The following is a 72,089-nucleotide window of genomic DNA, read 5'->3' as shown; positions in this document are numbered from 1 at the left end:
TCGTGGCTAATTTAGCCATGTTGGCATCTTCTTCTTTAGTGCATCATGTGCCTGCCATGTCCTTACCCTTGGTACATGACAAAATGTAGGGTCCTTTTGTAGGGTTGCAGGTGCTCTTGTGAACAAAATTAGGTATCTAGAGTTCTTGTTCAACCAGTTCCTTCTCCATTTTGGGTGGATATCATCTGAGACTTCTACCTGCATATCCTTATAAAGTCTTTCCTTGACCTGCAGTAGCTCCACCTATATCAATGGGTAGGGTAGTGATTGCTGATGCCATTGAGCATTGATTTGGTTGGGAGTGAGTTGAGTTACATTTACAAAGTAGAGACCTCTCAACTCCCAATCCATTGCTGCTTTCCATTCAACATATGCTTCTTGGACCATCTGCTCCTTCAGTGAATCTTTCTCAGATTTAGAAAGTTGGACCATTGGCACTTGCTCGGGTTTAGTGATTGGTACTAGAAAGTCTGACTCTCGTGCTAGCCCTTCTGACGGCTGTGTTTCCATATCAGCAAAAGAAACTAATGGTATGTCGATGGTTGGTTGTTCAAAGGTTCCTGCCTCCTCTTGAGTTTCTGTTTGTTCCTCTCTTAGCAGTTGATTGAATCTCTTCAATTCTTCTATTTCCTTGAGCAATTGCTCTTCTCTTTGAACTCACATCAATGCAAGGTCTCGTCTTTGCATTTATTCCATCTTTAGCTCATGTTCAAGGTCTTTGTTTCTCTTATCTAACGTCTTGTATACTTCATCTGCTCCCTTAATTGAGGCTACATCTGGGTTTTCTCTTATCTGTCTTAGAAATACCACTTGATCATTGATTTGTTGCTCGGAGTATTGCAAAGAGAAATTAGCTACATCTAGCTACACTTGGATCTTTTGTACTAACACAGTAGTGTTAAAAGTTCATCAGCTACTTCTATTAGTTGTTGATCTTTGCTTTTGCATGCATCATATACTTTGTCAGGAGCTCTCCCAGCTCTTCCATCTCTTTTTGCCATTTTTTCTTTGCAATCTGGTATATTTGTGCTTAATTTTTTAACTCTTTAATCTACCCTTGAATATCTTCAATGACGTTCATTCTGTCTTCTATCTCTCCTTGTAAAGCATCAATCACTTGCTCCATCTCTTTAGCCTTGGCACTACAGATAAGTGTTGTTGTTCTCATCTTGTTTTTCATCAGCTGCATTTGCTTGCATACTCATTTACCTGCATGATGACTTCATCATTGGTTTCCCAATCTTCTGACTCTACCTAGGGTTGTTTAGAAGTTTGGGTTATTTTGGTTTGTGTCTCTTTTGTTGGTGCAGTGGCCTTTGCTTGTGGTCATGGAGGTGGTTCTACTTCTTATCCTTGAGGCTTTGTGGATGCCTGAGTTGCTTCGACTTATTGAGGCTTCTGGATGCCTCAGCTACTTTTGCTTGAGCTGTTGTAGAGGAAGGTCCTGCTGCAGTTGTTTTGGCTTCCTTGGGTTGTTCAAAATTTGCTTCTTCCTGTTGCTTAGGCTCTTTTTCCTTCTGTTTGTGAAGGCCTTGGACTCGGATTGAGATTATCTTCTTGTTCCGTAGTTGGTGAAGAGGGTCTTGGCGACATCTCCTCTTGGTGGTCATGGAGGTGGTTCTACTTATTCTCCTTGAGGCTTTGTGGATGCCTCAGTTGCTTCGACTTATTGAGGCTTCTGGATGCCTCAACTACTTTTGCTTGAGCTGTTGTAGAGGAGGGTCCTTCTCCAGTTGTTTTGGCTTCCTTGGGTTGTTCAAAATTTGCTTCTTCCTGTTGCTTAGGCTCTTTTTCCTTCTGTTGGTGAAGGCCTTGGACTCGGCATGGGATGATCTTCTTGTTCCTAGTTGGTGAAGAGGGTCTTGGCGACATCTCCTCTTGGTCAGGATGTGACTCACTTTGTTTGGCAGCTTCCACATGTCTTTGTTGCTCAGTTGCTTCTTCCATTGCTTTTCTTTGAGCTTCTTGAGATTCCTTCAGCTTTAAAGCTTTAGCTTTTGCATACATCCGCTCAAGCAAATCTTTGGGATCCTCTAGAACCTTCTTTGGAGGGTTCTTGGTTCTTGGTCTCTTTTCCTCTCATGGAATCCATTTTATGGGGTCTTCACCTGCAGCTTGGTGGCTCCTTTTGTATGTTTTCTTTTCTCTTTCAAATCTAGCCCTCTTTTGCTGCGGCTCCTCTTGGTGAGCTTCCACTGCTTTGTTTTTGATTGCTTCCCTCCTTGCCCTGGTTTCCTTGTTGTCATAGATTTCACTACTATGGGATTCATGGGAACTTTCTGCAGATTCCTCATCTAATTTGTATACGAGCTAAAATGATCCAGGTGTTTTGATTTGGGGATGACTGCAAATTGTCGGCCATTCCAATAGCATGATATTCTATTCTAGTTAGCACTTACGGAGCACCCAAACATGTGATATTTCCCTCTTTCTTTGTGCCCTTTAGTGTTGTAAGCACGTACTATGCATGATATATTGCTTGCCTGTTTGTCGACTTCAATACTTGCGTGAATGTAGTTGCAACTACAAGGCTTGGAGTTGTGTACCGTGGAGGTCTTTTTGAGAGGAATTGCAAATGTTGATGGTAGAGGCGAGCTGGATCCTCCACTTGACTTTGGATGAAATCATAAAATGTGGCAGCAGTAGTATCTTTGGTAAAAGTACCTACTGGTTTTCTATCTCTTGCCCGCATAGTCATACCTTCTATTGGCATCTTCAATGCCTTGGCCACTATTTCTTTAGTGATCACCACTTCAACCTTTTGCCCCTGTTGATCCATGATTTGGGTCGACCCATCTTCCTTGATTGAGGATAGCAATTCATATGCATTTTGGAAGTCCCACACTGTCCCTAGTCATAGAAATATCAAAGCCCCAGCCTCCTGTTAGCTTGCTTGGTGTCTGGCTTTGCCGCTACATCATAAACCACCTTAGGTAGCATTTGTAATTCTTGAATCTGCCAGTAAAACCGTTGTGTTGTTTTCTTCAAGATGTTCTTTAGACAAGTAGGCTGCCTTTGAGCTTGGATCTAATTGGTACGGTGTCAACTTCTGCAACTTATCTTTCTGGGACACCCTTTTCTTTGTCTTCTCAACCGTTTGCATTGGTCCTGTTAAGTGAATACAATGTCAAAGATAGAAAATTCAATGAATTACACTTTGAAATGCCCTGAGTCTGAATTGCTGGCAAATGAAGTCCATTTTGCTTCAAATCAATTTTGAGCATGCATAGATGCATAAAAGCATATACATATCAAAATCATGCAGTTTAGGCAAAATTTGCAACAAAAATGAATAATGGCGATTATTTATAGCTGGGAAATTTTTCCGAATTTTTGCTTTTTAACATCATAGGCTTGAAACATATGGCATTTAGGTACTCTAAGTGAAGTGTAGGCTCATTTGAGTGCACTGGGTGGAAATGTTGCTAGGTTTAGGCTTTTAAACTCTGAAATAGTAGATATAAAGAGATTTTGACTTTTTGAGATCCAAACTTGCTCAAACTTGATTAGTGGGCTTGGGACATCATGTTCTTTGGTCCCATAAGGTCAAAGTTGCAAATTGCATCCATTTTGGTAAAAAAATAAATAATCGCGATTATTAAGTTTTTCATCAATTTGTATATTTTTTGTTGCAACTTAATTCTAGGCATGATGTAGAATCTGTGTGTGAGATATGGGGTGATTTGAATCAAGAAATGTGACGGTTCTCAAAAATTGGATTGAGAAGACTTTGGTGCATTTTTTTTAGCAAAATCAGAGTTTTTCTTGATCATTTTGGCTCATACTTGACATGTGCCATGTAATAGATGTGTACAAGTGATAGGTGAAGTGAAAAGATGAAATTCAAGCCAAACAAGCATAAAAGTAAATAATCACAATTATTTACAGCAATCACTTTTTTTGCAAGAATTGACAATTTGATGACCTAAACATTTTTAATACATCTAAAACAATTCCCAAAATGAATTTGGTAAAGTACAATCATGTCGGCATCACTTCGTGCTCTTGTCGACTCTGAAACCACCGATTTTTGTGACCACTTTTCATGTAGAGTTGGTTAGTCACTTTTGAAGCTATGGACTTGTCCGCTACATAGTCCTGATGCTAGTCATCTAGTTTTGGCCCATTCGGATTCAGTTTGACTTCATATGTCAAATTTGATGCTTTGTAGCCTTCGAGATGTTTTTTGCTTTTTGAGAGCTTGCGTTGACTGTTTCCATGAAACCATCTAGGTACATTATGTATACACCTCATCTATAAGCTGCCCGTGGAGTCAGAATCCAATTTTGGCATATGGCAAAAACCTAGATTATTTACTTGGGACCCCCTCAACCCCTGCCAAATGGTCATTTGGTGATACAAAATTGTTCTATTATATAGGGTCATGCTACAGTTGAAGTGTCTTCTAATTCAGTTGAGCTCACAGGCCGCTATGGTCAATTTTGTGTCGTAGGACTTCGTGCTATACAGCTGGGTTTCTAGGGTTTTTTCTTGAACCTAGACTTGCTACCCAACAATATAGAAATGTTCATTGATAAGTTTAGAACTTACCCCTCATGTCTCATGTGAGACGATGTTGTAAATGTACGAATGTAGACACCGGAAATCGCGCACGAAGAAGCAAAAAGCTCTCTCCTCCAAGAGTGACTAGTGGAAATGAGGTGATTTTGGGCTACCTTGGATATCTATACTCGGACTTCCCAAACTATTTATCCCTATATTTCCGTGTTAATCCTACTAGGTCATGAAATCTATGTTAGACTCAAAGATTTTTTCAATCGGATTCTGTTAGCTCATTCTGCAAGAATTTGCAAAAGTAGGCCTTGGTGGCCTAATTTAGGCTTCCTGCTTCCATCTATCGATTCAATTGATTTTTTTTTTGCATATCTGCCTTGTTCTTTTGATCCTCAATGTATCTTCAATTTCTCCATTTGAGATCATCTGCTATTTATTATTAATTTTTGACATGTTTATTGAAAAATTTAAAGAAAATAATAAAATGCACTAAAAAAGCAAAGTAAAAAATCAACAATTAAGAAAATCCATTGAGAAACACTGCTTTATTATTTTTTGGTGGATTTCTCTATTTTTTAGCTTCAGTATTAAAAAAATGACAAAAATGATTAAAAAGGTCTTTTTGATAATTTTCTGATAGTATATACACTATTTACACTCATCGAGGAGATGTTATCAGTAAACTTCCCCTGTTGATGATTTTATAAGGGACTTTTTAGGTAATTTTGCAAAAATCACACGTTAACATCCAACTTTTTCCTCCCTCTTCAAAGATTGCCCTTAATTACTTAGTTCCCTTCCACCCCTCCTAGATGGCGTACTCCGGGACGACTGTGTGCATGGGTTGAACAATCGTGTCTATGCATAGCCTTGGTTGGCTCTACCATACTTCAAAGATCAATGCAATTCAAACCATTATGTTGTGCAAGAGTTGGGTCTTGAGTAATTAACTCAAGGGTCTCTGTGGTCGAGGTTTCCTGTTGCTGTTTCAAATCTTGTAGCTTATGTGCTCTTTGATTTATTGTACCGTCGGGATGCTTTGGCACGCTGATTTTTTGAGCTCTCGGTATCAATGATGATGGTTGTTGACATTTAACTTATCACTAGTATCTAAGTTGGTTTTTCATTGATGAACTGTTGTGGTTGAGTGTTTGAGACTTAACCATTAGGAAAGAAATGGACTCATTTTCGGGCCTTTCAAATCTAGTGAGAGAATGCTCCTTAGCCAATAGGAAGAAGGCTAACATTACGTTGAAAAAACATTTTTTCTCATTTTGAAAATGTCCATGAAAACCATTTTGGTGAAATTGTCACTATCATCAGAAAAGTAAGGCGCTTGATAATGACATCTGGCACAAGCGGCGAACGCCTTTTTATGACCCGTTGTTGCTATCCTATAAAGTGAAGTACTTGTACTTGTGCATCTCGCACAAGTATCAATCACCTTTTTATGAAGTACTCGCAATTTAAATGCAAACAGATTGTACTTGATAGTGATTGATAGGTACTATTTAAAACTATGAAGGAGTCAGAACCAAGCGAATAGGGGCGCTTGAGGGGTCTCAAGGGCCTCTATTCGCTTGGTTCTGACCTCATGAGGCCCTAGGCTTTAAAATGCTATATGTTGAGCTAGAGACATCAGATTTCAGTGTTTTAAAGAGCTATCCTATGGTTTTTAGACGTTCCGGACGCATCCGTGGGCTTAAAAAGTGCTATATGATCTCAAGGGCCTCTATTTGCTTGGTATTGACCTCATGAGACACTAGGCTTAAAAATGCTATATCTTGAGCTAGAGACGTCAGATTTCAGTGTTTTAAAGAGCTATCCTATGGTTTTTGGATGTTCCGGACGCATCCATGGGCTTAAAAAGTGCTATATCTTAATCCGAGGGCCTCATAAGGTCAGAACCAAGTGAATAGAGGTCTCAGAGACCCCTCAAGCACCTCTATTCGCTTGGTTCTGACTCCTTCATAGTCTTAAATCGTACATCTCAATCACTATCAAGTACAATCTGTTCGTATTTAAATTACGAGTACTTCATAAAAAGGTGATTGATATTTGTGCCTCTATTCCGTGGAATTATTTTTGTATTTTGAAAACAACTCTTATGTGTTTTCTCTCATCGCACATCACATCACTCATTAAGATTCATAGACATGGAATTTTGTGTACACTTAAGTTGGGCTCTCGAAAAGCATTTTGTATGAGCATGCATTTAAGTGATTGAGAAAACTTTTACGTATGTACTATGAGAAATAGAATTCCAAGAAAAAACTTTTTCATTTTTCATAATTACCTCTCTCTATGCTGAGTTGGCGTTTCTTACAGGGCCCAAAATTGAGTCCAAGTTTCTCCTAATGTCTCCACTGCTTCATCAGCTTTACAGTTTGTGAAGGAGATAAGTGCTCCTTTTTCCTCTAAATCCATCTTGTTTTAGGTTCCCTGCTCAAAGATGCTTTTCTTTGTGTCTTTAACTTTGGAACCTTCATCAGTACGGTAGATGATGTCTTGGGCACCCAAATTTGAGACGGCTCATCCATGAGTTGTGCTTTTGGTACCCAGATATGCATGACTCCTTGCATGCTACTTGTAGCATTTACTTGTGTAGAGGATGAATAAGATTGATTGCTTCCTGATTTCTTCTGTTGGTAAATTCTTTTCCATTCCTCTTTGCTTGTTGCAATTGGAATAATGAGTTGTCCGCCTTTAGGTGATAGCTTGAGTTGACTGGCATCCCAATCTGGTACTACCTTGTATGTCCGTATCCATGAGATTCCAAGAATCATTGTTTCATTCATGTGTTCATCAGGTAAGCATACAAACTGATGAGGGCATGAACATCCATGTACTATCACATTTAAGTTGACTACTCCCAATGCTAGTGTTGGATTCTTATTGCATCCTTTGATAGCCGATATTCTTGATATCAAAGACTGATTCATTGCTTTCTTGTACATGGAATAACTGACTGCATTTACTCGCGCTCCAGTGCTACAATTGTTCAGATGTACTTTAATGCAAAGGTTCATTCAATCTAACCATTCATCATGTGTTGACATTGCATCCTTCGGTAATTCCCATAGTCGTTCATCTAGTTCCAGAGTGTTAACAGGAATAGGTATTTGTTGATTTTTGAGAGTAGCTTCCCTTTGGAGTACTCAAAGCTGAGCTTCCTCTTGGGCTTCATCAATGACCTGCTATCGTTTTATCTTTCTTTGCTTTGATGCATGCATCTTTTCTAGAAATTCATTGGTTAGTGGCAAATTGTACTTCTTTAAACGGCATCCTCTAATCCAATTAGCCATTGGTTCACCATCTAGACTGGACAACTTAACTGTTCCACTTGGAGATATGTCTTCAATGATAAATGGTCCGTTTCCCCTTTTCTTAAACTTAGGAGTGTGTTGCTTAAGGGAATAGACTAAAACTAAGTCCCCTTTTTTGAAGATTTTAGTGACTAGATGTGAATCAAAAAACTGTTTTTGTTTCTATTTTTGTGCATAGATGTGAGCTACAGCTGTTAGCCTTTACTCATCAAGATTTTCTACATCTTCAAGCTTCTCTGATAATTCATGTCCGATCCACTCAAGATCCTTAGCTACCCTTAGTGTCGGCAATAGAAATTCTATCTGCAGTATGACATCAAGACCATAAACAAGGTTAAAGGGTGTAGCATTTAAAGCTGTCTTGAATGAAACTCTATAAGCCCATAGAGTGGCATGGAGATTCATTTCCCAATCAGTCTGTCTTGAACTAATAACTTTAGTCAATACCGAGCTAAGAATTTTATTCATGTGCTTAGCTTGTCCATTTGCTTGTGGGTGATAGGGAGCCGATTCGTTATGGATAACCATAAATTCATTAAGCAGATACTCAATTATCTCATTGAGGAAATGAGTTTCCCTATCACTGACAATTTCTATTGGCAGTCTATATCTTATGTACACATTCTTATACAAGAATGCGACTGTGGTTCTGACATCATTCTTTTGGGTTTCCTTAACCTCTACCTACTTGGTCAAATAGTCCATAGCTATAATGATATATTGACATTGGGTTCTATAAGCAGGTGGTTGTATTGGCCCAACAAAGTCTATTGGCAGTCACTGACAATTTCTATTGGCAGTCTATATCTTATGTACACATTCTTATACAAGAATGCGACTGTGGTTCTGACATCATTCTTTTGGGTTTCCTTAACCTCTACCTACTTGGTCAAATAGTCCATAGCTATAATGATATATTGACATTGGGTTCTATAAGCAGGTGGTTGTATTGGCCCAACAAAGTCTATGCCCTATTTTGCAAAATCTCTAGCCCCTGTCATCGGTCTTAAAGGCATGCTATCTACACGGGTTGGCATTTTTGCTTGTTGACATGCATCACACCTTCGAACATATCATATTCCTTGGCATCTGCAAAAAGTGTTGGCCACCATATGCCTGCCATTAAGATTGCCCTTGTGGTGGTTTCACTAGAACAGTGACCTCTAGCTAATCTAGCATGTGCTTGTTCTATAATGGGAATATATTTGTCTTCATTTGCACAAAGACACAAATGTTGATCATTTCTTGTTTGATACAATTGGTTCCCAATAAGAGCATAGTCTCTTGCTTCAGCTTCAATTGCTTTTTGGCAGTGTTTACTCATATCCTTAGGAAATTTTCGGCTTGATAAGTAAGTAACTAGATAGTTACTCCACTTAGGAAGAACGAGTGATATTTGGAACAATGTCACATGAGGTATGGGTGCTTGTTTCTGGCATTGAGGACATTTTTTTAACAAATGAGTGAACATCACTCCTCATGGTTGGACAAAATACTCCAAGTCTCAAGTTCCACTGCATAGTTTGGTCTTCCGCAAAGTGAAGTCCTACTATGGTAATATGTGCTTGACTTAGGTATTGGGTTTTCTCCTCAGGATTAATACACAAAAGAAATATTCCATCTCGATTTCTTTTGTATAGCCTTACAACTAGTAATTGATACATAGACAGTTGCTCAATTAATATGGTTGTAATAGGAAGGGGTATTTTCGAATCCACTTGATCTATGGTCATCAATGAAACCATATTTTTTGACCATCGGGGTATCATTTCCACAAAGAATAGATATGCATCTGGTAGATCATCGTCTACCCCTTTTGGTGGTTCTCCTGAAATAATCCTTGACAAATGATTTGCTCTTTGGTGAGTGGTACCCTTTTTTACAACCATAGTGAAATCAAATTCTAAAAGAATGATGAGCCATCTCACTATTCTTCCTGTGTTGCATGGATTGTTGACCAAGTACAATAAGGCTTGGTGGTCCACAAAGAAACACAAACTTGTTAGCTCATAGGTAATGTCTATCATTACTTTTTTACGGCATAGATCATTCATAATCTTTCCCTTTTGGTGGTTTTTTAGTTTTTCTCTACCATATTCAATTGTCTACTAGCATAAGAAATAGGAAAATGAATTTTTTTGTCTCCTGGTTGAGCTAGTATGCACCAAATGGAAAAATTGGAAGCATCAACATGTATGTGGAATATCTTATTCCAATATGGTGCCTTCAATATTGGGGTTGAATTGAGAGCTTGCTTAAGCTTCATGAAGGATTCTTCACACTCATCCGTCCATTCAAAGAGTGTAATCAAGCTGTACATGGGTTTTGCATCTATAGCGTACATGTAAATGAATTGTCTGTAATATCCACAATGTCCCATGAAATCTTGAACCCCTTTGACTTTTGTCGATCTAGGAAATTCAACACTAACATGAATTTTATCCATATCAGTAGAGCTATGCCATTTTTAGACACTGTGTGTCCAAGAATTTTTCCTTCACTGCCCATAAATGTGCACTTTTTAGGATTTAAACAAATCCTATAAAGTCTACGTTTTTCAAATACCTTTTTGAGGTGTTCAAAGTGATCAGCCCGGATTAACGAGTATACACATAGATCATCCATATACAATTTCAATAAATTTCAAAGATATTCTTTAAAAGAGTGGCTCATCAATCTTTGAAAGGTGGCAGGAGCATTAGTTGGCCCAAAAGGCATAACCCGATAGGAAAAAATATCCCATTCAGTTGCAAAGTTAGTTTTATGCTGATCTTTGGGACCAACCAAAAGTTGATTGTATCCCAAAAACCCATCTAAAAAGCTACAAGCTTCTTTTCCCGTAACTCGTTCTAAAACATGCTCAATCATTGGAAGAGGAAAGTTGTCTCTAATGGTGGCTACATTCACTTTCTTGAGATTGACACACTCTTAATTTTCCATTTTTCTTGAGTACTACCACAATTGGAGACCTCCAATCTGTGTGTTCAATTTCATGAATGAATTCGGCTTCCTTTAGATTTTCTATCTCTTCTTTGATCCTTCTGAGAAATGTTTCATTATAAGTATATGGCCTCTGTCTACTTGGTTTTGCATAATCTCTCATAGGTATGGTATGTTGACAGATTTTTGGACAACACCCTTGAGATCCTTATAAGACCAAGCAAAGATATCTTGGTATTCTTTTAGTAAGCTTAATAAAAGATCTTCTTCTTCTTTTGTCAGGTCATTTTCAATGTAGGCAGGTTTGGCTCTTCTCTTGGTTCGGCCAGATCTATCTTTTTTGTGTTTTCAAGTCCTTCGTAGGACTCGCCCTTAGTTCTTTGACAAGTTGTTCGACTATGATCTTTTGGTATTAGAGAGTATATTTCTTGTGATGGGTTGGAACACTCACTGCATCTTTACCTTCCTCCTTGGTGGTTTTCATTCCATGGTATACATCTCCTTTAGAGCTTTCTTCGACTCTTGATATTTCTTTTTTTGTTCAGCTCGTGTCATGGTTGAATCCTTGTCCTGGTATTTAGGTTTTGCTTGAGTTTCCTGTCTCTTTTTTCTTGATGTTTTTTATATTTCTTGCTTTTCATTTGAAGGATATCTACCCGTATTTTATCTTTGACACAATCATGTGCATTTATCTGCATCAAAAACTGTGTTCTACTAGAGACTGATGGCATGGGTTTAGCTTTCAAGTTTTTGGCGTCTCTTTTTCTTCTTATACCATTTTTGTCTTCTCGGTTTTTGGTTTGGAAAGTCAAAAAACTTTTCCTCCCCTCCTTTCATGAGTAGTTTAGCTCTCACATGCTCTTTTTTCGACCCCGAATCATCTGAGGTAGCTGCATGTTCTTCTAACTCGTTTGTTGCGCCATAGAAGAGGTCTGAAAATACTTGTTGAGATTTCATTAAGTCCTTGGGTCCTTGAATTTTGTCTTCAATGTGAAGGGTTGAGATCATTTGTATGGGAATTATATCATAGTTGTCCTCATTACAAAATAGAGTAGGAATAGACATATTTACACATGCATCAATTGTTGCTAAAATTTGAGTCCACTCAAATGGCTCAAACAAAAGCTCCAAAAAGGGTTCAGATACATAGGCTTCATCTGTGCAATCCCTTTCTAAGATACATTCTTCTTGTTTTAAACTCCCGTTTTCTGAGGCTCCACACATCCAAATAGGTGTATCTTTGTTTAGCCAAGATGGAAGCTTTGTTTCAGTTGATGAAACTGAGTCAAATTCTTGTATGGGCATTTTCATGACATCTCTATAGGTGTGATCTTTTAGATTAATCCTTGTTATTGATCCCACTTTCTTCAAGTACAGGTCAAAGTCAATGGCAATTGATACAAACTCTTATAGGGTCATATGTTTCTTGCTATACAATATAGCATGAAGTTTTTTGTTTAGGAGTCCCTCTAGAAACAATGATACTAATCTTTCTTCTACAAGTATTTCTAGTTCTGGGCATCTTGCAATATTGTTGTATTCTAGTTGCACAATCCCTAACAGACTCACCCTGTTTCTGTTTGAAGTTACAGATTTGAGCTACCATATTATGTTTGATCCCCATTTTGGAACATGCAGCTACAAATCCTTGAGATAATGTATTTAAATCCATGATTGACCTCGATGGAATGTTTTGGAACCATGTTAGTGCTTTTCCTTCTAATGTCATTCCAAATCCCTCAAATTGAGGATGGAAATCAAATATGTGTTCTGCTCTTAGCACTTGCTTGAAGCTTGCTAAGTGGTCATATGGATCCCCAGATCCACTGTACTTTTTGACCCATTTTTAAAAATTAGATGGTCTAACATGTCTAGTTGGTTCAAATCCTGGGTCTCCTTGCAGTTGGTCCTGTCCCAAGTCCTTCAAACCAATCTATTGGAAATAGTGACTCATGTAGCCCTGGACTGGCTTTAGTGTCACCCAGTTTTCTTTGTGATGAGGTAGGCTCGGGTTTTTTAACATTGCTCCCAAAAAATCTGTTGCAGAGTTCCTCTCTTGGAATAGTTTCTAGTCCTTGGCCCATTATCCATTCTCTTATGGAGTATCCTTGGTATTTGGTTTGTTCCACCTCCTTAGGAGTCATCATAACAAAGTTATTGCTATAACAATCCCTAAATAGATAGGTTGGTAGATGTGTTGAACCCTTCTCTTTGATTTTGAAGATATAGATGATTTTCATGGGTGTTAACTGTCCTGATTTGGCATGAGAAGTCCATAGAAGATTTTTGACGTTTCTATCCTCCCAACAATAGACCCTGATCCTAAGATTATCCGTGCTAAGCCATTTCAAAGGCTTCAAATCAACTTGATCATATCCCTCAAATTCTAAAGTCGGTGGTCCTTTTTTTTGTTGCCATACTTGGAATTATGGTATTTACTTCTAACCCCCATTTGTCTATCACATCAGGGTTTTCACCTTTTAAATACTGAGTCCCGTTTTATCCATATACATTTTCCCTTGTTTGTTTGCCCTGATTTCCTCTTCAAACTCTATTTTGTTGTCATCAGTGTGAATGACATACTCTTCATTAGGATCCAGGTAAACCTGAGCTCCATGGCCATTAGTCTTATAAAATGTGAGTTTGTGCTTATACTGCACTATCGTTCCACTTCATGAATGAGTCGAATAGGAAGACATTTCAGATGTTGATTCTGTAAAAGTGTCTGAGACTTCCTCAAAGATAATGTCCAAATGATTGCCTTGATTCACACTCTCTTCGATGGATACTCTAGCAGAGATCTCTCCAAATATGCCTTGGTTTTCTAGTATACAACCAGATCTAAGGTTCATATAGACTTATGAAGCCCTAGATAGAGTACTTATCGTCGGGCTGAATTGTTATCAGTTTCTTCCACTTGACTTGAATGCAACTCCTATGAAGCTTTCAATTCCTTGTCTGAAACCTGATTCCTCTTTCAATTTTAATCAAGCTAGCTATTTTGTCACAAAGACTGTACAATTTTTGCTAACTATGGTGATTGGTCTATGTATATCACTTCAAATTAAGATAAGTGAGTCAACAATTGAAACTTTCATATTCTACTTTTACAAAAAGCCAAAGGACTAATTTGCAACCTAGAAACTAAGTGAACATGTACTAATGTGTATCCGATTGAACCCAAAATTGACTGGTGGTCTTGTATTATATTGTTCTAACACTGTATAAGCTCAAAAGTTCAAAATTATGTCTCTGTGTCTCAGAAGTAAATAATCGTGATTATTTACTTTTCTTAGTTTTTACACTTTTTAGGCTTGTTTACCAGGTATTCAACTTGTTATGGTCCCTGGATAAGTTTCACCAAGTTTGAACAAAATTTGTCTAAGTTATCAATTGTTTCGTGTCCGTAGACTCAATTTGAGAATCTGGCTTAAGTCTCACTTTTGTGATCCAAATTCCACCAAATTTGATTTGTCTGATCTACTTGATATGCTTGACCTTGTGGTATACTCAAATGTCCAAAAATATCCAATTTTGTAGCAGATGTAAATAATCGCGATTATTTACTCATGGTATTTTTTTGCAACTTTTTTCCACAATGTTGACACAAAATGGTTAAACATCTCAACTTAAGCTCCTTGGCCAAGTTTCATCAAGTTTGGATAATTCCTGTTCAAATGGTCAAGAGTTTTGTGTCTGCAGACTGATTTCACAATTTTGGCTACAATTTTCACTTGAATGATCCAAATTTGATTTGTGGGCTTAATATAACATGCTAAAACTAGTGGTATGCTCAATTGGTCAAAAAAGTTGAGAAATGGGATAGAAGTAAATAATCACGATTATTTACTTCTGGCAAAGTTTTGCATCTTTTTGGCAAACAAAGCATGCACATTTATTTAACACTTCAATATAAGCCTCTGAGTCAAGTTTCACTAAGTTTGAACAAGATTTTTCCAATTCACACTCAAGTTCTTGACAATCAATAGTACAGATTTCAGTTTTTACCAAGGTTTTGGTTAGTTTGGTGATGAAAATTCTATGGCCTTTTACAAAAGATTTTTGTACACATGCATAGAGTCTTTGGTAACAACCTTGGTCACTTTTGAGCTAAGAGTAAATAATCACAATTATTCACTTTTGGCCTAAAAGGAGCATTTTTTTTCAACTTTTTCAGTGGACAGTCTTTTTATGATCTATTTTAAGCCTCTGGGTCAAGTCAAAACTTAATTTGACCTAAAATGTCAAGAAAAAGTAAATAATCTGAGTTTTTGCAAACTCTTGAAAATTTACCTCAAATGTGTCCTTAAGCTTACCCACTGGTTCATACAACTTTTGAAGCATAATCTCCTTACTCGCTGGTTCATACAACTTTTAAAGAATAATCTCCATCCAGATTCAATGGTTGCAGTCTTTTGGTGCTATTTCAAGCGATATATCTGAAATTTTGCAGCTTCACTTAAACAACTGACAATTGATTCCTCTTGAGTGAGCAATGTTCTGAGATCCACCTCATATTCTACTTACCCTACTCCTAGACTCTACTACAATGGGGTTGTGGTGGAAAGTGTCCACAAACACTCGGTTTCTTGTTGGTTTTCTGAGCCTTGATCTTAAGACTTGTCCGTCCCTCAACCGTTCTCAAAATTCTAACCTAGTTTTACAATCCTACAATCCTAAAAGGTACTTAGCAAGTACAGTTACTTCCAAGCTACCTTTACAAAGCAAAAGACGACAATCTTAAGCTATGTAGTTTTAAAAAGAAGATTTTGAGTCTAGGTGATCCTAGAGGAAGTTAAAGGACAACTACACAAGAGGGCCGTGTTTTCCCTAGTAGGTCTCTTCGATCCCCGACAGCGGCATCAAATGTGGGACGGGTGTCGAACTTCACTCCTATCTTATTGCAGACATAGTGAGAAACACAAACATAGTTGTGAATCCACGGGACAAAACTCACTTGACTTGTGCATAGAGGCTACAAGAGGTTGTCAATCTCTTGTAAAACAACAACCAACTCGCATATAACTCAAGCTACACTGAAATGACAAAAATCACCAAAAGCTAGTCGCTAATCGGCAACCAAATCATAATCGTTATACCATCAAACGACATCCAAACGTTACGAAACTTTCAGGACATGTTTATAAGACCTAAGCCCACATGCTTATGGTCTCAAATCTCACTTTAGGTTGTGCAAAAATCATGATTGTTAACATTAGTAAGTTTTTGACCTAGTTGTTTTTGACCTAGTCGTTTTCGACCGAGAATGCATCTAAATGCTTAGCAATGATGCCCCAATACCCCGCCTATACTTATTTTATGATTTTTAAGCTTAAATTCCTGCTTATGATGAAATTAGGCCATGGGACGATGACACCAAAAGCTATGATTACCATGAAATGCTTACGTCAATGCATAGAGCTCTTACATGTGGTTGCAACACAACAGCAACACTGTTATGTGACACCCGAGAAGGGACTAGGAAGCACGAGAAGGTGAGAAGTGAGTGTTGTTAGCTCACGCTGTATTCTATTATCCAAAAACTTACAAAATACTTACAAAAATTGTCTTTTGTATCTTAGCCAAGGTTTCTGGGGTCAAAACTAACAATCTGGGAGCTCTAACTAAAGATAGGTTGATACAATCTGGAAGCTTGTAGCCCTGGCTCATCAATTACACTGTTTATCTAGAATGTAGGAGTTACAACATTCTCGATTTATCAAAATAATAAGTTTTTTTACAATAAAAGCTCCCAAAAAATGTTATCCGAGCTAGCTTGCTGCTAACAATAGGCCTCTAAGAGACAAGGAGTGATAGACGTGAACCATGCCCAGTATATTTAAACAAATCTCACTCATGTGAAAAAGCTAGAGAACATCACCATCTTGGGAGCTCCAGAAGTGCTAGAATGGATTGCTTACCACGCTATAGGCCAGGTAAAGCATCTACCACCTTCCCCAAAAAAGAATCTATGGCTACCAAGAAATACTGTTGATGAAGAAGAAGTGTAGACAAGAGCTCCACAAGTGGAAACAAGACTGAGGACAAGACTAGTCAATGTCCCCAGCCATGAAATAGCTACTATAGCAAGGGTTGCGGAAAGCGCAAGGAAGAAGAAGAGAGGATAGAGGAAGAAACTCCTCTCAAAAGAAAGAAGACAGAAAAAGGGAAAGCTAAGATAGATGATGCAAAAGCCACAAAGAGACCACGACCTGCAATAGCAGCACCAGCCCAAAAAAGTAGCAAGAGTAGAAAGAGAGACAAAGGATTTTGAGCTAAAGAGAGGACTAAAAGGGGAAATGGAAACCATTTCCTAGAAGGATCAAAATTTGAACCAAACACCCCATGTTCGACATGAAGGAAAATCCTTGCGCCAGCTTAGAACATCTCTATCAACAAGAATAATGTCAAGGCACAAGAAAAACACAATACATTGTGTAGAGAGGACTCACCTCTAGAACACCTCAAACCTACTGATAGCCGTTTTTCGGCTCTCCGTAATTGCCATAGTGATTTGCCCCACCCTACCAAAATCACCTAAACACTGTGGCTACTATTACATTTTCATTGTACATAGGCGTGTGTGAGTTAGGGGGCTTTTCCCATATCTTCTTAAAACCCTCAGCTAGCTAGTCACTGGGCTAGTTGAGCCAAAAAAATAAATAAAATCAAAAAAATAAAATATATTATGGCCCATTTGTGTGTAAATATTGCATTGTATATATGGCCTAAATATAGGGATTTTTATAATTATTTTGGTATTTTATTTAAAAATGTATACTTAGGTGTGTGTTTTATTAAACCTATGTACACCTTCTTTCATCCTCTTACACCATAAGTATATTTTTTGTCAATGTGTACATACTCTAACCTCATATTTTTCTTTTATACAAATCACACCCACATTTTCACCCTCACCCTCGTGAAAACAAAAAATTGATTTCTACTCATTGGTCACGTTTATTATATTATTTACTTGCATACCTTTTCCTCTTTCACCCCAAATAATACAAAGAGAGACCATATCATATGATTCCAATATATTTCCATATCCATAATTCCTCCATAAATATTTTATTATTTTTACTCATTATTCTAACACCATGTCCTCATTGAGCTAAAATCCATGAATAGTCCATACACTAGTCCCACCATGTATATATTGCTTTATTCACCAATAATCCTCCTCCATGCATGTGTCAAGGGAAACTTGGATGCTTTGTATTATGATATGACAAAGGAGGGGCTCACTCTTGGATGCATTGTACAAATTCAACAAAGGAGGGGGCCACTAAAAGACTTTTGCAGGCATAAAAAACAGGCTTTTTGGTGAGAATTTTGGCACCCATCTCCACTCCGAATTTGGAGCGGTGGTCAAAAGAGAAAATGTGGAACAAAAGCTGAATAATGGCCTCAAACATTTTGGTGATTTTTGGAGCAACCACCGGTGAGCTATGATTTTTTGAGTGGACCCCAGTCTGCCCACTTTTCTCACAAGTAGCCCATAGTCTTCTCTCACCTCTTTCCACACTTCCACACACACACACACACAAACACACATTCCTCTCAATCCCTCACTCAAACCTGCACCTTCAATGGTTTCTCTCACCTTCTTCACCATTAACCTTCCCACTTACTCCCATAGCTCTCATATGAGCTCTCCATGTACATACACCATCTCTATGCCTCTCTCTATTATCTCCAAAGTACAATTCCATCTTACCCCTTATATATATACATAAATTCAACATGTTTAACATGCTTAACCTCTGCAAATCAAGAGATCTCATCAACGGAATTACCATTTTTATCGCGATAATCAACCTTGGCGATGGTGGCGTAAAGAAGAGAAGACGAAGAAGAAGATCGATAGTCATTTTGAGAACCTACACAAGTAAGTCAAAAACTTCTTCAAGCTTCACCATCACAAGGATTTCCTCACTTCAATCAACCATCCACCTCATTCTACCCATTGTAAATGTAACATTAACTTTCTAGTGATTACTAACACTAACCAGTAACATACTAACACAAAATAGCCATTGACCTAACCATAAAAGACACCTCACTGAAAGACATGTGCATAGTAACTCTCTCTCTCTCTCTCTCTCTCTCTCTCTCTCTCTCTCTCTCTCTCTCTTACTTAAAACTCTAGTTTCACCTTATCTACCATCAATAATGCTCTCTTTTGAGCCCACATCCATGACTCAAGCAGACAAAGAAGGCCCGCAATGTTTTGATATTCAAAAAAATCATAATCCTGATTTGTTAGCTTGTAAATTAGTATTTCCAATAATTTTAATGAGGGGTCTCCAACCTATAAATAGGATCCTCTCCTTCTTGTAAAATAACGTCCAATATCTCACATAGCACCCCAACACTCTATGCGTGAGGAGAGACTTAGGTGTAGCAACCACTTTGTGAGCTTCACTCTTGGTGTGAGAGAAGCTTTCAAGCTACACATTGCAAGTGAGAGAGCGTGAGTTCAAAATCTCAAAACCACTATTGTATATGTTCCTCCATCATCAATAAATTGAGGTTTGGTGCATCAAAGGCGTGCTTCAACGTTCAAATATTCGTCCTTCCACTTGTGCGATACGGTTTAGTGAATTCAAGGTGACTTGTGTAATTCGAGTTCTATCGTTTGATCTTGCTTTAGAAAGTGTTTTAGTGTGTTTTCATTGCCAATTTTGTGTCCATTGTAAGAGGGTATTGTGGTGAGAGGTCTTCGACACCCTAAGACAGTGTGTGTGTGTGTTGGCAATGTTTAGCATTCACTATGCATTGAGTGAGTTTTTGTACAAGCTCTACGATAGCAACATAACGAACCATCTGCAATTGCAAGTCACAAATAAGGTATTACGCAAGATCCATTCCTCTCTCTCTTCCCTTTGCTCTAGCTCTCTCTAGTCCATTTTGTGTGTGTCTTGGTGTGAGGTTGCTTGTGTGTGTGTTTTTGTGGTGTATCTTGTTGGTTGTGACAAAATCTCTCTTGTGTCCTAGTTCGCATACCATAACTAGGTGGTGCCCCTATCTTGTTTGGGTTTGGCTGTGGGTTTGTTGTTGTGTTGTGCTTGTGGTTTCCCCAGCCCCAATTGAGCAGCACGGGAGCCTTGAGGTGTGTTTAGAGGTCGCCTCTCTTGTTGCCCGCCCCGGACCTCCTCAATTTTGGTGCCCCCACTGAGGACGGCTTGTGTATGTTTTTGTGTAGGTTGAACCTTTAGCATAGTCAAGTAGGTTGCATGGATCACAAGAATTTGTATAATCCTTTCATTCCCATTGCAAGGCAAAAGGTACACATAATTGTTAGTACTAAGTTGCAATTTCAACGTGTAATTTGTAGAATTTTAGGTCCCCTTAGGTTGGTAGAGATAAACGCATCAATAAATCCTTTTATTTTGCCTCTCATTAGTTACGACCTTAGTTTGGACGTCTATATTTTTGTTTTGTTTTAAGAATTAGGTCATGTATAGATCATGGATAATGGCCCAGGAATAGAGGTTTTCCCATTCCATTTCACTCCACACATTAGAGTAAACATTGCAATTAGTAGAAAAATCCATTTTCAACAACTATGGTGTTCATGTTTGGTGCCCAAAGAGTAGGAGAAATTCTCGCGTCACCAAACCCTGTCATCCTACCTCTCATTGATTATCATAGGTCATTTGATGTGAATATTTTTATTTTGTTGTAGAATAGATCGCAATTTAGAGAATATTATTGTGTGGATCTTTTAAAGAAAGAAAAAACAAAAACGCGTTGTCAAAGAGTTGGCGGTCTTGTCAAGAAGGCGTCGGGCCTCTAGCTGTGAGGGTTTGTGGGGAGACTGTGCAGCTTTTCACTTAAGCAAGCTTAGTGTTTGTAGCAAAGACATTGTGTGTAGCCATTGGAATCTCACATGTAGACACACACATACGCACACATGAAACCCTCAAAACAAGACAAAGATAAAAACATCAAGGTTTTGATCGTATCTAATCAAAGGTAGGATGAAAGGGTCCACTGATGCATTTATAATAGCAAGCCGTTGTGCTCCAAATAGACTGCGAATGGTTCTTTGAAACTGTAACTTAGTGCTTACAAAGATGTAGATATTTTTCCTAGCAATAGGAATGAGCCGTGTATACAAGTCTTCTTGGTTCATAGTAATATTAAGAAAGCAAGACTCAACCCCTAGAGGAGAATAAATATGTGAACATCGAAATAATTTGAGTAGTCTAGTAGTGGCAAAATAAGAGGATGTGGAGAAAGAAGAATTTCTTGCAATCTTTCTGGCCCAAAGAGAAACACAATTCTCCATTGGAAGTAGATTTTACGGCTAATACAAATGTTAATTCTAATATGTTGCACAAAGTGAAAGGGTTGAAAAGTTACACCATCGGGGTTATTCATCTAAGAAAACTTAGAAAGCAGTTCAAACAATGGAGGAAAGAGATAAGAGAGACAATCAACACACAAAGACCCACACAAGCTTAATCCAAAGAAGTGAAGCACACCTCAAGACTTGTGGTATTGTAGCCAACTTGATGAAGTAGATGATGCGTAGTAGTCCCCAACACCGTTTGAAAGCCACCAACAATGCGTCTTTATTGATGAAAGAAGGTTACATAGAGTGTATGAGTATTATAAGTGAGGAGATAGAAGGCTTGAGGCATGAAGTAGCAAGCTCAAGATGTGTTGGGCTGAGATTGAGAGAGAGTTTTCCTCACGGAGATGGCTAGGAGGTTGGGTGATGGCTTGATAGAGTGGCTTGATTATGGGGATTGCTTGAGCGCTTGGTTGCTTGATGGTTTGCTTGATGCCCAAGTGAGGAGCAAGAGGCTCTATTTATAGGTGAGGTTGCCTCTTGAAGAAGATATTTGCTTAGAAATATCTAAGGGATTTGTGTGACAAGTGTCTCCCTTTTCAAAAATATCTTGAAATTATCTTCAAAGTTTCTAGATCTTTCTCTTCAAGAAATATCTAGCGGTTCTTCTAGATTTTTCTCCAAATATCTTTTCCTTGCCGCCATAAGCCTCTAAGAGTAGCTTTATAAAAAATTGAGAGAGAGCTTGGCATACATCATGGATGACATCAAGCAAACTCGTAACCACTTTTCTAAGGGATTTTTCTGGGTCTATAATCACTCCAAAGTGCACCTACTATGTGTAAAATGACACCTCATGGGGTATACTATGACTAAGGCCACTTTTGGCCATGCTATACATGTCATATGCCACCTATGATGCCTAGTAGATAGGAGGTAAGTTTTACAGGCTCATTTCATCATGGCTCTAAGAAGACGTTCACAAAGAAGCCCGGGATCGAAGCCCATTCCCAACAAGAGTGACACATCAAACTTCGACTAGATTTTTGCATGCTAAATAGAAAATGCATATACTTATGCATACTTTAGGTATACACATAAAATCCATAATATTGTAGGGCTTAGCTTGCGTTCCCACTATGCACGTGCCACAGCACGACATCGTCACTTTGAAATCAATTCAATGGAGACCCAACGCCAAATGTCTGGATATCCTCTTTTCTTGGAGAGCCTGGAGAGGATGCAGAATTATTTTTAGCGAATTTCAAGATGTCTTGCCGTATCAAGAGGATAGTAACTGATCAAGAACGTGTAGAAATGTTTGAGGTGGTCCTTACGAAAGATGCTAGCAATTGGTTTGACTCTTTGCCTGAGGAAGTTAAGGGGAATCACACAGAAGTTTTGAATCGTTTCAAGAAATACTTCTTTGATCCCCAAAACACTCAAAAACTATGGCAAGACATTTTTTCTCATAAGCAAAAAGACTTAGATGACTACTACTTGTACAAGCAAGAGTTTCTACGTCTTTGGGATGTATGGGTGAGAAATGTTGCTAACCTTGGTGATGGTACAGAGTTCCTAAAGAAGGAGAGGTTCATAGCCGGACTCTTTCCTCACCTTAAGGTAAAATTTGAGGCGGGTGCACCTGCTACCTTTGATGCAGCTGAAACTAGGGCTACTGAGAAATATAGAAAACTCAAGTGCTTAAGGGGAGAGGTTCCAATAGAAGGTCTGAGACCCAAAGGTAAGTCACAAGCATCAACATCTAGGGAGCTTCTCGAGGTAACGACGGAAGTGATTGAGAAGTTAAATGAATCTTTAAGCAGCCTGTCAATTCACCTTGCACAAACTGCAGGTCCCAAGGGACAAGCAAAGAAGTCAGAAGAGTGAGAGCCACCATGACCTAGGAGAGTCTTGCAATGTTGGAATTGCGGAGAGTCTGGACATGGGATGTATAATTGTCCTTGGCCCCGTGGGGAGCCAGGGAGACCTGACTTGAATTACCCAGTGATGAATGCAAGTGAAGAAACTAGTCAGCAACCACGGCTTCTACAAAGGCCAAATGGAGCAAGACCACCTCCACAAGGAGTGGAAGGAGTTCCACCTTTGCCAGACCCAAATGTGCATGTGGTAGAGGTGACAAATTCAAGAGAGATTGACATGGAAGCAAATGGCATTAAGCGTGGCCAAGGGAAAGGTAAGGAGAAAGAAGGAATTACATCACAAAGTGACCATGGACGAGGAAAGAAGGCAAAGGAGACCAAGAAATCTAAGAGGACTCAACGTCGTATCAACCTCCCAGACTTCCCTCTTAGACATGGAATGGATCCATACAACTTGTTGGAAGACATGAGAGGTAAGGGTCCTGATATCTCATGGCCTCAGTTTCTTGCATTATGTCCACAAGATAGGAGTGATTTAACAAAGGTAGTTAGCACGAGGAGAAAGGTAAAAGAGAGTGTGCCTGTTGTAAAAATTGCACAAGCTGAAATGAATGAGGATATTACACCTGTGCTAGATTGTTACATCAAAGGAAGATTGGTTAGGAAAGGTCTGGTGGATGGGGGTGCAGAAATTTGCATCATGACAGAGGGACTCATGCAAAGACTAGGCATGCACATCCATGAGACACCTGAAATCAAAGTGAAGATGGCAAACAATAGCAAAGCTAGGTGTGTAGGCATTTGTAAAAATATTTTTGTAGAGGCCTTTGGCATTAAGAAGGCGGTGGATTTTTATGTTATGTCGACCAAGGGAAGTGGTCACCCATTTATCCTAGGGAGACCATGGCTAATGAAAATGCGAGCTTTGCAGGATTGGGAGAGTGGAAAATTCATTTGCAGGAACGACAATCATAAGAAGGTTGTCTTTGACATGAAGGAGCAACGCCAAGAGGAGCTCCATGAAGAATCATCTCAAAGTGAGACGGAAGAAGATTGGACCGATAACACTTCAGAAGAAGAAAGTAGCGGCAGCATTACTGAAGAGGAGTCTTCCATCGAATTCATGGGGGTAAGGTTTAAGCCAAATATCCAGGAAACCTCTTGTCGAGGTTTGGAAGAGGTAGGTACTCAAGAGAACCAAAATGTGCAAGATGAAGGAATGTTAGAAGGTATGTTGTCTACAACACTTACAAAGGACGAAAGAGAGGAGTTTAAATGTGTGCTAAGGAAATTTCCTAGGCTATTTGCTAAAGACTACACCGATGTGCGTGGAGTGAATGTTGTTCAGCACAAGATTGAGTTGAATCCAGACGCCACACTTAAGGCTCAAAAGCTACGAAGGCTAGGAGTCATCAAGGAGCAGGCTCTACTCAAGGAGGTAAGAAAGATTCTAGCAGCAGGTTTCATTTATCCAGTGGAGAATTCAAAATGGGTCTCTCCCGTTGTTGTCACTCCTTAGAAAAATGGCAAGTGGAGGGTGTGTGTGGATTACCGTCCGCTTAATGAGGCCACAAAAAGAGATCACTTTCCCCTCCCATTTCAGGATGAGATACTAAATGAGGTAGATGGTCATGAAAAGTACATTGTGTGTGATGGCTAATCTGGTTACTTTCAAATAGGTATCGCATTGGAAGATCAGTTGAAAAAAACCTTTATCACTCCTTGGGGTTGTTATGCTTTTAGAGTCATGCCATTTGGCCTGACAAATGCTCCTGCAACTTTCCAACGCTTCATGAACATGGTGTTTCAAGCATTCTTTGGAAAGTCCATTAGGGTTTTTATTGATGATTTTTGCATTTATAGCTCAAAATCATTGCATCTACAAAGGGTGGAAGAAAGTTTAAAGAAGCTCTATGACATGGGAGGTCAACTCAACCCCGACAAGTGTCACACAGGTGGGGATGAAGTGATCTTGCTTGGTCACAAGCTTTCCTATAAAGGCATTGAGGTGGATCCTTCAAAGGAAAAGGCTCTTATTGAGCTCCCATCACCCAAGAATCTCAAAGAGGTCATCTCATTCATTCAAAAGGTGAAGTATATGTCACGCTTTATTCACTTAGCTTCGGAGTTGCTTCATCCTTTGCAAAAGTTGACACAACAAGTAGAATTTGCATGGTCTGATGAGCTTGAAGAGTACTTTTGTAACATTAAAGTCATTTTGTCAGAGCTACCAACACTCATGCCTCCTTGTTGGGAGTACATATTCTTTGTTAGCTCTAGTGTTGGAAGAGAAACAATTGGTGCTGTGTTGCTACAACAAGATCCCCACAGTACCAGGATGCAACCCATCTACTTTTCTAGTAGGGTCATGAATGCTTTAGAAAGAGGATACACGGAGGCAGAACTCATGATGCTTTCTCTCATGTTTGTAGTGATAAAGTTTAGATCCTACTTGCTACCAAAACCTTTTTTAATTCTCACTGCAGAAAATTTGTTTCCTTGGGTGTCATCTCAAATGAATCTTAGCACTAGGATCTCAAAGTGGATTATGGAATTGCAAAAGTTCCAATACTCTTTTAAGGTAGAAGATAGTGTGCGTGCACAATTGGCAGGGATCCTTACTTATAGGGTACATGAGAAGGAGATTAAGGTGCCTGAAATAAAGAGCCTACCATTGCCACCACCTAAAAGTATTCTTAATGTTTTTACCTTGTTCTTTGATGGAGCTTTTCGACGAGTCACAGGAAAAGCAAGGGGAGGGCTAGTATTGCTCAACCCAAGTGGAGAGGTGGTCATGAAAGAGAAGGTCAATCTACCAGGTTCAACTAGCAACAATGAAGCAGAATACGACACACTACTTCATGGTTTGAAGATGTGCATTGGCCAAGGGATACAACGTCTCATGGTAAAGGGAGATGCATTTCTCATTGTTAAACAGATTTTAGGCATTTGGGCATGCAAGAATGAAAGCTTAAGGACAAAAGTTCATGGCATTCGTAGGATGTTTAATCAGTTTGAAGAAGTGCAACTATATCATATTCCTAGGAAACAAAATGAAGATGCCGATTTACTTGCACAACAAGCAGTTACATGTGTTGAGAAAGAAGTGCACGTCATCATGGTGGCAGCAGCTGTCAAGCAACCAAGATACCAAGGATTGGAGTCATTGGCTCCCATTATTGGCCACATTTTGGAGGTCGAATTTCCACAAGACTTCACTAAAGCTCAGAAAAGGAGACTCATGAAGAAGGCAAGTTTCTATCTCTTCCTAGAAGGCTCCCTCTATCAAAGAGCGAAGGATCAGGTGTGCAGAAGAGTACCAACTATCGAGGAAATTCCAACCATTCTAAAAGGTTTGCATGAAGAGGCATGTGGTGGTTATTTTTCCCAAGAATTAACTGTGAAGAAGATTTTTCTTGCGGGGTATGTTTGGCCAAGTTTGCATGTGGATGTTCAACATTGGTGTAAAAGCTGTCACAATTGTCAGATAAATGGAAATAGAAGGTTAGTGCATGGCCTGAGGCAAATAGTGCTTTCAAATGAACCTTTGAAAAATGGGGCATTGATGCTATGGGTCCTCTGCCTAGAACAAAGAATGGTAAACTCTACATTCTAGTGGTTGTGGACTACATGACTAGGTGGGTAGAGGCTCAAAGTGTGGCAAGGGTAAATGGGAAGACAGTGAGCAGGTTTGTCTACACTAATATTTGTTGTAGATTTGGCACACCTCTAGAGATTGTTTCAGATAATGGTCCGGGGTTCAAGAAGGGTTTACTCACAGAAGTTTGTGAAGAGCTTCACATTCTACATCGTCATAGCACACCATACTACCCACAGTCAAATGGTTTGGTGGAGAAGGCTAATGGTCTCATTGCAGGAATCATTAGAAATATGGTGCAAAACAAGACATAATTATGGTATGACTTCTTGGATGGTGCCTTGTGGGCATATCGAACCACATATAGGGAAGCCACGGAGTTCACACCATTTCACTTGGTCTATGGTCAAGAGGCTTTGCAGCCTATCGAGCTCAACATTCCAACAATGCGGCTTCATGGCAAAGGTGCACAAGATGATCAAGAGGTATGGATGGATCGACTTCTTACGTTACTGGAGCTTGAGTGGAAAAGAGAAGCAGCTTACGAGTGCTCCAAGAGGAAAGCCACACAAGAGAAAGAAAAGCTCGACAAGAAACTGAAGGACAAAGACATCAAGGAAGGAGAGCTTGTGCTAAGGTATGACAATCGACTTGACAATCGTTTTGATGCCAAGTTTGAAACTAGATGGCAAGGGCCATACATAGTCAAGAAGGATTTCAATTCAAGTTACTATCAGCTTATGGACTTGAATGGTAAAGAGCACTCCACGAAGGTAAACGGGTATTGCTTGAAGCCCTATTTGAGTCGCCTTCTACCAAGGGATCTACCAAAGATCTGTCAAAAGGCCGTTGTCTCATGTAAGTATTGTTACATGAAGCATGAGTGTAACTCCAGCCAAAATTCTGAGGGGCCAAACAATAAAGATCTCGTCAAGGACTCTGAAGCACTCTCTTTGGAAAAGATTCTCTATGATGAAACATGAATATACCATCATCCTAGGGGAGGGCTAATGATAGCCGTTTTTCGGCTCTCCGTAATTTCCATAGTGAGTTGCCCCACCCTACCAAAATCACCTAAACACTGTGGCTATTCTTACCTTTTCATTGTACATAGGCGTGTGTGAGTTAGGGGGCTTTTCCCATATCTTCTTAAAACCCTCAGCTAGCTAGTCACTGGGCTAGTTGAGCCAAAAAAATAAATAAAATCAAAAAAATAAAATATATTATGGCCCATTTGTGTGTAAATATTGCATTGTATATATGGCCTAAATATAGGGATTTTTATAATTATTTTGGTATTTTATTTAAAAATGTATACTTAGGTGTGTGTTTTATTAAACCTATGTACACCTTCTTTCATCCTCTTACACCATAAGTATATTTTTTGTCAATGTGTACATACTCTAACCTCATATTTTTCTTTTATACAAATCACACCCACATTTTCACCCTCACCCTCGTGAAAACAAAAAATTGATTTCTACTCATTGGTCACGTTTATTATATTATTTACTTGCATACCTTTTCCTCTTTCACCCAAAATAATACAAAGAGAGACCATATCATATGATTCCAATATATTTCCATATCCATAATTCCTCCATATATATTTTATTATTTTTACTCATTATTCTAACACCATGTCCTCATTGAGCTAAAATCCATGAATAGTCCATACACTAGTCCCACCATGTATATATTGCTTTATTCACCAATAATCCTCCTCCATGCATGTGTCAAGGGAAACTTGGATGCTTTGTATTATGATATGACAAACGAGGGGCTCACTCTTGGATGCATTGTACAAATTCAACAAAAGAGGGGGCCACTAAAAGACTTTTGCAGGCATAAAAAACAGGTTTTTTGGTGAGAATTTTGGCACCCATCTCCACTTCCAATTTGGAGTGGTGGTCAAAAGAGAAAATATGGAACAAAAGCTGAATAATGGCCTCAAACATTTTGGTGATTTTTGGAGCAACCACCGGTGAGCTATGATTTTTTGAGTGGACCCCAGTCTGCCCACTTTTCTCACAAGTAGCCCATAGTCTTCTCTCACCTCTTTCCACACTTCCACACACACACACACAAACACACATTCCTCTCAATCCCTCACTCAAACTTGCACCTTCAATGGTTTCTCTCACCTTCTTCACCATTAACCTTCCCACTTACTCCCATAGCTCTCATATGAGCTCTCCATGTACATACACCATCTCTATGCCTCTCTCTATTATCTCCAAAGTACAATTCCATCTTACCCCTTATATATATACATAAATTCAACATGTTTAACATGCTTAACCTCTGCAAATCAAGAGATCTCATCAACGGAATTACCATTTTTATCGCGATAATCAACCTTGGCGGTGGTGGCGTAAAGAAGAGAAGACGAAGAAGAAGATCGATAGTCATTTTGAGAACCTACACAAGTAAGTCAAAAACTTCTTCAAGCTTCACCATCACAAGGATTTCCTCACTTCAGTCAACCATCCACCTCATTCTACCCATTGTAAATGTAACATTAACTTTCTAGTGATTACTAACACTAACCACTAACATACTAACACAAAATAGCCATTGACCTAACCATAAAAGACACCTCACTGCAAGACATGTGCATAGTAACTCTCTCTCTCTCTCTATCTCTCTCTCCTTACTTAAAACTCTAGTTTCACCTTATCTACCATCAATAATGCTCTCTTTTGAGCCCACATCCATGACTCAAGCAGACAAAGAAGGCCAGCAATGTTTTGATATTCAAAAAAATCGTAATCCTGATTTGTTAGCTTGTAAATTAGGATTTCCAATAATCTTAATGAGGGGTCTCCAACCTATAAATAGGATCCTCTCCTTCTTGTAAAATAACCTCCAATATCTCACATAGCACCCCAACACTCTATGCGTGAGGAGAGACTTAGGTGTAGCAACCACTTTGTGAGCTTCACTCTTGGTGTGAGAGAAGCTTTCAAGCTACACATTGCAAGTGAGAGAGCGTGAGTTCAAAATCTCAAAACCACTATTGTATATGTTCCTTCATCATCAATAAATTGAGGTTTGGTGCATCAAAAGCGTGCTTCAACGTTCAAATATTCGTCCTTCCACTTGTGCGATACGGTTTAGTGAATTCAAGGTGACTTGTGTATTTCGAGTTCTATCGTTTGATCTTGCTTTAGAAAGTGTTTTAGTGTGTTTTCATTGCCAATTTTGTGTCCATTGTAAGAGGGTATTGTGGTGAGAGGTCTCCGACACCCTAAGACAGTGTGTGTGTGTTGGCAATGTTTAGCATTCACTACGCATTGAGTGAGTTTTTGTACAAGCTCTACGATAGCAACATAACGAACCATCTGCAATTGCAAGTCACAAATAAGGTATTACGCAAGATCCATTCCTCTCTCTCTTCCCTTTTCTCTAGCTCTCTCTAGTCCATTTTGTGTGTGTCTTGGTGTGAGGTTGCTTGTGTGTGTTTTTTTGTGGTGTATCTTGTTGGTTGTGACAAAATCTCTCTTGCGTCCTAGTTCGCATACCATAACTAGGTGGTGTCCCTATCTTGTTTGGGTTTGGCTGTGGGTTTGTTGTTGTGTTGTGCTTGTGGTTGCCCCAGCCCCAATTGAGCAGCACGAGAGCCTTGAGGTGTGTTTAGAGGTCGCCTCTCTTGTTGCCCGCCCCGGACCGCCTCACTACTAAAGAGGTTCCACACTTCTCTCCTCCAAGCGAACCACCACAACCGAGGACACAGCACCACCACAATTAGAGTAGCAATATGCAACCAGAATCAAAATCACCCGGAGAAATTACCAATGAGCAAGTGGATGGACCAACCATCCCAATAGAGACACCAAGTACTCAAGCCAACCAGCTAGATGAACCAATCACAACTGAGGCTCATGACACATCAATGGATCAACCTGAAGTGACCAACACAAGAAGGTTGGAGAGCCTAAAAGACATAGATGAATATGCCTAGTATACACATACTGTGGTGAACAAAATGAAGGACGAGATCTATGCCCACCACCAACAGCTCTATAGTGTGTATAAGCAACTGCGGCTCTCAGATGAAAGGATCGACATGGAAAACTTTTGTGTTGAAGCGTACAAAGAGCCCATGGAATTCAAAGGCAAGGAACTCGCTGAACTAACTGCAAAGTCAGCAGCAAATTTGGAAGCTCTCCAAACAAGGAATCAGTAGCATGCACAAAGGATAGCCGCAAGGAAGCCCACTAATTAGCACCCTAAGTAGCTGCGTCATGGATGACAGAGGCAAGGACGGGAGGAATGTTAGATGCTCAGCTAACAAGAGTCAAAGAAAGAGCATCAAAAGGGATGCCACTCATTTTTTAAATCCAATTGATTGTATTAAACTCGTTTGTATTACTGAGAAATCGTGCAAAGTCCAAAGCCATTGTAATATTATTGATTCTCAACAAGTCTAGAGGGGTTGAGGGCCTCCAAGTTTGTAATTGTATGCAATTTTTAAGCTTTTTATTGAGCCCAAATAGCTAGGAATCCATTCTTTGAACCTTGGCTAAGTATAAAAGCCAGCTTTTGTAATTAAAAACCTAAGTTTTTGGATAATCAAGGTAAGCATTTGTTGTAGAAGCTCAATGTGAGTCTATTGTTTCTTCGAATCCTCGTGTCTCTCTTGTACGATGTTGCATTGCTATTTTGAGCATACCAACACCTTTGCTAGTGAAAGATCTTCCATTTAATGTAAGCTCCTCCAAGTTTGTAATCGTATGAAATTTTTACGCTTTGTATTTAGCCCAAATAGCTAGGTATCCATTCTTTGAACCTTGGCTAAGGTATAAAAGCCAACTTTTGTAATTAAAAACATAAGTTTTTGGATGATGAAGGTAAGCGTTTGCTGTAAAAGCTCAATGTGAGTCTACTGTTTCTTCGAATCATCGTGTCTCTCTTGTACGGTCTTGGATTTCTATTTGAGCATACCAACACGTTTGCAGGTGAAAGATCTTCCATTTAATGTAAGTTCCTTGTGATGAAAGTGTGTTTTTAGTCATGATGTTTACGAGCTTATTTTTCTTCCTATGCACAATACATGCACTAGAACTGGTTTTTGACCTTAGGAATATGTAGAGCACGTTTAGAGGAAGTTGTAGAGTGCTTCAGGCGCCAAAACTGACTGACCTAAAATAAGTTTTTTATCTTATGCATGATTTTGTCCAATTTTAGGAATGACATTTGAGTACATAAGACCGTTAAAGATACTCTGCTCATACTAGGCATAAGTTTCATTCCATTTGGAGACTCGTAGCTATGCCAAATCATTGGATCAAGCTTGCGGTATGGAAAGTAGTTTTTGATGTTTGATATACATTTGAGATTGAGATAGGTAAGAGTGGCTTAGACTTGGGTTTTTTGAGAGATTAGCTATCTCTTGTAGCCTCCATGCTCTAGTCGAGTCAATTACATCCCACGATTTGAGAATTTTTATGTATGTGCTTATTGCTTTGCTAACATCGATATGGTGAGTCTTGGCAGCTGGCAGGCAACATCTTAAAGAGTGGTGCCTAGACTTTGAAAAGTATTTGTGGGCCTATAGAACTAAGTATAGAGTTCCTACATAGCTTATGACGTATGAGCTAGTTTATGGAAAGGAAGCTATTATGTATATAAAAGTGCCAGCGGATGCATTGAAGTTGTCGTGTAGAAAGCAAGGTGAGCATAAAGACAAGATGTAGGAAAGACTTATTGCTCTAGAGTTTTTGCAAATGAGCAGAGAGAAAGCCAATAATTACTATCTTCAATAGGCAGAGACACGGATTGAGAAAATGAATAATGAAACACAATTCTTGCTTGGATTTCACTTTTTAAAAGACGTTGAGGGACAAGTGGGTTGGACCATACATAGTGAAACATGTTTTCTTGAATGGCCCATATGGGTTGGAAAAACTAGCTAGTGGACCTTTGCAATACTGAATAAATGAAGAAATATTTTGCAAGGGATTTGGTTCTGGATATTCTCTTGTTCGAGCATAAATGCTCAACCTAGAGGGGTGGAAAATGGTGATGGACAACTTTTGGTGTGCATATAATAGTGTACAAATGCATAAATGCTAGACTTAGAGGGTGAGCAATGATGATAGATAATTTTTGGCATTGGAGAGGGGAAATGGGAACACACCAAAATTACACCAAATTGACTCGCTATAGTGTAGGGCATTCACAACACCCCACTCCTCTCCAAAATACCTTCAAAATGACACACTTCCTAGAAAATGCTCACTTGGTAGCACATATGAATAATCGTGCTTCAATTAAAAGCAAAACTCATACACCATTTGAACTGCCTCTTTCACACAAGACACCATCTCTCTCTCTCTCTCTCTCTCTCTCTCTCTCTCTCTCTCTGTCTCTCTCTCTCTCTCTTTGCACCACTACAAGCAATGTGGGGGCACACCCACATGCCAACACCGATATACCAAAGAGTAGTAGGAGGAGAAGAGAAGGGTGGGGGGATAGACTGCAAGAGAGGAGCTATGGATCTTGCCTCATAGAAACACCACACACTCTTCTTCATAGTATTCATGGCTAATCTATTCACTTTCAAGGAAAAAAGCCTCTACACAAGGTTAAAAGAGGCCCCATTATAGTGTTGAATTTACAAATTTAGTAAGTTTTTCATTCACTAGACAAGTGTCAAAGCTTGCTTTAGTTTTCTCTCTCACTTGAGCCCTCATGGGACCCTACCCTTCTCACCAAGAAAATGAGACATCACTATTGAGAGGGGAACCCTCTTTTTGTGTCTACCAAAAAGGGGTTGTGTTAAGCGCCACCCGCCCCGTGTGAGATTGAGCCCTATCAAGTTGCACCTAGATTTCCATCACAATGATAGTGCCACCTCTAGCCACCCAATAGTGCCCAAAGCCAACATAGGTCACCACTACGTGCAAGGGTGAGAGAGATACCATTGCTAGATCTCCCTCTCTTTCCCACTTGGATACCTACAATGGCTGCCCAACTCGTATATACCCCTGCATTCTAATCGATCCCCACACGTATGGGATTTTGATGTGCCCCGTGGAACCTTCATAGCCTTGTACCCCCCCGGTGTATGGGTAAAACCACCTAAGAATTACTCTAGAAAGAGGACTTTTTAAACCAAATTTTATGGCCTCACATTTCTTTCTCACTAGCTAGATTGGCACTTTGTCAAAATCCCATGACCTCCATACTAGACTTCAACCCCCTACATTTTATTTGCATTTTGACTCTCTCACAACCTCGACCCAAGAGCTCCAGAATTGCCAAAAAACACCAGACTCCCATACTCCCATTTATCATTGTCGTGTCGCTCCCCTTCCATGATGGGAAAGTTAAGCTTCTTTGAAGCCTACACATTTACTGAGCAGTGATTAGGGCTTGTTAACAGTCCAAGTTTAATGGTTAATGTATACCAGATTCGGCTTAAAAGGACTATCAGATGCCTTAATGATGCCAAAATTGACTATGCTTGAAGTGAGCACATATGGGATATTATGATCTAAAATTGCAGTGCTTGAAGTGCTCTACCGGCTTGTCTCTACGGCTCGTCGATTGGAGCTATGCATAAAAAGTTATGGTAGTTTGAAGTTTGAGTCAATTGCACATTTGTACCGTATTGGGAAACTGTAGCTGAGGTGACAGAAATGAAATGAATGCACGGGCCTGAAGTGCTCACTTTGTGGAGCGCATCGATCTTTTCAGATTAGTGATTGGAGTTCCAAGCGCCAAGATATTGGCCTTTAAATATTCATCAGGGGTCGATTCCGTACCAGTCCCGTCCGCTTGGTCAGAGTGCCATATGGGAATTTTACAGCCTAGAGGGGTCTGCATGCATTCTATGCAGCTTGACAGGTCTGCAAGGATTTACGGCTCGTCAAGAAGAGTTCGGCTTGATCAAATAATACTGCTTGAGACCGATAACAATTACCTGCACTCCTGAGCTGGGTAATTTTGGAATTATTCAAGATGCTGATATGGACATCAAATTCATGATGATATTAAAAGTCAAGGACTGCTAGGAGAAAGATATTCTGCTTGGCATTGCCTTGGCCGGCATGTATGCCAAATATGATGCCTTATTTTGCAAATCAAAGCTTTGATCGATGCCGCATGCCAATTAAGGTGCCTTTACGTATGCCAAATGGGTGTCCTTGAGGGGAACCGGAGCGGACATGCTTGGCAATGGTTTGGTCGACATGAAGCTTTGCATGCCAAATGTGGTGCCCTTGTAAATCAAGGGCCAAAAGGCCGCCCGCCCAATGAGGCAAAAAAGCCACCCACTCAATTAAAAAGAACCATGTGTGTGTGAAGGGGCAAAAATGGGGGGGGGGGGGGGGGGGGGGGGGGGGGGAAGGAGAAAGATGTCAGACAGTGCGAGTAGAGGCAAGAAGGCGCATGAAGGGGAAAACAAGCTTGTGCCGGCCTGCGGAGTCCTTGAACGGTGTCAAGCATGAAGGGAAAGATGCACGGAATCCCCTGGCGCTCAGTTTTGGTGGCACTCGTGCAAATCTGTGCTGATGGAATTCCGAGCCTACCACGTCATCATTTTATGGCTTAGCAACGACGGCAGCCGTCGTTGCTAAAGCCTTAAAAAAAGAGGAGCATAAAGGCATAAGGGGTAATGGGTGACGAGATAAGGCGAAGAGGAGGAGAAGTGTAACGAAGGGAAGCGAAGGTAGAAGAGAAAGAAGGCAGGGAGGGGAGCTCTGCTTGAGAAGGAGGCCGGCAAAGCGAGGGGAGCTCGGCAAGGTGGGGAGAAGGCTTGGCAAGGGGAACTCGACAAGGCGAGGAGGAGAGGAGCGGAAGTGCTGGGAAGGGAGGAGAGCCGAATCAGAGCTCTCTCTCTCTCTCTCTCTCTCTCTCTCTCTCTCTCTCTCTCTGTCATGAAGTGGATATGAACCAGGAGGAGATGAAATCAACAAAGAGAAGGGATCTCAGCAAGAGAAGTTATCGGGACTCGACAAGCAAAGGGAAGTAAATTGAGACGTCGTAATGAGCAAGCATTTAGGGAGTCTAAGGTTAAGCAGCAAGAAAAGGGAGCAGTAAGACAAGAAGGAGAGAGGATAATCTCTCTCTACCATAATTGGGAATTACAAGGGCACCATGCAGGGAATTTTAACCAGATGCTTTCTTCCCTCGGGGCAGTCACTTATCAAAAGACCCCTATATCACATGCGTTCAAGAGGTAATTAATAATATCCCAATATACATACTATACTTACACTGTGAGCCTATTTAAAAAACCCCCACCCCCCTCTGTATGTATACATTTTGGTCTTTTAATAATCCTCTGCGGTTAACTCACGTGATATCATACACATTCTAAAAAGTGACCGCCCCGGGTTTCTTCCCAATTAGCTTCAAAAGGATATAATGGCAAGCATAAGTGAAAAATTTGCAGTCATGGTCTAATTTGAGAGCATTCAACTCTCTTAACTCTATCAGTGCCGTTAACGGCAACCACTTGTATTCGAATTCCACTTTGGCTAATCATTAGCAGCTTAAAGAATTCCAGTTGTCAATTTTTAAGCAGTTACGGTGTCATCGATGTCTTTTGGTTTGTGTTGTGCATCTCGTCTCTCTTATTTCCCACAACGAGCATCCCGATGCTAACTTGGATCGCCTCATGAACCCATTATCCCCAACATCTTTGGTGAACCCGATGCAAAACTGAGCCGGGGTGGGAAAATGTAGCATAGAAAAATGACTACACCGCAAGAGGCGGCGATGCAACAGATGATGCAGCAATTTTCTACTGACATGCAACAGCAACAGACTGCACAACAACAATTTAATTTGCATGAGCGGATAAGGAAAGCTCGACAACCAGTAACATAAAAATTGTAGTGGTTCGAAGGTCGAGACGTTTCAAAATATTGCAAAGTTTATGAGCAATCCATGGAGGATAATGGGATTGATGATCATGAAGCAGTTGAAGGTTTCCACTTGACTGTCGTGCTAGAGCTTAGGGCTCGAATTGGGAAAATACACGCTGCACAAGGACCAAACTGACATAATTTTAAAAAGGCATTACAGGAGGAGTATTTCCTTGAAGATTCTCAAAGGATAACTAAGCAGAGTTTTATGAAGTGGATCTAGGAGAAAAACAAGGATTTATCTGCAAGAGAGTTGCTACAAGAATTTGAAAATAAATTTGAGCAGTGATCTATAGGAGAGCAGCGATCATTGAAGCCAGAACGGATAGAGTTATTTGTCCAAGCTACTGACCCATGGCTTCAAAAGAGCTTTGTGCAGCTACTTGAGGATCTTAGCAGGTGAATTGGGTTTAACATCTAATTGGAAGTTGGTTTTTGAAGCAGTTAACATGATTGTAAAGTGGCAAATGAGAGTGGATAAGCCGATTGTGGTTGATCCCATGGAGACAAAGGATGAAGAAATTAAGGAAAAGCCAGCCTTAGGGAAGCAAAAATTAGAGGAGCTTGTTCTTGACGAGTTGATCAAAGGTATACAAGAGTTAAATCTAAATTTGAAAGAAATTAAGCTCGAAGGGGTAGGCACCAAGGGTTCTACTTCAGAGACCAGGCAACGACCTCCACTCAAGGATTGAGATGAGCACTACATGTGGTATTATAGTAAAGATCATGAACGCAAAGACTGTGAAGATTTTGATGAAGCTTACAAGAAAATGTGGTCTTTTGGAAAGACAAGAAGATTCATCTCAAAGCTACAGGTGAGCCGCTCCGCTTGAATTTTGGGAGGGGTGGTATGAAGAAGTTAGCGGAGGAGAAACATCATAATGTTGCTATGGTAGAAGCAACTACATATGGGTTGCAAGTATACAATGATGCAGATGATGAAGGTGCAAGAGCTAAAGGTGATTTGTGGCCTTATGCTTCGAAGACTGCAGAAGCAGGTGACTCATGGAAAATTATAACCGGTTGGGAATTGCATTAGGGAAACTATAGGATGGGCAAATCCATTAGATTCACTTTCAGTATATGTATTTATTGCCAGGTCCCAATCTAATGAAGCCGTAGTTGAAGATAAGCGCAAAAGAGATGAAGATATTGTAGGAACATCAAAAAGGGCAACAAGATCTAGCAGTAAGCAAGATGGAGGGTCTATTCCCAAACCTACTCCAGAAGTGGCAATGGAAGAGGCACTGAAAGATAAGAAGCAAGGTAAGCCCAAGGGACCTTCTTATAAGCTGAAATCGGATATTGAGTTGGCTACAGATCTAAAGAAGGTTTTTGAAGAGCGCATTCTTAATAGCAAAGTGCATCTCACGTTGGTGACATCTTGGGAATTGCCAAGCGTGAGTTTCATGAGGAGATTATTGATATTATCAAGAGGAAACGTCAGATACCAAGTGAGCAGGAACTTGATGCAGTTAAAAGAAAAATGATCCATCACATTGAGTCAATTTTGGATGCTTATGAAGAGGCATTTGAAGATGAAAAGTCAAAGGCTGTGGTGGTTTCAAGTCCAGTCATATATGAGGTAAGACATGTTCATTTTAATGATGATGGAGATGAGGAAGTTGTGCCAAGGAGTCCCTTTTCTAGGACTCATTGGGCCAGAGAAACGATAGAAACCATTGTGAATCTAGGGGCCATTGAAGAGCCAGTTTTAGCACTTGTGGACCATGGGTCAAAAATCAATCTTATGGCAAAGAGCTTGCACAAGAAAGGAAAATGGCCTATTGATGTTGATCATGGTTGGTGGATTCGAGCTGCCAATATGCTTCCAAGGGATCTTTATGGTGCATGTACAAATGTTAAGGTAACAATTGGGGATGCTTGTGATGCACAAAACTTTTTTATATAGGAGCACTCATCCTATCCACTCATACTAGGACAACCCTACATTACGGCTGTGTGCATGGAAACAAAGGTGTTAGATGATGGCTCAGCCTATGCAAGGATCCGGAGCAGGGATAGTAAAAGGGCTGTGTAGTTTTTGACTATGTATGTAGAACATGCCAAAAACAAAGATAGCCTACGTGATCATCCATTGCTGAAGATACGCAAAGAGTTCAAAGAACACAGGTTTTCACAAGATTTTATCGGGGTGCTGGTGGTACGGAGGTGGGGAAGCTCTCTCAAAGAGAGACTTTCTCTTCAGGTGTTTTGGGATTAACATCTGAGGGTTCGGTGTCATACAGGAAGTTTAATGAGCTACCTAAATAGGAAAAACAATATGTGTCAGGTATTCAAAGTGAATTGCAGGGATGTGATATGCTTGAACCAGATGATGTGATTTCAAGTGATCTTTGAAGAGGTCACTTATGTAGATACTATGTCATATCTAGAGGATATCATGTAATACAGGTTACAAAGTGGAACTAACATTGTTAAAGTGCATTCAATAGACATGTATGAAGAATTGGATTTATCTGAAACACTTACACACATAAAAGAGGATTTGGGTGAAGCAGTTGAAGTCCGGGTAGAGACAAAATATAAATCTGTTGCAAAGAAGGTGAGGCCAATGGCTACACCTCTGCCAGAAGGAAGTGATGGAGTAATCAAGAAAGCTTCTCGCCTGCCTATACTGAGAGATCCAAAACACATTGGCCATAAGTTTACTGAAGAGACATTAAAGTAGCTGAAAATCGGAGAGGAGGATTTCCTTACTGAAGAGGAGATCAAATGATTTCAAGAGATGCTTGGGAATCATGGTAAAGCCTTTTCTTTTGAGCTAGGTGAGATTGGATGTGCAGATCCAACTGTTGTTTCTCCTATGGTTATATTTACTGCTCCTCATATTCCATGGAGTTTACACCCTGTTCTGGTACCCAAAGCTCACTTACCAAAGCTCATTGATTTGTTAAATGAAAAGATAAGGATGGGCATTTTGGAACCATCATGCGCACCATACTCTAATCGGTGGTTTACTGTTCCAAAGAAGAATGGTACCCTAAGGTTCATTCAAGATATGCAACCAGTCAACAAAGTAACAATCCGCAATGTGGGTATAGGTCCAATAGTGGACGAGTTTGCTAAAGCCTTTGCAGGAAGATCCATCTACTCTATGGGTGATATCTACTCAGGATATGATCAGTTTCAACTTGCTTTGGAGAGTAGGGATCTTACTACAATGCGTACACCTCTCGGTTTGGTGAGGATGTGCACTCTACCATAGGGTGCTACTAACTCTGTAGCTCATATGATAAATGGTATGAATAATGTGCTAAGGGATTTTATTCCTCATGTTATTATGCCTTTCATCGATGATTTGCCAATCAAGGGATGTGTACAAGGGTTCAAAGATGAAGTAAAAGACCAAAGGGGGTGCTAACAGTTTGTTGCCCAGCATATTGCTGAATGTGATGCCATTTTATCTAGGCTTGAAGAAGTTAACTTGACACTTTCAGGGACAAAGTCAATTTTTGGTGCTAAAGAGGTTTTAATTGTGGGACATATGTGTGGGCCTAGATGGAAGAGGACCAAGTCTGAAGCGATACAGAAGATGAAACATGCACATCGATCACAGAGGTTCGGAGATTTTTGGGAGCATGTGTATTTTATCGTATTTGGTTGCCTCACTTTGCTCATGTTGCAGAGGCGCTTTACCAATTGCTAAGGAAGGTTAAAAGGTTTGTATGGGAAGAAGCTCATACAATGGCCATTAGAAAATTGAAAACAATGCTTCTCGAGGATCCTTTCTTGAGAAAGGTTGACTATAAGTGTGGAAGGCCAATGATCTTAACCGTTGACACTAGCCCGACAGGTATTGAGTGGGCTATAGGTCAAGATGATGAGGATGGTCACATGTATGCAGTTTGGTTTGGAGAAAAAGTGCTTAATGCTCATCAAAGAGGTTACCCACAGGTCAAGAGAGAACTTTGGGGTGTTGCTACTACCCTGAGGTCTGACAAGGAATATTTCACTCGTGCTTCAGTTGTGGTAGAGATAGATTGTTTACCATTGATAGGGATGATTGCAAATTGTACTACTCCGGACATTGCAATGCTATGATGGATAGCCTTTATTAAGTCTCTTAACCCAAAGTTTTGTCACATTGCAGGCAGAGATAACCCTGTAGCAGAGATGTTGTCAAGGGCCAGATATGAAGATAAAGAGGAGATGCTTACCACTAGTGATGATGTGGGCTTAAAGTTCTACACCTCTTCTCATTTACATGCAAGTTGTGGTACTCATGCTCGTGTTTTTGAAGTCTTTTATGAAGATATGTATGATGGAAAATGGCTTTTGATCGGCCGTTACCTAAGCACTCTTGCCAGGCAAGAGGGACGGAGTGATCAAGAGTACAAGAGGGTTAGAAAGAAGGCTTATGGCTACTTTTTAAAAGATGGTCATTGGTGGAAGCAACCAAAGCGTTCAAGAGGGGTACCGCAACGGGTTGTTTGTGATAGAGCAACTCAACAGTAGGTGATTAAAGAGTTCCTTGAAAGCTTATGGGCCAAACACAGAGGATTATTCAGACGTCCAAATTTATATTCTAAAAAATGTTATACTAAAAAATTCAGCCTTCACACACCCACTTTGTTTCATGACTTTTGTCAAAATTAAGGACCGCTATTGGTGGAAGGGAATGTACAAAGATGCTTTTGTGGAAACATTCTTAGTATGCCAGCAATATTCTAATGTACGGCATTGAGACGGATTACATACTACTTATCCACTAGCTATGTATTACAAGTGGATAGTAGATTTGATTACAATACCAGTGGGTGTTTGGCAGATGAGGTATATTGTTCTTGCTAGAGAAGATCTCACTATTGAGGTAGAAGGCAAAGCTTTGCGTACCAAAGCTACCAGTTCTATATGAAAATTTTGCTTGAATATGTAATTTCCAGGTATGACTGTGTTGGAAAAATCACTGTGCTGATAGAGGAGAGATGGATGCAGATGAAGCTCGTGAGTTCTTTTCTCGTTTGGGCATCAAATTGGCTCGTACTATGGGATACAATCCAGAAGGTAATGGGAAAAGTGAAAGAGGGCATCCGTCTATTGTTAAGGCTTTAGTAAAAGCATGCCAAGGACATATTGATGATTGGCCTAAGCTGCTACCTTTTTCTTTATGGGCTGATCGCACTACGCATAGTTCAGCTACAGGTTATATGCCATTTAAATTGATGCATGGGTAGAAACCCATCATGCCTATAGAGAAGGCAGTTATGTCTTGGACTATAATGCCATCGGAAGTAAATATGTCTATACAAGATTTGCTTGCTTTACGTATTTGCCAACTTGAGAGGCATCACGAAGATATTGAGCAGGCCAAAGAAAATCTCAAGGAGGCAAGGTTGAAGAATAAAACAACATTTGATGAGAAGCATAGACTACGGCCATATGCTATCAAATATGGAGATTGGGTACTCGTTTATGATAGTAGCTTGGAAAACCAATACTCTGCTATGAGGAAGATGGTCGAGCGGTGGTTTGGACCATATGTTGTACTTTATGTTTATGACAATGCAACATATAAACTATGTGAGATCAATGGCATGGAGCTTAGAGTGCCTATTGTAGGGAAAAGGATCAAGCTGTTCAAGAAATGGGAAGGTGAGTTTAGTTTTGGGGATCAAATCTTAGATCAACAGCCAAGAGATGATGATGATATGTATGCATCGGACAATGTGTCTAATGAAGCTCTTGATGATGCAAATTAAAAGAAAAGACGGTTGGCACATGCCGGTGGATGTGCAGGTTCAGAGGGGGTGGATGTCGTGCCGCTCCGCTTCCATGATGGGAAAAAGAGCAAAGGAATGCAAGTTAAGCTTCTTTGAAGGCTACACATTTACTAAGCAGTGATGAGGGCTTGTTAACAATCCAAGTTTAATGGTTAATGTATGCCAGATGCGGCTTAAAAGGACCAAAAAATTCCTTAATGATGCCAAAAATGACTATGTTTGAAGTGAGCACATATGGGATATTATGATCTAAAACTGCAGTATTTGAAGTGCTCTATCGGCTTGTCTTTACGACTCGTCGATTGGATCTATGGAGAAAAAGTTATGGTAGTTTGAAGTTTGAGTCAATTGTAGCTCCAGACCATATTGGGCAACTGGAGCTGAGGTGACAGAAATGAAATGAATGCACGGGCCTGAAGTGCTCACTTTGTGGAGCGCGTCGATCTTTTCAAATCAGTGATCGAAGTTCTGGGCGCCAACATATTGGCCTTTAAAGATTCATCGGGGGCCAGTTCCATACCAATCCGGTCCGCTTGGTCGGAGTGCCATCTGCTAATTTTATAGCCTAGCGGGGTTTGTATGCATTCTATGAAGCTTGACAGGTTTGCAGGGATTTACGGCTCGTCAGGCAGAGTCCGGCTTGATCCGATAATACAGCTTGAGGCCGGTGACAATTGTCGGCACTGCTGAGCTGGGTAATTTTGGCATTATTCGAGATGCTGATATGGACATTAAAATTCATGATGATATTATTAGTGAAGGACTGCTAGGAAAAAGATATTCTGCTTGGCATTGCCTTGGTCGGCATGTATGCCAAATATGATGCCTTATTTTGCGGATCGAAGCTTTGATCGATGCCGCATGCCAAATAAGGTGCCTTTACGTATGCCAAATGGGTGTCCTTGAGGGGAACCGGAGCGGACATGCTTGGCAATGGTTTGGTTGACATGAAGCTTTGCATGCCAAACGTGGTGCCCTTATAAATCAAGGGCCAAAAGGCCGCCCGCCCAATGAGGCACAAAGGCCGCCCACTCAATTAAAAAGAATCATGTGTGTGTGAAGGGGCAAAAATGTGTGGAGGGGGGGGGGGAGGGGGGGAGATGTCAGACAGCGCGAGCAGAGGCAAGAAGGCGCAGGAAGGGGAGAACAAGCTCGCTCCGGCCTGCGGAGGCTTTGAACGGTGTTGACCATGAAGGGAAAGATGCACGGTATCCCCTGGCGCTCAGTTTTGGTGGAACTCTTGCGTAGTTCTGTGCTGATGGAATTTCGAGCCTGCCATGTCATCATTTTATGGTTCACACGCCTTAGCAACGACGGCGCCATCGTTGCTAAAGGCTTAAAAAAGAGTAGCATAAAGGCATAAGGGGTAACGGGTAACAAAATAAGGCAAAGAGGAGAAGTGTAACGAAGGGAAGCAGAGGTAGAAGAGCAAGACGGCAAGGAGGGGAGCTCTGCTTGAGAAGGAGGCCGGCAAGGAGGGGAGCTTTGCTTGACAAGGAGACCGGCAAAGCGAGGGGAGCTCAGCAAGGTGGGGAGAAGGCTTGGCAAGGGGAACTCGACAAGGCAAAGAGGAGAGGAGGGGAAGTGCTCGGAAGGGAGGAGAACCGAATCGGAGCTCTCTCTCTCTCTCTCTCTCTCTCTCTCTTTGTGAAGCTTGGGTCTTGGCATGAAGTGGATATGAACCAAGAGCATACAAAGTCAACAAAGAGAAGGGAGCTCGGCAAGAGTAGTTATCGAAGCTCGGCAAGCAAAGGGAAGTAAACTGAGATGTCGTAATCGGCAAGCATTCAGGGAGTCTAAGGTTAAGCAGCAAGAAGAGGGAGCAGTAAGACAGGAAGGAGAGAGGATAACCTCTCTCTACCATAATTGGAAATTACAAGGGCACCAAGCAAGGAATTTAAACCAGATGCTTTCTTCCCAATTAGCTTCAAAAGGATCTAATGGCAGGCATAAGTGAAAAATTTGCAGTCATGATCTAATTGAGAGCATTAAACTCTCTTAACTCTATCAGTGCCGTTAACGGTAACCATTTGTATTCGAATTCCACTTTGGCTAATCATTAGCAGCTTAAAGCATTCCAGTTGTCAATTTTTAAGCAGTTACGGTGTTGTCGGTGTCTTTTGCTTTGTGTTGTGCATCTTGTCTCTCTTATCCACAACGAACAGCCCGGTCAGCTCACCTCGTGAACCCATTATCCCCGACATTCCTACTATCCAAAAACTTCAATTGGACATAGTTTGATTCCCGTGGCTCTATATAAGTGGGTTGTTGGGATGGATGTCTATAGCATAGCTATTTGGCACTAACATAATATGTCAATACTTAGGGAAGTGACTCAGATGGGGCACGGAGACTATTTGAGGTTGTCAACCCTCAAGAAGTGAACATAGCAAGCAAAGCACACCAACTAAATAAGTTGATAACAACCCTCTGATCACAAAATATATCTATATATGTTTGATCTCATCACTCTAGGTCATCAGGCCATTTTGATGACTAAACAAACTCAAATTGTAAAGAAATGTTAAGAAAATCTATACTAGGTCTAAGGACACAAGTCTATAGAATCTAGTGGCCATCTAACAAGGCACCAAAGTCATGATCCATCATGTACCAGGTCATGAAAATTGCAATAGAACAGCCTAGACAGGTTTCCCTAAAGTCTACTAACAAAATACTATGGTCAAATTGTCAAAAATAGTGATTTAAGCACTCAAATCTAAAGATAAGGCTTAGAGATACATAATCACATACTTAATTGAAAGAGAAAGAGACAAAGAACATAATGCACTTCTTAGAATTAAATTTGCATTATTAAATCAAGAGATAAATGAGTTATAGTTGTACCTGAGTAGCTGGTTTTTGATAGCTGTACAACAGAAGCTCTTCAAAATCCAAAAGATAAGATCTCTTTTAAAACTAAAGATTCTGGCTTATATACCTAGGGCTTATCAAAATGACCAACGATCAACTCACATGGATTTATGCACATGTTTAAATAATACAGCTTAGTGTCTACAACTTTTGGATCAAAACATCTACAAGGCTTCCCCAAAAAACAGGATAAATTGCATAAAGAATGGGGATTGATCAAGGTGTTTTGGACTAGGAGGGTCGACATCACATGCATTGGCCAAACACTCCCCTCTTCCTAGCCATTGGTTGTCCTTTTGCAAGTTGTGGAAGCGCTTCAGTAGTCAAACTGTGTCTTTTCTAAAGTCTTAACGACTTTGTTGAACTTGAAGCTCTAGCAATAATTTTGGTTTTGATGGAGAAATCTCTAAAGGGGTTGGTCAATAGTGTGTCTTGATAAGCTACATGCCTCGCTTGCAGATATTTAGTGAGTGGATTGAAGATGTTGGAGTTCATCTCAAAGAATCACATCACCTGAAGGCTTCTTCGAATGTTTTCATATAGTGGGAAAATAGAAACATCGGTCTTGTATACTTCCCCATGATGATATTCTTTGAGAGGGATTTTGTCTCCATATTCTAGTTGATGTTGTCTGTTACTTCTAGAAACACCTCCCAGGGATGTTCTGCTTTGTCGATATTTTCAAATTCTTTGATGCATACGAGGATCATCTTTGCAATTTTACATTTCATATGGGAGGTTAAATCTGGGACATCTCACATTAATGTGATGACTTTGTTGAGGTTGTGGTACCATGTCCCTCTATGGGTTTATGGTTATGAGTAGACTTTGCAAGAACTAGATAGTTTAGAATTAATGGCCTCCTTCTCTTCTAGGTGTAGTAAGTCTCATAGGATTGCCATCTTGTATTGGGAAATGAGGAGCATTCTTGTATGTTGTCACATCATGGGTCCTCTTTTCAAACCACTTCTTTTTCCATAGTGGCTACTTGTGTTATAACTTTTGGAATCTAAATTGGAGCTCAATCATCTGTAGATGATTCTTGGTATCAAATTCTTCAAGAATACATTGAGCCACCACTTCATCTACTTATGTTGGAAGTGCACTCGTTCTTTTTGCTTGAGTCTCTCTTTGTTGAGAGGTTTCTACAATCTGATCAGTCTTTGGGAGATTTTTGTTTGCATTGCTCCTTGAAATGTCTTTATTCTACTTGAGTGTGTTCTGGTCTTCTCTTTCAATTTGAGACTATTTTCACTCTTGTTTATCAACAAGAGGTGGAGATGGTGGTTTCAATGAGACCTGCTGGTCTATCTTCTTCACATATTTTGTTGTGGATATATCTTTAGCCGATTAATCATAACTTCTACTAAGAACTGTGGTTAGAATTATGTTCATAGCTCTCTCCTCACATCACACATCTTTTTCTTATTTCCAAGTATCTCAAACTCTTGCTTTAAAGATGATGTTGAAATTCACTGCTCCAATATGTGGTCATTGGAACCCTTGAACCCAATGATCTTAGCAGTCTTGGCACTAAAAAGTACAATCAAATTAGTAAGTCTACCATTTTCATTCTGTCAAGACTCATTCTTTCCGTTTCAGGTCTTATTTCCAATAATGTAGGTCTAAATGTGTTAGGAGTGACATAATATTGATGGAGTGGGCCTCCAAAGTATGTATACCTCTCAAGCTCCTTATGGTATACTATCATATATATATTCCCATACTTATAAGCCATGATTACATAGGTATCTCTACCTTTAATATATGTAAACTTATACAACCATTTGTTCTCTAACAACTATGCAATGTAAGGTTTATCGCACTGCAATATAGTATTTTCTCTCCATTATCATACTTGAACAACCCCACATGAGTGTTATCTATGTTGACTCAACTTATTTTGTTTACTCTCCTTAGCTTTTCATTTGGAATGTCTAACTTAAGTGGCTTCTCCCCAAGCTCTACATCAACTTTGTCTTTTGTACCTATCATTCTCCATTTGTCCACAATATAGGGATTTTGTACAACTAGATACATTATACCCTCATCATCATAGTATCATCACCATTGTAGTCCACATGCACTGAGTCCTTGAACTCACTAGGTCTCCCTTCTAACTTTACGTAGTAGCAAGCCATACTTTCTTTATAGGTTCTTGCACTCTAGTCCTTTTTAAATTGGTATTTCAAGTGAAGTTTTTTAATTGTTGGTGCTAGTTGAGATGCTCTTTCTTGCATGTTTATTCCCTCTTTAAAAATCACACCTTTTGATGCATATAAAAAATACTTACGTCTTGGATTGGCTCTAAGGTAGGATATGGCCCCTTATTCACACTCTCTTTAGTAAAATATGGCTAACTTGGTGTCCTAAAGTAGGATTTCTACTCTAGTACAATCTTCCTGATCTCAAAAACATCAAGAAAAAGCACTCTTACAGAGTCCTAACCTTGCACCTCGTAGGTTACTTCCAAATTCTTGACACGAAATCACTTCAAGCCATAATGCTCTAGCCTTTATATCATGTAGAGTAAACACTTGGTGGTTATGAATTTATAGTCTCTTAGTTATTCAAAATTTTCAACTTACCAAAATAATCGCGCTTTTGGTTGAAAAACTATTTTAGCTTCCAGTAGCCTCAAATGAGGTTTAAATTAAAATTTGAAAAGACCACTAGGCTCTTTGTAACTAGATCTAGATATGATACAGTTCTAGTCTCAAATTGTGACACAGGGATATGGATCACGATCAATGTCCCTTAGTGTGACAGAGGGACATGGATTGTGATCCATTATGGCAAAATGTGATGAAACTTGACACACAGATTCCCTTGATATTTTAACACTTTTTGTGTGTGGTTTGGACTTGATTAGCTTTTCCTTGGTATCTTGCCACCAGTATAAAGTATCCTAAAACCAAATTTTTACTATTATGTGTGGTTTGGACTCCAGCTAGAAGTTAAACCCTAGGTATGTCTTGTGATTTTTCACTTGGACGTGTTTTTGGCCTTATTGGACTTCTTTTTAGACTCATTTGGCAACCATGCTTTGAGAATTATTGTTTCTAATGATCTCTGCTATATACTAGTAAAGTCTCTGCCTAAAATCTCAAACAGGGGGCATGGATCACGATTCATGTTCCATCACTTGTGGACTTGATATTTGGCAACATGATAGCTTGTGATGGTTATAGCCTATTCCCAAAATCTTTTGAATTGCTATCAATTCTTGCCAATCAAAAGTGAAATCTTGGGTTTGCTTTGGTGGTTTTTGACTTCTTGTTTTTGCTCCTTTGACTAACTTTTTCAACTTTGTTTGTAAGTGTTCCTTTTGAGAAATGTGTTTCAGTTAGTCTCAGCTACCCACTACCCAATTCTCAATCAAAATCTACGATGTGGTACATGGACTACTTCATCTACAGGGGAAAGGACATGTATATAGATGCTAGTGAGCGTGGTCTGACTATTCCACTTGTAAATCCTCTTGATTTTGATAAGTCAATGAAGAGCTCAGTTTCTGCGTACATAATTTTGTCAAAGAGTCTCTAAAAGATACTAATGTTCATCAAATGTAAATGGTAGGAATCAAGAAGATTTAGTCTTGTCTAATTTTCTAAAAGGATTCCAAGATGTGTTCATTGATGATATCCCTATGGACTTACCTCCAAAACGAGGGGATGATGACCATCGCATTGAGCTCCTTCCTGGAAGCTCACCACCTAACAAGCCTCCTTATCGAGTCTCACAAGCTCAACAAGAGGAGATCATGAGGCAAGTACAAGAGCTGGTAGACAAAGGGATGGTGAGGCCTAGTTCCTCTCCCTTTTGTTCTCCAGTCCTTCTAGTACAAAAGAAAGATGGTACATATCGTATGTGTGTAGACTATCGAGCACTAAACCATATCACTGTCAAAAACAGATTTCCCGTACCTCGGGTAGAAGATCTGTTTGATAAGCTACAAGGCTCTACCTACTTCAGTAGGATTGACCTTAAGAGTGTCTATCATCAAATAAGGATAGTGGATGAAGATATCTTAAAGATCGCATTTCGCACAACGTTTGGTCTTTATGAATATCTAGTCATGCCTTTTGGCTTGACCAATGGACCAGCTACGTTCAATCGTTTGATGGAGAAAATTTTTAGACCATACCACAAATTCACTAGAGTGGTCTTTGATGATATCATCATCTACTTCAAGTCTTTGGAGGAACATAAGCAACATCTCTAAGTGATTTTTCAAGCATTGAGGGAGAATAAGCTTTTTCTCAACCAAAAGAAAAGCGAATTCTTCCTTCAAGAGATTCAATACCTAGGTCATATTATCTCTAAAGATGGTATCCGGATGGATCCATCAAAGTTAGAGGTAATAAAAGCATGGCCTAACCCAAGAAATCTACATGAGCTAAGAAGCTTTGTTGGTATTTGTGCATACTATAGATGCTTCATAGCAAAATTCTCTCAAGTAGCAGGACCACTACACGACTTAACTAAGAAGAACGTTAATTTTGTATGGACTATTAAGGAGCAAAATGCTTTTGAAAATCTCAAAGAGAAGCTTACTTCCCAACCAATCCTCGTGCTTCCGGATCTCTCAAAGCCATTTGAGGTCCAATGTGATGCTTGTGGTGATTGCCTTGGAGCAGTTTTTTCTTCAAAAGAAAGGGCATGCCATTGCAATAAGAGAGTCGAAGGCATCAATATTGATTGAAAGAGTCTTGGGCATTTATGAGAAAGAGCTTTTAGTTGTTCTACATGCCCTAGACACATGGAAGCACTACCTATTGGGGACTCCATTTATCCTACGAACCGACCACCAAAGTCTCAAGTATTTCATGACGCAAACCAAGCTTTCCGACAAACAAATGAGGTGGAAAAATTTCTTTCGCAATTTAATTTCCATATTGCTCACATAGCTAGTAAGCACAATCAAGTGGCCAATGCACTTTCACGACCGAAAGTTAATGCGGTGTCTATAGCTACTCACAATGATCTATCCTCTGATAGATGAGGATGCTACTGACCCTGACTTTAGAGACATAATGTCATCCCTTGCTTTGGGGAAGAAAGAGGAACCATTCACCTTGCAGGATGGTTATCTTCTCCACAACAATAGGCTATGTGTTACCCATTCCCTTAGTGAGATAGTTATGTATGAATCCCATGCTCCTCCATATGCGGGGCATAGAGGTATTCAACCTACTCTCCAAGGAGTAGAGACGTACTTCTATTGGCCTACCATGAAAGTGGACATACAAGAGTATGTTTCAAAATGTGTAATATGCCAAAAGACCAAGTATGATAGAGGGAAGCAACCTGGATTACTCCAGCCATTGCCTATCCCAAATTCACCATGGGAGAGTATATCCATGGATTTCATCTTTGGACTACCCAAGTCTATCCATGGGAATACAGGAATATAGACAATAGTTGACAGGTTTAGCAAGCAAGCACATTTTATTCCTGTCAAAAAGACTATTAAGGCACATCAAATGGCAACTCTCTTCATATCTCAGATTTTCAGGCACCATGAATTACCCACATCCATCGTGTCAGATAAAGATCCTAGAATGACCAGTAGTTTCTGGAAAGGTCTCTTTGAAAATCTAGGAACAAGATTGAATTTCTCTTCGGCCTATCACCCACAAACGGATGGCCAAAGTGAGATAGCCAATCTTACGATACTCGATCTACTCAAGACTTATGTTACCAAAGTAGATCAACGCTCACAATGGGAAAAGTACTTATCTCTTGTACAGTATGCCTATAATAATACTGTACATGCTTCTATGGGAAAATCACCTTTTGAGATCATTGAGGGAAGACCTAAAAGTCCCTTGCTACTCAAAGTACATGGGAAGATCTTCGTCGCCGATGAGTATAGCTGTGACCTACAAGAATCTTTTCAAAAGATTAAGGAGACTATATCCATCTCTCAACAAATGAAAAAAAATGCTGCTGATAAGCACAGAAGAGCCTTAATGTTCAAAGAAAATGATTGGGTCTTACTCAAGTTTCCTAAGGCTCGATTAAGGCAAATGATGGGCAAAAATCCTACGGGCCATCAAAAGTATTATGCTAAACTAGCAAAAAGATACTATGGTCCTTTCCAAATCTTGAAGCCCATCAATGAGACGGCTTATCAACTCAAGTTGCCCAACCATTGGCTCATGCACTATGCCTTTCATGTAAGCCTTCTTAAGCCCTACAAAGGAGAGCCACCAACTGAACCAATTATTGAAGACCCTCCCGAAGTTGAAGACCAAGAAGAGGTGCTACAACCCGAAGCTGTCCTTCGGCATGAAGACAAGGTACTACGACATGGTAAGATTATCTGATGGTATCTTATTAAGTTCAAAAATCATCGTTTTGAAGATGCTAGATGGATTCAAGGAATACAGCTTAAGGATAGTATGAACCTTGTCAATGCTTACAATGCTACATTAGAGTAAGCAAATGTACAAATTTATTTTAAATGATTCATGTTTTTGTCTTATAAGACTAGTCGTCTTTTTACATGTGCACAAATTTAACTATTATGCATGCTTTGAATCATGTTTGTGATGATGACGTCTCTCAAACACCAAGTAGAATTTGTCACTCTACTTTGGGAGAATGAAATGGACTAAAGAGCAGACATGCTTGCGGCAGCTATGTCTCCCAAGCACCAAATGGATTATTCATCCATATTGGAAAGATGTCGAAGGGTAAAAAGGGATCCTCTATCCGCTAAGTAAAATTGGCTAATGACTAAGGCTTTATCTCTTCTACCTCATAGTCAAGGACGACTATGATTTCAAGAGAGAGGTAATGTCATAAAATCTAATATTTAATATCTAACCAACCAAAATGATTCTTTTATATTAAATTGATCACTTAATGTGGGAGAATAAACGAGAACAAGGGTTAAGATATAGACATGTGCTTATAGATCTATCTCAACATGGGGCAAATGGTAAAGGAGCCCAAATGAGAGATGGTCTATCAAAGAGCAAGGCTAACCAACGGAGCATAATACTTTAGGGTTAGATTCATTGAAGACCTCCAATAATGTGTGTAAAATTCCTTTGACCTTAGGTAAGCTAGGGCTGACCTTGAGGCGCGGGAACCCGACCCAGCTCGAGGTGCTTGTCCTGCTTGTCATGCTTGATGACTAAGGTGCTTGAGGTGCTTGATGATTGAGGTGCTTGAGATGCTTGAGGTCCTTAATTATTGAGATGCTTGAGGTGCTTAACATGCTTGAGATGCTAGGGTTGCACTTAAGGTGAGAACCTAGCCCAAGATTAAAGTGCTTAACAGCCAAGCTTGTGGTGGAAACTGGGTCTATGTATGAGGGGCTTGAGGTGTCAAAAAGTCAAATATTCAATCCCTACAAGAAGGGGACGAGCCCTACATGAGGGGGAATGAGAGAAAACACCCACACACTCACACAAGGCATGCATGATACAAAGAAAGCAAGAGGGACACTTGTCAAGTTCCTCCTCATGTTGCCCTCATGGTGTGCCTGGAGCCTATTGGTTGGCCACCCAAGAGGTCCAATAATAATTTAGGATATTTAATTAATTGATTTAACATTTATCTAGCCCTCTCGCTCATTTTTGCACTTTAGAACCCTTGTGCTTGCAATATTGTGTATCTGTACCTTCATCAGGTCTTCATTGAAGTGCTCATCCCAAATTGACACGGGAAACTCGTCATGCAGCATGCTAATAACTCAGTCTCTTTTAATTCATTTGGAACTTCACTCCAGGTGTTTAGTATGTAGTGTTGAAACACCTGAGAGCAAAGGAAGTGCATGGGCGAGATCACCTTCTTGCCATCATCATCCAAGATGATGCCGCCATTGATGTCAACCGAATACGGTAAGTCCTCTTGCCTGTGACGCGTGACCCTAGGTGTCTTGATAGGGGTCTTGAGTGGCGTCTCGATGGGGGCACGAACGACAGGTGTTTCCACTTGAGTCTAGGCCTCAAAGCAAGAAGTGCTGACTAGGTGACTCCCGAAGGAGTAGCGAGTGGTGTGTAGCTAGGAACGGCCGATAGCTGCACAAAACCTGGAGTAGATGGTGACGGTTGGCTTTCAAATCCGGGACTGTGGGAACCAACCCCACCCGGGGGGAGCTTAATAATAAGAAAATAAAACGTTTCCTTGTTCTACAGACGACCGCCATCGCCACCCTCTCTCTCCTCCTTTGCTCACGCATGCACCCACAAAGGGGCCGCCCCAGCTTGGCACCACCCTCCCCCTCTCTCTCTCTCTCTCTCTCTCTCTCTCTCTCTCTCTGTCCTCCATGATCACCACAAGTAGCCAGAGCTCTCTCTGGTTTGTCAACCAGGGGGGGCCACCACCCAGCTCTCTCTCTCTCTCTCTCTTAATCGTCTGCAAGGGGCTACCTCCCTATCTCTCTCCTCCATTATCCAAGACCCTCCCTCTCCCTCTCTCTCTCTCTCTCTCTGTCGACAGCCCATGTAGGGTGCAATATTCAGCTCTCTCTCTCTCTCTCTCTCTCTCTCTCTCTCTTAACACACACCACACACACACACTCTCCCTCTCTCACTCTCTCTCTCTCTCTCTCTCTCTCTCTCGTTCCCCCACCCATACACACACACATACACTCACACTCCCATATCCCACTCTCCCAGCCTCTCCATCCCTCTCTCTCTCTCTCTCTCTCTTGTTCAAACCATAGTCTCTCTCTCTCTCTCTCGTTCAAACCATAGTCTCTTCTCTCTCTCTCTCTCTCTCTCTCTCTCTCTCTACCATAAACACACATACACACTCACAAAACCACTCTCTCTCTCTCTCTCTCTCTCTCTCTCTCTCTCTCTCTCTCAGTCGTTTTTTGACCTAGTAGAAAGCAGTCCACTCTTTTGATCATAACTTCTTCATCCGAACTCCGATTTGGGTGATCTATAGCCTCAATCGAAGAGCACGAAGTCCTCTACGCTTTGATGTAAAGACAGAAATTTTCAGAGTTATGGAAGGCATTTCTGTAGCAGCATTTCCGAAGTGAACAGGTTCAACAAAATTGATTCTCATCTTCTATTTTACATACAATGTCTTCCGGCACTCGCAAGGGTTCTTCTTCTTCAACAAGGTCCACAACCATTGTGGAAAATGATCCAAAATCTCCTAAGTGTGTAGATAGCAACACAACCACCCAACCAACGACATCGGAAACCATGATCATGGCGTACTTAGTATCATTGCAAGAGACCGTAAACAAACAAGGCGAAGACTTACGAGCACTTGCAATGGAGAATGCCACACTAAAAGTATTTGTGGTTGAGAATGAGAATCTCAAGAGGACACTTGAGATGCAAACAACACGTTTGATGCAACTTGAAGAGGAAGTCAAGGAATGTAAACGCTCTCTTGTGGACTTGAATGCTTTGAAGGAGCGGATGAGCAAAGTAGAGCATGACCATGTATTGAAAGAGGATAAATTTGACACTATGAGCCGGGATGTATGCGACATGAAAAATGTATGCACAAACAAGTCTTGGGCCGATGTATGTGGTAGCAATGTGGTTTCTAATTCTTCACTCATGCAAGCTATGGTTCAAACAAAGAATGTTGAGAATGTGGATGTGGAGGAGTTGAAGGAACGGGAGCGACGTTCTAAGAACATTGTTATTCGTGGAATTCCCGAAGAGAAGTTAGAGACACCTCCTTCTCTTTCCATTGTTATTGAAGATTTCTTCAAAACCCACTTTGGCATGTCCGGAGTTATGGTCTATGGAGCACATAGAGTGGGGAAGCAAGGAGCTCCTCCCTCGGGAGAACGGCCAATTGTATGCACCATGCCAGATGAGACCAAGCGAAAGATTATCCTTGATAATAGTTGGATCTATTTGAGGGATACAAAATTTTTTGTATGTGAAGATCACACTATTAAGCAACAAAATATGCGTCGCAAGGCATATGAGGAAAATAATAATAAAAACAAGGATATCTCTCATGAAGAAAATGTGCCCAAGGAGGAGGCAAGTCTCTCAAGCAAATAGGGATGCGTGACCTATGAGACCGAGTTACAATTGAAAATATGCTTTTGGAACTGTAATGGATACCCATGGAATGCGGGGGTGGGCATTGATGAACTAACAAGCAAAGCCGATGTTGTACTTCTTGTTGAAACTTGGGAGCATGATACACAAAGGATTAATGGCTTGGAGGATTACAATGTACATTCATTGATGTGGTCAAAGAATCTCAAGCAATGAAGAGGACAAGGAGGGTTAGCATGTATGGTTAAGAAAGGATTAGAAGATTTTGTATCAATTGTGAAAGATGATAAGTACAAACGTTATGTATGGCTGAAAATTATGACACCAAAAAGAGCACCCATTTTTGTAGCCAGTTGCTACATTCCTCATGATGATTCTCCCTTTTATGCTTGCATGGATAGAGATCAACCATTTTCTAATTTGGAAGAGGACATTGCTTATTTCAAAGGTGAAGGTGATGTTATTGTATTTGGGGATATTAATGCTCGCACAAAAACATTGCAACATGATACTCAACAATTTGATATGCCATATATTTCAAGGGAGTTGGAGGAATTTCACCTGTATGATCGTACTTCAATGGATGAGAAAGAGCCGGATCACTATGGAAAGTTACTTTTACACATGTGTAATAGCATGGGTTGCTCATTGCCAATGGTGTATCGTTGTGGAGTGGAACCAATGGATTTACATGTAGGACACATAATGGGGATAGTGTGATTGACTATATGCTACTCTCTGAAGCCATCATGTATCGCATAAAGAGTTTTATGTTTGGTCAATGGACCCCAGAATCCGACCATCGCACCTTATGTATTGACCTTTCATGTGGAGAAGCAACTAAGCATGATAATCTCAGCCAAAGGAAAGAGAAGTTATCACTATGTATGGATTTCAAACGGGCACCAATGTACATTGAAATGGTTGTGCAAAAATTATGGATGACAAAGCTTCAATGTGATGCACCATTGGAAACTAAATGGGAAGCTTTCAAGAAAGCTATTTGTTCTTGTGCGGAAGAATGCTTTGCCATAAAGCATCTCCATGGTATCAACAAAGATAGATAACGCAAAAGGTGGTTTGATAAAGAATGTCAAGATGCTCGAAAGTCCTTGATAAAGCTTGATGCAACTATGGACAAAGACAACTATCAAAGTCATTTGCATATATACAAGGAATTGATTCAAAAGAAGAGAAGAAGATGGGAAGTAAAGCAACAAGAATTTCAAGTCCAAGAAAAGGCAAATGCATGTGGAAGATTTTGGGGAAACTTGAGAGGCAAGCGGGTTAAGAATTTTGGTAACTTGAGTCTAGTGGATATGTACACACATTGTAGGCAATTATATGAGCAAGCAAATACTGAAAAAATGCCATTTTATGGTTCACTCCCATGTATGCCGTCTTTTTTTACTATTGAGAATGTATGCGGTGGGCTTGAAAAGTTGGCCACTCGCAAAGCGGGAGATCTTCAAGGTATCAAGCCGGAGATGATCAAATGGACAAGAGATTTTACTCATGAGTGGATGTGTGATATGTTCAACCTTGCACTTCAACATGGTATGCCTTATGATTGGAGTACTAATTGGGTTAAGCCTTTGCATAAAGGAGGGGATGTAAAGAATGTAAGCAACTACCGGACTATAATGATTGGGTATCTTATGGCAAAGTTGTTTGGGTGCATAATGGAGATGAAATTGAGTGATTGGGCTGAAGAGAATGACAAGCGTGCAAAGGGACAAGCGGGTTTTCGTCGATGCCATAGCACCATTGATCATCTTGTCACTCTTCGTGTTCTCATGGAGGAAAGTCGGTTGAAAGGCAAACGATTGTATTGTTGTTTTGTGGACTTTAAGAAAGCCTTTGATATGATTCCACATAACAATTTGTGGAGAAGGATGGAAGAACTCCAAGTGCCAAGTGAGTTTATGCTTGCGGTTTCTCGAATCTATGAGAAGGTGATTTGTCAATTGCGCATGGGAAGAGAAATTTCAGAAATTTTTGTAAGCACTATTGGGGTTAAACAAGGATGTCCATTGTCACCAACTCTCTTTGGTCTATGCATCGATCAATTGGAACAAATGGTACTTGACTTTATGCAAGAAGAAGGCATTGAAGAGGTCACTATTTGCAATGCGGTAATCATGCTTTTGTTGTATGCGGATGATGTACTGCTTCTAACACACACTTTAGAAGATGCACAAAAGATTATGGTTGTCCTTAAGAACTTTTGCTTGCATAGTGGGCTGATTGTAAATGAATCCAAAACAAAGGTTATGCTTGTGAAACCCAACCATAAGGAGAAGCCATGCATTGTGTACAACAACGAGACACTTGAAGTTGTTGAGAGCTTTAAGTACCTTGGCCTTGAGGTTCCATCCAATCACAAGTGGCATGAATGTGCTATGCGTCGTTTGGAAGCGGGAAAGAGAGCATATTATGCATTTGAGATCATGTGTAATGCGGGAAACATCAAGTGTTGGGTTCTCAAGAAGTATCTTTTTGATGCATTGGTGACACCGGTTCTTCTTTATGGAGTTGAGGTGTGGGGCGGGAGCATCTCCAAGTCTACTTGGAAAGAGTTTGAGAATGTCCAAAAGCGTTTTCTTACAAAATTTCTCCAAGTTAAGACACAAACACCATATATGCTCCTACTTCTTGAGTCGGGATCTCTTCCAATTGAGGTTATGGGCATGGAAAGGGTTGTGGAGTACATGATAAAGATGTGTCAAAACCCCTCACATCGACTTCCTACAATTGCATGGGAAGCAAGCAAAAAAGTTCAAAAGACACATAAAAGCAAGATCTTGAGCACGGGATGGATGCAAGACATAAAGAAGTGGTTTGGGAGATGGGATGCATTACACTTGCTACATGATGCTTCAATTGACTCTAAAGTGAATGAAGCTTTTCTACAACGCCAATGTATTACGGCTTGGGAGAAATCCGGTGGGTCACGCTTCATATATTACACCACCTATATTGCCCCCAACTACAAAACCATGTTCTTCGCTGAGAGAGGAAACCGTACTCACACTTACCTGCTTGAGCCTATTCCTTTGTCCACGATACACACTATCGCAGCAATTCGGCTTAGCTCCCATTTCCTTCGATGCGAGATAGGGCGTTGGGGCAATGGAGAAGAGTCAAATCGATTGTGCACATTATGCTCACTGCATGTTCGAGAGTCTGAGTACCACACACTACTAGAGTGCTCAGCTTTTGATCACATCCGAACTTGCTTCTCTCACATTTTCAGCCATAACTTAGACCTACACACTTTCCTCTCCCAGCCAAAGTGTGGGCTCTCCATTGCGACTCTCATCACTACAATTTTGGAGCATCGAGAGTCACTCATCAGCCATACACATACTACATCACATGTAACTTTGGTCCCATAGGTCATATTTGACCTCCGAGGACGATAATAAAATCTATCTATCTATCTATCTCTCTCCCTCTCTCTCTCTCTCTCTCTCTCTCTCTCTCTCCAAACACTTACACACACACAAACTTACATACACACTCACACACTTACACATACACATACACATACACATACACATACACACACACTTCCACACAACCCTATCTACCTCTTGTTCACTATTTTTTCCTCTCTCTCTCTCTCTCTCTCTCTCTCTTCATGTAAAATTCATCCCATTCTCTCTCTTTTTAAAAACACACACACACACACACACACACACACACACACACTCACGAACACATACGTGCCCTACACGCATGAAGGCACATACACAGTTACATACACACCAACAATGCACACACAGGGTACACACATGAAGCAGAAAAAAAAACAACAAAGACAAACAACGAAGCTTCGCGAAATAGACAAAATCACACGATGGCGATGAAGAATCAAGAAATGACGCCAAAGACATGCCTCGACCAGCCTCGAAAGTTGACGAGCGGGCTACACCAACGCACCAATAAAGCCCGCGATTCACCGACATCTTTTCCACGATGCGTCTCCGCAATAAACATCCATATGGTAATCTACTTTTCCATTTTCAAGCCAAATCCTTGTATAAAAAAACATGTGTATATTGCCACCTCTCTCTAAGATATGGTCACAAAGGCCCACCTAGGAGATATCACTTTAAAATTCTCCTAAAACAAAGCAAGGGTCAACGATCTAGGACCCGTATCCTTGCTTTGTCTCTCTTGGTTAGGGCCCCTAACCTAATCATATTATCCTAAACTAAGCAGCTTGCACCTATAAAAGAACACTGAGAGGTCACTATCACGGGCAACACTTGGGGGTCAATACCTGAGAAGGAAGCCATGCACAAACACTGACTCCAAGGGTCACCACACATAGAAGTAGGATCTCCATACATATGGAACTTTCCCTAGAGACCGCACTATAGTCTCTCTCTCTCTCTCTCTCTCTCTCTCTCTCTCTCTCTCTCTCTCTCTCTCTCTCACCACGGTCACCATCTCGTCAAAACTAAGGTTTCTGTAAATACCACTTTCAATCAAGTTTTCCCTCACATTCCGAGGGTTTTCATCATCTACGTCTATGTCTCTCTCTCTCTCTCTCTCTCTCTCTCTCTCTCTCTTTATGGTGTGCTATATTAGTGTCATTTTAATCACTATTGTCCGTGTCCTAGCCACTCAAAGCTAGGCGGTGACCCCTGCTTACTCCTTGTGGCGAACATGCACGGTCCTAGTGTAGAGGCCGTCGGGGTTCGTTTTGCGCTTACGCTTTTCAATAGCGATGTTGTGGCTGGTGTGGGGGCGGGCAAAAAAGGGAAACGTAAGGAGCCTTGTCAACTACAAGGCTGTGTTGAAGCATCAGCGCAACAGCATCTCCATAGCAACCGCCACCATCATCAATAGAGCATAGGTGCCTAGAAGAGTGTGTAGATTGTCTCATCGACACCAAACTTTCGGAGCGTGCTGAATGCTCTAAAACAGAGGGAGACGCTGAAGGAGTGGAGCGATGCTATGGTGCTCCTCATAACACCTTCTCTAGTGGGTTGACAAGGAAGAAAGAAATTTGCATTAAACACACAAACATTAAATCTTAATGATGAATGGAGAAGAAAATCTAAACAAGTTATAATTTGATTAAACACAATTTAAATTTCTCAAGTATAGCATATAGACAAGAATGGACAAAACTCCACGTGAATACAATATATATTATAGAAAGGAGAAAAATTTCTCAAATACAATATTAATGTCTTTAAGAGGTCTCTCTCTCATCCTCGCATAGCTGAGTATAACTCCCTATGTCTTTATAGAGCTCTTTGTTTAGGCAGATGTCCTCAATTTCATTTTGTAGATCCTCTACATGCATCCCATAGAGGGTAGTAGCATCAGGCTCCTCTTGCACCACCTTAGCGTCTTCTGACTCAGCTTCCTCTCCAATCTCCTCCACTGATGCCGCTGTGATTGGCACATGGTAGCCCTCATATGTCCGTGCACTACGAGGGGCTACCTCTATGACATACCGACAGCTTGATGCATACTTTGTAGGATGAAATACCACCTGCAAGAGCCACATAAGCTACATGAGTGCTTCCAAACCACCAGTCCTCTAAAATTGCATGTTAAATATTTACAGACTTACTTGTTCCCAATGCTCGGGTAGTACAAAAGTGTCTCTTAGGTCGGTCCATTTTCTAGTTGAATCCACCTCAAGGAAACCTGTCTCTCCTCTATGCAAAGTAGCATTGTGACCCTCCATGTTTATCTTGAACCATTGCACGTCAAACAAATCCAAAAAAAAATCCTCTATAATCGATCATCAAAATCTCTTGTAGCGTGCAAAGTAAGTGATTTCTGCCACCATAGGATCTGCATCAGAGGATCATCATCGACTAGACTGTTCAAATTCTACCATGATTCCACAATCTTGTGTAAAATGCTCTCTCGATCCGTTCCACCCTAAAATGTCAACCTTTACACCGTGCTTCCCTGTATGACTTATACTACAACCATTAGAGATTATGAGTGACCGTCCAAAGATCTAGAAAGCGACGAGTATTACATTGCAAACTTACCTTGCCCTCACATCTCGAGCAGTTTTCATCATCTACGTCTACGTCTCTCTCTCTCTCTCTCTCTCTCTCTCTCTCTCTCTACGGTGTGTTGTATTATTTTCATTTTAATCATTGTTGTCTGCATCGTAGCCTCTCAAAGCTAGGTGGTGCCCCCTGTTTACTCCCTGTGGAGAGTTTTGGTGCACGGTCCTGACTTAGAGGCCGTCGGGATCGATTTTGCACTTGTGCTTGACATTTGGTTCCCCCTCTGAGGAGGGCTTCCGAAAAAACTCCAATGTACAATGTTGAAAATGATACACGTCGTTGACCATGGACGAGTGGCTACGAGAATTCTCCAATTGGAGAACGGAGGATGAAAAAATTGAAGAAGCACTGACAGCCTTCATTGAGGTGCAACTGGTGGAATACACCGTCATCAATGTCCAGGAAGTAAGTTCCCCATTTTTCATTGCTCGTGCTAATTGCAAATCAAGAGCATCAAGTGGGAGGGCTATGAAATGTCATCACTAATGTCAACCAAAGCATTCTATCAATGAGTACCGATAGAGGAGGTGAAGAAAGAACAATGAGTTTTTCTTTTGAGGATTGCATCAACACTCTCACATCAGTTAGATTTTGTATAGCACCAAGTGTTTTCTCTCCAACGGTCAGAGAACAGTCGTAAACTACATCAACCACAAATTCCAAGCCACAAAGCCTAAATCATTCGGTGGAATCAAGCAAGCCTATGCTCTCTCTTGTTGGGGTATAAAGCCCAATGTGGTCGCCCAGGTAAGTGGGCGGGCCGCCAGGTATGTACACATGTTCTTTTGTAAAAACCTAATAAGAACTCACTATGCTCTACAGATTACAGTAGAGCGAGTTCACCATATCGTCGTGCTCTTCTTCTCGCACTCTCTCTCGCGTCGCACTTCCGCTCGTACTCCTTCAACTGGTATCAGAGCTCAGATCGAGGCTCGGGGCAGCACTGCAGGAGGCTACAGTCACCAGCTCAGATTGGAGTGAAATTCGACAGGCAAAGACACGGCCCCAAATCTTGTGGGTGAGGCCGCAGGGCTCAGTGTGCTCAGAATTTTATTCTGAGGTCATCTCGGTCACCATGAGGCTTCGACAAAGTTCTGCGCAGGCCATTTTCGACTACGTGGTCTCAGCGGGTGCAGATCCCGGGTGCAGATCCGACTCTGCAAATTTGGGGTTTTCGGCCTACGACTACAGGTGCTGAGGATATTGACACTCCCAGAGTGTTGATTTGTGGCTGTCTACACATCGAAGGACGGCTCACAGTTCTTGGAGGCGTGTCACATACGACACGGGCGCATCTACACATAAACTGTAGGCGACATCCACTAGTTCATCAGGTAGCTTGTGTTTGCTGCTTGATATTCCAGATTTCATCCTGACATTGCAGGTACTTCCACATGGGATGTATTGTCAGAGATGATGTATGTCTGTTGAGGGTTTGCTGGCTGTGAGTCACGCAGCAAACAACCGCTGCAGCGGTTACAACATACAGTGGGAAATTTGTGGATGTATGACTTTGTGGGAAGTCTATGTACTATCATATTTACTGCAGTCTTTGTTGAGGGTCGAGTGAGGTTTTATTGAGCTGGGGGATTCTCGAATGTTGAGATCCTTTCGGTGATACAGGTCTTGGAGCGATCCCTCGAGCACCCTTAGATAGGCAGCTAGGATGTATTGACTGTGAGTTAGACAGTTGGGATTGCATCTTTGCTTTACTGCCGTTGAGGCATTGTCGCAATCTATGCTTACAGGGCAGTGACAGGACAATGAGAGACAGTACAGGTGCAGGACAGGTTTACCCACAGCTTACAGTGTCAGAGAGACAGTGTTTTTGAGCTATTTTTTTGGTCTGTTTTTAGTACACCAGAGCCATTTTACAAAGGAGACTCTGCCAAAATTTCTGCAGAATCTGAAGCTTTCTTGGTTCATTTGACAGGTTGATATTGGTTCAGAGGTCAGTTTACAGGGGAAACTCTGCCGAATTTTTCCCAGAAAAGTAAACTACTGTGAAGCGTAGCTATGGTTGGATCGCAGGACAGTGCTCTTTACAATATCAAGAAGCTGGATGGAACCAATTTCCCATTGTGGAAGAAGCAGATTTGGCACGTGTTGGTACAAAAGAAGCAGATAAAACCTATAAAGCTCAAGGGGATAAAACCAAAAGATATGGACGAAGATGAATGGAGCGAAATGGATGAATTGGCACTTTCTACCATTATGCTGACTTTGGCAGAAAGCGTTTACTTCAATGTAGCAGACGAGATGTCGGCTTATCAAGCATGGCTAAAGCTGAGTGATCTTTATGAGAAGTAGAGTGTAGCTTCACAGGTATACTAGCTTAAGAAGCTTGTTGACTTGAAGATGAAAGAAGGGACACCTATGTCCAATCATCTGAATGAATTCAACACAATCTATAGTCAGTTGTCAGCTCAAGGTGTCAAGTTTGATGAACCTGTTAGAGCTATGTTCCTGTTGATCACATTGCCGGACAGTTGGGACACTTTTCGCGTAGCTTTGAGTAATTTTGCACCTCCAGATGGTTTGAACATAGCAGGTGTAGAAGGAAGTCTGCTTACTGAAGAAACCAATAGAAAGACAATGGACAAAGGCAAAGGAACGGCCTTAGTTGTCAGGGGAAGGACCAAAGAAAAGTACAAAGGTGGAAAGATGAATCAGTCTCGTAGCAAGTCCCGCAGTGCTAAAGGCAAGAGTGACATAGAATGCTACCATTATGGCAAGAAGGGTCACATGAAAAGAGACTGCAGAGAATGGAAAGCAGAAAAAGGCAAAGAGAAAACTGAAGACCATGGTGAGAAGAACAAGTCCTCACTGAAGATTCAAGAAATAAATGTGACAAACACTGTTGCAGAGGATGACAGTCTAGTGTCAGGAGACATCTACTTCTTGAAGAATACAATGGACTCAGCTCTTCTTACAGCATCTGATGGAAATGCAGTGAGTGATTGGATTATAGACTCAGGGGCATCACTTCATGTGTCTCCAAACAAGGAGTGGTTTACCTCTTATGTGACCACTAAAGATCATGTTCGGCTAGGCAATGGGCAGACATGTGAGATCTTAGGTGTTGGAGATGTTCAATTGAAGTTTCAGAATTGCTCTTCTTTCACGCTGAAGAATGTGAGACATGTTCCCGCAATTACAAAGAGCTTGATCAGCACAGGTTTACTTGATAAAGCTGGCTACGTCACCACTTTTGGACAGAACATGTGGAAGATATCCAAGGGTTCTATGACAGTAGCACATGGAGTAAAGTCTAGAGGACTTTACATGATTTATGTATCAAATGTCTCTAAAAATGTAATCAATGTAACCGAGCAGCCGAACGTTTCTTTGTGGCATAGCCGGTTAGGACATATGTCCAAGAAGGGAATGGAAATCTTGTCTCGTTCTGGTTATTTGCCTGGCTTTTCATTTAATAATTTTGAATTCCGTGAACATTGTCTGTATGGTAAGCAAACACAGCTACCACATAAGCATAGAAGCAGTAGAAGAGATACACAGTTGGCACTTGTTCATAGTGATTTGTGTGGACCTATGCCTAACCTATCTCTAGGGGGAGCTTCTTACTTTATGACATTTATAGATGATTACTCGAGGAAAGTATGGGTTTACTTTCTCAAGCACAAGGATGAAGCGTTTAGTGTTTTCAAAACGTTTGTGACACTTGTGGAGAATCAGAGTGGCAAGAAGCTTAAATGCTTACTCACTGACAATGGTGGAGAGTATGTTTCAAAGGCCTTTCAAGACTTTTGTAAGTCAAAAGGTATAAAACGTGAACTTACTGCTCCTTACAATCCTCCTCAAAATGGTGTTGCTGAGAGGATGAATAGGACCATACAAGAGAAGGTCAGAAGTATGTTTTCTAATGCACAGCTGCCAAATGGGTTTTGGGATGAAGCTGTATCAACAGCTGTTCATCTTGTAAATAGATCTCCTAGCAAGGTTTTGCAGAAGGATTCAGTGCCAGAGATGGTATGGTCAGGCAAAATGCCCTCATACAAGCATCTCAGAGTCTTTGGCTGTGAGGCATATACTCATGTTCCAAAGGAATTTAGGAACAAACTTGAGCCAAAGAGTAGAAAGTGCATCTTTCTAGGCTATGGTAATTCTAGTGAGATGGGGTACAGACTTTGGGATCCCGAATCCAGAAAGGTTGTCCGCAACAATGATGTTCACTTTAATGAATCCAAATATCATTCTAAACCAGAGAGGGTTGAGGAGATTAGAAGAGTTGTCTTCCAAGAAGATGGACCTGCACGTGCAAGACAAAATGTCAGGGCTCAAGAGGAGCAAGGACAGGATAGAGTGGAACCACAAGTTGTGGCTGAGCCTGAGCCACCTATTGTGCGTAGATCTGGACGTGTCACGCGACCTCCTGATAGGTTTGTTCCATCTATGAACTATGTCATGTTGACTGATTGCAATGAGCCTTCATGTTACAAGGAAGCAGTGCAAATGAAGGACTCCGGGAATTGGCAATTGGCCATGCAGTCAGAGATGACAGCTCTGCATAAAAACCAAAAATGGAAGCTAGTTAAATTACCACGGGGCAAAAAGGCTCTACTCTGTAAATGGGTTTACATGTATAAGATCACCGCTCATGATAGTTAGCCAAAGTACAAATCAAGGCTTGTTGCCAAGGGCTTTAAGCAAGAACAAGGCATTGACTTTGATGAAGTCTTCTCTCCGGTGGTCAAGATGACTACATTGAGATGCTTTCTTGCATTGGTTGCCATATTAGATTTGGTGTTGCACCAAATGGATGTCAAGACAGCATTCTTGCATGGTGGTTTAGATGTGGAAATTTACATGCAGCAGCCAGAAGGGTTTGTTGAGAAAGGCAAGGAAGATTGGGTATGCCAGTTGTTAAAGAGTCTTTATGGCTTAAAACAATCACCGAGGGCATGGTACCATAAATTCCACAAGTTTATGCTTTCTCAAGGCTACAAATGTAGTGAGTTCGATCACTGTCTATATACAAAGAAGGCTAATGATGGCAGTTGGCTGATCCTTATTTTGTATGTGGATGACATGTTGATTGCTGGCAAGCACTTGGAAGAAATTTCAGCTTTGAAGTCAAAGATGGCAAAATCGTTTGACATGAAAGACATGGGTGAGGCAAGTCATATACTTGGTATGCGCATTGAGAGAGACAGATCAAAGAAGTTGATTTGGTTATCTCAAACAGAGTATATTGACAAGGTTTTGCAACGTTTCAATATGGAGAAGGGAAAGGGACTGAGTCTTCCATTGCCACCATATGTGAAACTTAGCAAACAAGATTGTCTTGTGTCTGAGGAAGAACAGGCTGAAATGGATAAGATTCCATATGCATCTGTAGTGGGTAGTTTGATGTATGCAATGGGAGTAGTAAGTGGGAGTAGTAAGTCGATACATGTCAAACCCAGGCAAGAAACATTGGGAGGCAGTGAAAGGAATATTGAGATACCTGAAAGCTACAAAGAGTATGCGTATATGCTATGGGAGTCAGGAGCTAAGTGTAAAGGGTTTTACAGACTCAGATTATGCAGGTGACTTAGACAACGGAAGGTCTACGTCAGGGTATGTCTTTACATTGGCTGGTGGAGTAGTATCATGGCGTTCTAGATTACAAGATTGTGTTACTCAGTCTACTACAGAGGCTGAATATGTTGCAGCATCAGAGGCATGCAAAGAATCAATTTGGCTTAATCGACTAGTAACAGATTGGGAATCAAAGAAGAGATGCCTGTGTTATATTGTGATAGTCAAAGTGCTATACAATTGGCTCGCAATCCAGTTTATCACTCAAAGACAAAGCATGTGGATGTGAAGTATCATTTCATCAAAGAAATGCTCGAGGATAAGCAACTTCAGCTTGTCAAAGTTCACACCACAGAAAATCCTGCTGATCTACTTACAAAACGACTTCCCTCAGAAAGCTTTGCGCATTTTCGCAAGCAGTTAGGTGTAGGGTAGTACATCACTTCTCTACATCTCTTGTATATTATCTTGTATAGTAGCTTCTCTCACACTTAAAGTACCGCATTGGACTTTAAGTGGGAGGTTGTTGGGGTATAAAGCCCAATGTGGTCGCCCAGGTAAGTGGGCGGGCCGCCAGGTATGTACACATGTTCTTTTGTAAAAACCTAATAAGAACTCACTATGCTCTACACATTACAGTAGAGCGAGTTCACCATATCGTCGTGCTCTTCTTCTCGCACTCTCTCTCGCGTCGCACTTCTGCTCGTACTCCTTCATCTCTAGGCCTCGAGAGTTCAAGTCAAGTACAACCATCCAAGCGTCGTCACCACATGCAAAATGGAGAGCCGATTGAGGTAGACTCTTCTCGCCCAACATGTTTTGAACCCAATATGGAGGATTATGTGGACTTTAACAAGAGGTAGAGGCTTGTGGTGAAGGTGTCACCTTGTCAACAGTTAAGGTATACAACCCTAGTGGTCAGAGCCTTGCCCTACACCCAACATGGATAATAACAATAGGCTGGAAGTCTTTCCTTTCCGTTTCTTGCAACATATGCATGTAAACGTGTACATTGATAGGAAGATATTCTACCAACAAAAGATTGTTTTCCTATTCGGAGCAAAGATGCTTGACAAAATCCTTGGATCCCCACATCCCATCATCTTGCCCCTTCTTGATTACTACCACTCTTTTGATGTAAGCATATTTATTATATTCTAGCCTTGTGCTCTTCTTAGCTCTTGCTCAAGTTTTCCACCTATGTATAAACCTTTATGAATCACGAAGTCATTCCAAAAAAAAAAACGTTTGTGATTGTCTGCTCATTGATTTACTATCATGGAAAGTGTCTTTTTTCCCACATTCAGTGGTGGCAAGAAGGGAGAAGACGTCACCACCAATTTTTTGGATAACTTTGACATCGCTTGTGTGGTTTTCAACAAGGATGATGACGCCTCATAGCTACAAATATTTCCTCTACTGATGAAAGTAGACTCCAAGTCTTGGTACAAATGCTTTGCCCCAATCTACCAAGGACATGGGACTTACTACGTGCTGCATTCGTGAAAAGGTTTGGTGGACGCACAACCTCAGAAAAGTTATGGCGGTTGCTGATAGAGTTAAAGCAGGGAGGTCTGCTAGAGTATGCCACTTACGAATCCAAGTTTGTGAATTTGTGGGAGCGATGTGCCTCACTGGAGGAAGGTGAAGGAGTTCCTAATTTACTGAAGAAGGACCATTTCATTGTTGGCCTATGGTCGCCGCTTAAAGAGAAGGTAAAGGGGAGATTCCCTGCAACATATGAGTTGGCAGTGGAAGTAGCCTTCCTTAAAGACAATAAGCTACACATGCAAGAACGAGTCAATGAGTCAGAGGAATTATTCTTAGTACGACTAACGCCAATAACTGCAACAACCTCTCAAAGAACCCAACCACAAGAAGCATTAGAAGAGCAGCAAGACCTATTGAGCCGTATCACTACTCAGCTTAAGAATCTATCAGTACATTTGGTGTAGCAAGGGTATGCACCTGCCAAAAATCAAGAGCAAGGGAGAGGACAACAAAGGCAAAACCAAGAGTACTACTGCTACAATTGTGGAGAAGATGGCCATGGCATGTATTACTACCCACACGCAAGGAGGCAAAATTTCAACAAAGGAGCCAGACAAAACCCAATTTCACCACTGAGAGCAAGACCACCATGACCAAGGGTACTACAACAAGCACCACCTGTGAAAATATTACAATGACCTGTGCAACCACAGACACCACCACAACCTGTCATTCCACCCTTACCCCCACCACCAATCGACAACTAGGTAGTGAGTTTCATCAGTCTTGAAGATAAGGGCAAGATGAACGTGGAGAAACATATCAAAGAAGTGGAAAGAGGTGAGGCCAAGGTAGAAGAGGTAGACACTATGGGATTTAATCACTCTAGAATTGAGGAAGCTTCAAAAAAGGAAGAAAAGATAAAGGCCAAGGGGGAGTCAATCAAGAGAAAGTCTAAGCCACGATGAAGGCCAAGGGGGAGTCAATCAAGAGAAAGTCTAAGCCAAGATAAAGGCCAAGGGGGAGTCAATCAAGAGAAAGTCTAAGCCACGATGAAAAACTGGCATTTTAGATTTCACAATTGGAGAGTCTATAGATTCTTGTGATTGTGAGTGATGTTTCTATACAGTGCATGAGCATCCCTAAAGGGGAGGGATACCCAATTATGTCGGAGAGACCATGGCTCATGGCCATGAGAGAAAATCAATATTTGGACACAAGAATTTCCAATATGCAAGCTAGAAAGGGCAAGGAGATCCCATACAATACAAAGGCCAGTAAGGAACAAGGTATGGACCTAGAGACTAGTGCACTCTCTAGTGATTCTATTACAACATTAGAGGAGGAGGAGTCTACAACAATGAATGATAGTGACAGCACTCTTGAAATCATGGGTCATTCTTACTGATCACAACAAGGTGGATCCATCAGATATACAATTGCAAGAAGGAAGCATGAATTTTTTGGAAATACACCAATCAAAGGAAGCAATCACAGACACAACTTAAATGATTTTTTTGAAAGAGTGGGGCTCTGGAGTCCACCCTAAGGAGATTATTAAGCAAGTGGATGAAGTTGCAACCTATTGGAAATCTAGGTTTGTCAACCTAGATGTAGAGATTGTGTTTGATTGTACTGTGTTTGATGCATTTAAGAAAATTTTTAAAGAACCCTTAGCACAAAGGGTGGTCATAACGGTCACAAAAAATGGATCTCAATGTGAGAAAGATGGCAGTATGGTCCTGCATGCATATAGTCGAAATGAAGTGTTTTTCAACAAGTGGATTGTAGCGTACCTTTTGTATATTCTATGCACTTTGGTACAATGTGTATCAAGCTTGTCTTTGAGCTGCAAGGTCAATGGCTTATTACCAATGTTAGGAAAGACAATGGAACTTTTTGACAGCTCCCAAGACAATAGTGACTCTTTTGCTATCTTCAACAATAGTGGTGAGCTACATTCTGAAGAAAACTGGGACTTGCCAGATGAACAAGGAAGCCATAGATGGAGGACTCTTGGTACAATCTTGGGGATCATGACTCTAAGTATTGTCTTGGAAGGAGATAAAGTGATTATCCTATTCTTCAGTTGGGATCCTTGAGGATATTAGCACAAAATTTTGGAAGCCGTAGGCTTCCCATTTACTCAAAGGCAGTTTGAGTTGTTGATTATTGATTCTCTAGGCGGGGAGCCTTGTCAGGACGTATTTCTTTTCTTGAAAATAGGTAAATGTCCTAGAGATCTTACTAATGGCCAGAAATGGCTTGTTGAAAGGCAACAAAATACCGCCTTATAAACAACAACTTATAATGCAACAACAAAGACCAGATTCTCAGGGGAGTGCCAATCTCCAGCGAAATCACGGAGATGGTCTCAAGTTTCCACGATGGTGTTTGTGGCGGCCACTTTTCCCTAGATATTACTAGTAGGAAGATTCTACAAGCAGGATTCTCTTGGCCTAGTCTGAACAGGGATGTGCATCATTAGTGTAAAACATGCAGAGCTTGTCAAGTATCCAGTGATTGAACACTAACCTATGAGCCATAGACTCCTATCATCTCATATGGCCCATTTGAGAAATGGGGAATAGATGCAACTGGTCCTTTACCAAGGGCCAAATCAGGTAAACTGTACATTCTAGTTGGTGTAGACTACATGAGCCAATGGACGGAAGCAGCATCCACCACTATGCATTATAGCCCAAGAAGTGGCAAAGTTCATATTTGAGCACATCTATTGCCATTTTGGCACACCTCTGGAGATAATTTCTGATAGAGGGCCAGGTTTTAGAGGCAACTTGGTGGGAGAACTGATGAAAAATTTAGGCATCACATGCCAACATTCCACTCCATACTATCCACAGTGCAATGGTTCAGTAGGAAAGGTAAACGGCATGATCTATAAGATCATCACAAAGAAGGTGAATAACCACACAAGTGATTAGGATAAGCATCTCATGGACACTCTTTGGGCCTACCGCACGACATTCCAAACATCACTAGCTTTCACCCCTTTTCATCTAGTATATGGAAAAGAGGCCATTCTACCCATTGAGCTACAAATAGCCAGCTTGCAAGTCATGGCTAGTCAGTTACAGTGCCTAATTGCCCATCTTCGCAACCATACCTTAGATCTAGAAAGGCTTCAGTTAGATACAGAAGATGCAATCAATTACTATGGAACGCAATCAGAACAATGCCCAGTCACATTCGATCAAGGGCTTAAGAAAAAGGGTATGAAGAAAGGCATGTTAGTATTGAGATAGGACAACAGATTTGACACTAGGAAAGATAAGAAGTTTCAGCCTAGATGGGGAGGGCCATTCATCATCAAAAAGCAATACACCAATGGTATCTACAAATTGATGGATGCAGATGGTCAAATTCACAAGACCAGAGTCAATGTATGGAGGCTCAAAAGATGCTTCTTAAGGTTTGACTCGGAGTTCGTGGTAGATATTCCAAAGGAGGGAGAACCCTCCAACTCTGCTACTAGAATATCAGAAGTAGAGCTTGAGGCATGAACGCCTCTAGCCAGAAGAGGAGGGCTAATGACGGCCGACTTTCAAAGCCGTAGTCATGGGAACCAACCCCACTTAGGGGGAGCTTAATAATAAGAAGAAAACAATGTTTCCTTGTTCTACAAACGACCGCCACCATCAATCTCTCTCCCCCCCCTTTGCTCACCCATGCACCACCTCACCTTGGCACTACCCTTCCCCTCTCCTCCATTATCAACCTCTCTCTCTCTCTCTCTCTCTCTCTCTCTTTGTTGTCTGCAAAAGGATGCCTCTCTATCTCTCCCCTCCATTATCCAAGACCCTCCCTCCCTCCCCCCCTCTCTCTCTCTCTACCTGTGTTGGAAGCCCATGCAAGGCATAGTATTCAGTTGTCTCTCTCTTAACACATGCCACACACATGTACTCTCGCACACACTCC

The sequence above is a fragment of the Adiantum capillus-veneris genome, chromosome 25, assembly GCF_014529385.1.
Source record: "Adiantum capillus-veneris isolate H3 chromosome 25, ASM1452938v2, whole genome shotgun sequence".
NCBI classification, from domain to species: Eukaryota; Viridiplantae; Streptophyta; class Polypodiopsida; order Polypodiales; family Pteridaceae; genus Adiantum; species Adiantum capillus-veneris.
The sequence above is the reverse complement of the archived record's forward strand: the minus strand, read 5'-3'. Positions refer to the sequence as shown.